At 43.7% G+C, this 72,089-nt stretch overlaps 1 protein-coding gene across 5 annotated transcripts; it reads right to left on the reverse strand.

Moving 5' to 3' along the window:
- Positions 1-5,360: 5,360 nt before the first annotated feature.
- Positions 5,361-55,138, reverse strand: LOC120902662 (uncharacterized protein DDB_G0271670-like). 5 transcript variants are annotated; one of them, XM_040311618.1, is made up of 9 exons: positions 54,902-55,138; positions 51,527-51,857; positions 21,011-21,782; positions 15,427-16,265; positions 15,209-15,310; positions 8,900-9,008; positions 8,620-8,796; positions 8,139-8,252; positions 5,361-7,271 (listed from the first exon to the last, which is right to left on the reverse strand). In XM_040311618.1, exons 3-9 carry the CDS (start codon positions 21,168-21,170, stop codon positions 7,147-7,149), a joined length of 1,626 nt encoding a protein of 541 aa, XP_040167552.1. In that variant the 5' UTR covers positions 21,171-21,782; positions 51,527-51,857; positions 54,902-55,138; the 3' UTR covers positions 5,361-7,146. The 5 variants fall into 5 exon arrangements, with proteins under 5 accessions (XP_040167552.1, XP_040167550.1, XP_040167549.1 ...); XM_040311616.1 differs by having other exon boundaries at positions 51,527-52,058; XM_040311615.1 differs by having other exon boundaries at positions 51,527-52,061.
- Between the last annotated feature and the right edge of the window lie 16,951 nt (positions 55,139-72,089).

A 72,089-nucleotide genomic window follows, 5' to 3' on the forward strand; every position in this document is an offset into this window, starting at 1 on the left:
TGAACAACTTAGTAACATGCATATAGCGGATTTATATTTCCCATAAATCGGGCCTCTATACGCAGATGGGTGGATAAGGCTCAGTACGAGTTGCGTTAAACATTAAAAAAAAAAATGATTTATTGAATTTTAGTATTTATTCATCCATTGAAAGTATATCTTGCGGGAAAAGTAATCTTATGGTTCAGCAGTGACATTACAACTGAACTGTACTGTAAAAATGAAATGAACTACAACTCCTATTGGGAAAAGTAATGGGACAATAATATACACGGAATAAGGACATTCCTGGGTCATGGGTTTTTTTTATATGCGCACATGATGAAGCAACACAGTTGAATGCAGTTAGTTTAATGTTTTGTATCAGCATTTAGCACTCCTGGATACCCATGGCTGCTTGGTACACAAATAGTTTTGCAGAAGATGGGGCACAGGTTAATAATAAGCCGTGACAGTGAGCCCTGTGGAAGGAAAATTTGGACCCATATGTCATGACATTTAATAGTATAATATAGTAGTCAAACATCTTCTTTTTTGCCACAACAACCGTTGTCGGCCAAGGTCTGCCTGTGCCACACCGGGGCTTGGTTTTTAGTGACTTTTTGATGACCCATAACAGGTAAATAGGCAGTCATACTGGAACTTAAACCCATGATAGGCATGTTGTTAAGTCGAACGAGTTGACGACTGCACCACGAGTCCAGCCGATAGTCAAACATACTGAAAAAGAAAGTGGACCACGATTGCTAATGTAATGGAAACACTAACATTAGTAAATAAGTCAAAAATATGGAAGGGCTATAAACCGGGATAAAAATTGGATGGAAACCTGTACTAAGCAACACGGTCATAATATCAGTAAAAAGACATTAAAAAAAAGAACAGGATTGCTTATCTACATGTTTGCATGAAAACAGTTAAATGTGCCCTGCAGTCAGTATACACGTCTAAAGGTTCTGTTGCGAAACCCTGCAACCGGGCCAAATTAACTAGTCGACTCAAAAAACTCAAAATTATATATAGCCTCAAAAAACTATAGCTTACGAAAAACATGAACGAATATGTATATTTACATACCTTCAGGCGTGTTAACATTTTAATTTACAAACCCAACAGCACAATCTAGCAACAGCTGGGGAACGATCCCAAGTTAACTTTAAAGCCCTTAATGAAGATAGATATAAGCGTCTACAAATTATTGGTAAATATAAAACAATAACAGTAGACACTTGAACTCTTCTTGAAGCTTGCTGTAGCTTAAATGCACAACATCGAAACACGCTGGAATCGAGACGGTAATCAAAAGTGTCTTTAGCCAAAGTGTTATCATCGAAAACGTTCAGTTCGGCCCGTTAAGCTTCAAAAACATCAACATCAAATCATCAAACTTTCTGCCCGACTTTGCAAAATAATAACATTCTCGTGTTAAACGATTTTCGAACCAAGAGGTCCGCCGTTTTGATCATGTTTATCTTTAAAGTTTATTCAACACAAACACACACACACACAAACAGCTCCTGAAAACACTCTCGGGTGGATAAACACTTACGCCTTCGGGAAGCTACTGCTGCCGCTGCTAGAAAAGCTGCTCCTTGCGGGGTAGAACCAGCCCTGGAGCAGGAACGGCGTACCGCTCGGGTGCCAAAGATAATCTTCTTCAACACTACTCAATCGATGCTTTGGCACCGGAAGCTGGCAACCCAGTGCGGGCTGCTTGCCCGGAGTAAACCGGAGTGTCGATTAAATGATTATCTAATAAACAGAGCGAAAAAGGAACGGCAGGGAGCCTCCGGAAACCACCCGCTTTGGAAAACTTCCTGCCAACCAAGGTGCCAGGTTTGTTTTGATGATCCCGAAATGGGCTTACTTCCAGCTCGACTGGCGCTGCCACACTCGGTCCAAAGAAGGTGGACTTCATCGTGCACGGTGGTGCGGAAGAACACTTCATCGAAGCAGATCGCTTGCCAAGGCGGATTTGCTTACGCCTTGGCCCGGTTGAGCTGGCTCTGGCTGGCTTAAAACACTGCTCGGTGCTTTATTTTGTGGTCATCCGGGTAACCCCACAGGCCAGTTGGCAAACTTCCTGTCGTGACGTTCGTGTTCGTGACGTTATTGTTACGGTATGAAAAGACAATAAAAAAAGGCAAGACAACTAATAAAGCGTCGCCGTATAATTAAGCTACGCTTGAGCTCACTTTTGGAACAACTTTGCTGGGAGTCGTTTTGGAATCGGTTAAATCGTTCGGGTGGCCATGCGGACGGGTTGGGCGATTAAAAGCATTCACTGTAGAAAGTATACATGCATAAAATCAAGTATGTAGCCTTGCTCGCTTGACCGATTCGCTGGAGTGTTTGGAATTGGGTGTTGTTGGGGGTTAAGGATGTGGGTCAAAATGTTTTCCCTGGTTTTGGGTGGTTTGCATTTTGCGCTCTCTGTTTACGAGAGGGTCAGAAACTGACCATTCGCTCAAACTCCCCTCTTTTTTGCTGCGATGGCTGGGCTTACTGGACGAAATCGGAACATGAGCAGACGAAGGATGACATCACACTATCTGTCATCCTTCTCAACTACAAAAAGGGTGGTGGCCACAAAGCCGATTAGTTTGTAGGCCGAAAGCACCGGTCGGGCCATATGGTGCGGCGGTGACTGACAACGTGGCCTGAGATTCAAATCAGCGAGGCTTGGATAACAATGAAATTGAAAGTGGCAAGCGTCAAAGTGGCTATCAGGGGACCGTTCTACTACCGGGAGTGAAGTGGGGACACGGGCTAAAAAGGACAACACAACTGGAGCACTGTGGTAATACGACTCTTGAAACCTTAAGGGTGAGAAAAATGTAAAATCTATTTCCTCTCTCTCTCTCTTTCTCTCTCACCCTCTCTCTTTCAGAGGCTGTGATGGCTGAAAAACGGGCAGGCTGGAAGGTAGGACGAAAAACAAACTTAACCATTTTCTCTTTGACAGTTGATTGGCACAACTTGAATCTATATGCTAATCGGGTACCGTGCGTGTACCGGGTGTAAGCAACTGACGCTGTGGCCATTGTGGTGTCCCTTCTGCAGCACCATCGACGGCAACCACCAACACCCAGGTGTATTGGTTCGAGTGGTACATGTGTGTGTGTGTGTGCAAAAGATAAAGTTGGCTGGAAAAGAGTGCGTGAGAAAAGTGAGATTCGTTTCACCTTCTGTCAAAGTCGGTTATTTGAAGCAGGGTGGTGGAATTTCCGCAAAACCCGCACCAGTACCAACGCAAAATTGGGTGCCAAAAATAGGATCATGTCTGGGTGAAAAAGAGAATGGCACACTTAAAAAAAAAAAGCTCCCACCCGCTGTATGACGGCACCGAACACCAGGTGGTGCGGCTGGTGAAACGTGGTAGTACATTATTTGAAAAGCCGGATCGGTTGATTCCCCACGTTGGGCTGTCTGCTGCGTAAATGGTGATGGTCTATGTGTGTAAAGTCAATTTGCACCGTATGTTGAAGCGTTGATGAACTGTAAACCGTGCACCATGTTGACGATATTTGCCGATCAATATTGATGCTGTGCCGGGGTTGGGGTGTGTACTACACTGTATCATCGTAAATATTTGCATAAAGTAATAATTTTATGACTACACACTCAAGAAAACGGTAAAAAAGGATCATTGGTTAAAAGCAGTTTAAAAAAGCAGGTGATTTAAAAAGAAATAACTGTTTAAAATTCATAAGTAAAAAGGATTTCGAACATTTCGGCGCCTAAAAGTATGCAATTCATAGTATAGAACATAGATCGGTTTAAAAAGAAGGCTTGCATACTTTCAGGCGCTTTGTACGATTGGTTTGGCAGTTAATATGTTCAGCTACGCTTTTTCATTGTCATTTCATTGTGTTTTCATTGTGCTTTTTCATGGAATCGAAAATGAACAATTTATTTTCTTGAATTCATTGTATTTAAATTCTCTTTCAAATCAAAGATATAAAAAGTTGCAAATTTACTTAGAGCCAATAACACTATTTTGGGTTTTTTATGCACTTAATGTAAGAAAATACAACACAAGGAGGATTCCTCTTGTTCCGTTACATTGTTAACATTGAGTATCGATTTTTATGCAAATGTGCACTTTACCTTTCTGCGTATCATCTGCGCGCTCCATTTTTTTAACGTTTTGCGATCAATTTCAGGGCAGCAAAATTGCTTGCGAAAGCAGCATCCCCCGCCAGCAAGCGCAGTGCTTACGCCGAGACACACTTACCGTTTTCGATCGGAAAAACCTCATAATCGATAAATTCACCGTAATGCCATTCGCCGGATTATTACATTATCACAGTGGCTCTAAAGTACGTCCATATCGTATCGTCTGCTTCGTGTTGTTGTTGTGCTGTGCTGTTCACGTTTCCTTCTTCAAATCGTCCCGATTATTATGCATTGGAATTGGAGTGTGGCCTTTGGCAGTCGGGTGGAGGAAAGAAACGAAACAAGAAATGTGTGGAAATTGCTAACAGCAGACATTTGGTGAGAAGGTGGGAGAGCTTGTCGAGGTGTCGAGGAACGAGCTTGACATGGGGATGGAAAGGAAATGTGAAAATGTGTTCTCCATTGGCTTACACTGTGAGAGGTACACTGGTGCCGGAGTCTTTCAAACCACTGGCTGGGGGGCAGGTGTAAGTGAGTTTGTTGTGGAAAAAGAATATGTTCCAAAGTACGCTGAGAATGAGGCCGATTTGAAAGAGCTTCTGGGAGCTTCAGGAGGGTATGGATTACAGGTGTGTGGAACCGGTGGCAAATGTAATGTTTTCGATGTTTGGGATATTTTTAGGTTTGTTTTTATTCGGCATTTACCTCTATGGTTCGTTTGCTTACCAAGCAGAACTCTTTTGGAGGACGATCGAAAGAAGCAGTATGGTAAGCAGAATGGCAAATTTCATTTTAGGGAAGTCGAATCACATTGTTAACATTTGCCACTGACACTGGTTCATCGTTCTGTTCCTTTGTACGCTCGACGCTTATCAAACGAATGCCAATTGGTACAAAAATATGAAACAGAAATAAAACAAATAGATATTCATTTGAAGCAGCTATGCGTATCTTTGTTGTCATGATTTCAATGTTTTTCTAAACAATAACAAACCGCAATCTGTTAAGCTGGAATGGTTTCAGTGCAAAACAAGAAATGCTTTTCGAAGCTGTTTGATAAAACAAAAAGCATAAATTTAGGCGCTATGTGAAGTGAATTGCATACTTTGAGGCAAATGAAATTGGACGAACAACATAGCGAATCAACCTACAAGTAAACAGCCACAAACAATCATCATTCTTTCGGACGTTTCAATCACGCTTGGGTGGGTGTAAACACAAGAGAAAAGTAACACACAGACTTAATCCAAATATATTTACCTTTATTAAACCGCTTTTATCTCACAGTGGTACACGAATGCTTCGATTTGCATCCGCAAAAGAGGGAAAACAGTTTGCCTGCTTGCCAAACCGTGGCGCTTGGTTGGCGCAAGGTGGTTTTGTCCCTTTTTTCTTCCTCCATCGCTCACAGGGTTAGGGTTGTTCTTGCGTTATTTTTTGTTCTTTGTTCTCACCGCTTCGTTACTTTTCACTGATTCCTTGTGTCTTTTTTGTTGTTGTTGGTTTCAGTTTGGAGAATTAGCACGGTAATACCTTATTACCACGGTAGGGAGAGTTTTCCTTTCTCTCCGTGGCATCATTAACTGTTATTTGTATTTGGACATGCTCGTTTTTTTTTTCTCTTTTTCGGTTGTGTTGTATTATTTGCTGGGCATCGTGTTTTACTTTAACTTTTTCCTTTCTTTTTATATACAATCTTCCTACCGTCAAGTGAATCAACCTTCTGCACTTCGGCGACGCGTTTTGTTGTAGTTCTTTTTGTGTATGTGTGTGTGTGTGTGTGTCGGTGTAGTGTAGTTTTACTTGAGAAAGAATGCTTTCAGTAGTTCTGTTGGTTTGCTTTTGAATGTTAGTTTTCTTGTGGGTTTTTTTTTCATTTTTTTGTTGCTTTTATTCAACCAGCACCGACTCTACACTTAGCTAACAGAGTTTTTGTTTATCATTTTCAACGTTTATTCTTCACAAACAACGCTCATCAAAGACGGGCAAATGGGTTTTACAGTTGGGGTTTTGTGTTTTTTTTCGTCGTTCTCGTTCCCTACCTATCTCGCTGTTCCAGCGCACCGTTTACCGTTTTAGTTACGAGTTTCGTACTTTATTTGCATTGCTCCATCGCCATGGAAAAAGAGTGTTTTGTTTTTGTTCTCTCTCTCTCTAATTAGTGTTTTAAATGCGTACCGTCCCGCTCTGCTTGACTTGAAAAAGTGATTTTCTATTAAATATTCCATCCATGTTGGCTTACCTCGGTAAACTAATTTAAATGTTAAATGAAGAGCTTTAGAAGTGAAATTAAATGACACAAACAAAACATCCAGCAACTTATTTCATGTTTGCGTTACTGACAAAACGAAATTTATCTCTGTTTCGTTCGTGGAAAGTGGAATGATGTTGGAAACGAATCGGGCAATCGGGTACGCCTGCCAGTTTTAGCTCCGATGTAGTTTTTATTTTATTTACTAGCTTTTACAAATACCATACAAAGTTACATCAAACGCTACGTTAAATTTGATTTATGCCATTTCGTTTACCTATATGTACAATGCGTGTTTCCATGCTGGGCTGTTCTTAATTAATCACACAGCGGATGTACGGAGTTTCCGCTCCGTTACGCTGTGCTCACTCGACCGTGAGCTAAACGTCGATCGTAATTACTTTACACAAAACAGCAACCCCTTAGCCACCAGGGTTCGGTGAGTGGGGGGAGCTGTTTTAATGTGCACATTCAACATGGCTCGATTTGTATTCGTCTAGTTTTTTTGTTTGTTTTTTTTTTGTCATTAGTTTGTCCTCCCGGATTCTCCCTGCTTCCCAGGTGAACAGGAACAGGAAGCAGATTTCTCTGCTCGAGGTCCAACGTTTCGTCCGACTATCGCTTGCATCCCACTACGCTACAGCATACCTGTTTCTGTTTGTCTGTGTGTGTATGTGTGTGTTGCAGGTTTTGTTTTGCAGCTTCCGTCCCATCCGCCGTTCTACGTACAGCGGTGCGTTAGTCGCTGGCATCGCTGGCCTCCTTGTGCAGTGAACTCAATGCATATTTAAGACGAAATTGATGACCTGATATGTTACAACTGCCAGCGGCAGATGAATGTGTGACGCCACCAGGACCGCATTCCCATGGTCACCGTGCTGCATGGCGGCCGGGTTTTCACCTGCATCCGTGTATGTGTGTGTGTGCGTGATATGACAGTGGGAAAGAGAGAAAGAAAGGAAAAGGCATACCATGAGAGTTTTGCTGCTGGTGGCGAGGTTCAACAGGGGAGGGAGAAAATGCCCTAGGATCACACATTTTATCAGAATGCACTGACACATTCATTGTATGGGACAGGTTGACACCAGCAACCGGGGAACAAAAGGTTCCAGATTGCTGTTGTACGTCATAGCATTACGCAATGGCTCAAAAACATATCAATATGACCAGTCTTGGCAAAATATTAGTTAGGTAATGAAAATTTAAAAGTAAAAGCTATGACTTTATGGGAATATTCGAGGAACAAGTTTAACTTTTTTTTATCAAACTATAAAGCTAGACACGAACGACAGGCCATAATTCTGTTGAATAAGGTTGAGAAGAAATATTTGTATAACTACTCCTGAAGTTATGCAATAAAGCAATTAGGTACAGCGTTATGTCAACCAACCACATAGTATACATTTAGGCGCTGCACACTGTATGAACAATAATGGCGTCGCAAGTGCTTACTTGGAAAGATAAATACTTTTGTTTTAAACAATGTTTTATAACATAAAATTTACTGTCGTTATAGTGAGGGAATTGAATTATTCAGGAGTAAAATTCTGACTACTATGTTAAATAATGTTTAGACGATGAAGCGATTTATGGAGGTAATGTTTTGTAGAAACAAATTTGAACGAACTATCTCAATGGAGCAGACGCAAGCAAAACTGTCCAACATGCCCCATTCCATTCATTCATTGAAAGTTGTTGGTCCATAACATGTTTTTTTTTGTGTATACGTCCAAGCACCAGCATGCAGTGCTGGTTTACCTTTACTTACCGTTCAGAATATGCACCAGCGTAGAAGCAGCGACAGCGTTGTTCGAAACGCACGAATAGTTCCCCGAGTTGAGTGTATTCGTGTGTGAAATGACAAGCTCCGAGTACCGATTGTCTGTGGGACGAAAAAAAAAGCAGAGCAGACACCAGAGTAGAGAGAATGTGTTAAAAAGACAGAAGCTTAAGGAGCAGCGTGAAGGAAAACGAAGGACTGCATGCGAATGTAAGTTGCCGTACGGTTGAGTGCTGGCATTGCTTTATGCACCGTTGAAACGGAACATACATATATTCAGTCAGCTGCACAGATTGAACCTCACCCTTCCCACATACATATCTGTATTCAAATTTGAATTTACATAAAGAGGTTACTCTGGTGTAAGTTTATCGTTTTGTCTGTGTGTATGTGTGTTTAAGAATCGCAACCTTTTTGCATTCGCTGTTGATAAAGGATAATGTGAGGCGGACGGCCGCAACCTACTTACCCGCCTCCGTTGACACGTTCACGCCCCGGTGCGCATCGTAGTTAATCATGCGATTGTTGTGATACCAGAATATGTACAGCGGTGGCTCGTTGCTTTGCACGACGCGACACGTTAACCGGAGCATCGAGCCCGGTTTGAGATACTTTTCCGACGGTCCAAAAATCTCTGCCTTTGCCTCTGCGCAACGAGAGACGCGTAAGCAGGAAAGGGAGAAAGGGAACGAATGTGATAAATGGAATGCTGGTGGTGCTGATGGCACCAACGGCTGGGTGCTACTTACCAACCACGTCCAGCTTGACGAAGATTGACGTCGGCGGATGGGTCGAAACCTGACACTCGTACAGCCCGGCGTCCCGTAGCTGGACGTACTTGATCTGCAGTGGCCATTCCTGGTGGTGGAGAGAAGGGAAGGTAGAAAAGTGTTTTGGTTAAGATATTGATGAAAAAACGAATTTTTCGCAACGAAATCATTGATTGGCGCTAGTTGGAAAATGAGCAAGTGTTTGAAAATTTTTGGTAAGCCAATTCGTAATAGGTTTGACGAACCTATTATTTTCTTTTTTTATTGTGCTGAAATACTTAAGAAGCTACATTAGAACAATAAGAAGCATACGACGTAATGCAGATTGCATAATGTTAGGCTGCCCCTAAATTACTTTAGCGCCTGAATGTAGGCTTTCATTTCATTTTCTGACTGTACGTTTGCTTCAGAACCTTTTATTCATACATATATTCATTGTTTGTATTTTTCTTCAATTTGTTTGAACTGTTTCAGTGTAAAATACAAAATCTTTAAACATAAAATGTTTTGTACAGATTTGGGCGTTGACAAAAAAAAACTCATTTTAGCTGAAGAATTATGCTTGTGCTTGAAATCAATGTACAGCAATGTTATTGCCATTGCAATTGCTGAAAAGAGTTGTTGCTCCGTTGGTAAAATCCAATGCAATAAAGCCAGAATCACCGTCATGTTTTGATTTTCTCTTCTAAAATAATAAACCTCGCCACCACCGGCCACAAATGTTTATAGCTCAATTCATCAGCAAGGTCGTAGAATCGATTGATGTGATTCTATTGACCATGCATATTGAGATCCATCGCTGGCAATATTTCGGTTTTGATGTTTCAGCATACGGTTCGCTAGCCGAGAACAACAGAAAAAACGACAATAACCATCAATCCCTGAAGCCATAGCCGAGTTCTAGCCACGAGCACTCTCTGTCGGCCGCTCGATTGTTCCATCAATCCCGTCGGCCATTATTCGTCGGTGCGGATCGATATCGTGCACGCAGCAATAGTCTATGCCGGTCACGACTTAGCGCGCCTACCGCCTTTAAACGATGACCAATGGGACATTATTGCTCTCCACGCCTTCAACGTGGAACGTGTTTTCTTCGTTTCCCCATTGTGCTATTATCCGCTTCCCCCCAAAAGGCTTCCCCCTGTTGGGATGCATGGGAGGGGGGGGGGAGAAGGGAGAAGATGGCGATAAAAGCAAAACTTTATTGACTATCATGGCAAGCGGGCAGACACGACGAGCGGTGGACGAATACGAAAATTAGCTCAATTGGGTCTCCCGGGGTGCAATGGGTACCGTCCCGGTCGTTTAGGGAACTAATGGTCCTGCTCCGGCCGTGCCCGTTCCCTCGCAAAAATTGGTCCCCACAAAGTTTTGCGTGTTTAGGGGGTGGGGGAGCGTACAAACGAAATCGAATGGAAGAAAAAAAAGCCTTATAACGAATTCATCTTCTTTGAATGCTTCCGGTGAACGCGTGCTGGTGAAACCAGCCTATAAAACCTACCCCAACAACTTACCCACACTGAAACGGGGAAGGTCAGCGAAAAGAAAAAGGTTCTCCAAAATTCACAGCCTACGTCAAGCTCTGCCGGCGCTAAAAGATTGATAAAACCGACCGCCCATGGAATTCCCCCGATGGAATTCAACAGAATATTGTCGAACGCGGCAGCAGCGTGCTTTTCTCGTGCTTCAATATCCCGCCCCTCGAGTCACGCGACCGTTTCTTCCCAGTAATTACCGGCGACGTGCCAAAAACAAATAGCTACCAATGTTTCGCAAAAGCAAGCATATTCCGCTGCCTCGCCAGGTAATGCGGAAGCGCTAAGGAAGCAACACATTTCCCGGGAGAGGTTAGACGCTTAAAAGAGGAACGCGAAGGTACGTGGTGTAATGGGTAGGGAAGAGGGGAATAATGTTCCCGGAAAGACGTACAGTGAGTTTGCACGTACGAGCGGCTTTCCGTACAGTGGTTGACAGAGTGGTAAGAGGTATTGCATTATTTATGAGTTTTTGTGGGTGGGCGATTTTACCCAAAAATGTTTATTTTTTGTTGTTGTTACGAATTCTTTTTCCATTCTGTAATTGACTTTGTAAGACGTCTAACATACTTTTATTTTCAAATGTAAGTAGTGCATTTTTTCTAGCACGCACTGTACCGATTTTACAAAATTTTTCTATCGCTTCCAAAACGTGACGAGAACACATTTAAATTCACGCAATAGCTCGTAGCTTCGTGACTTCCGCCCTTTTGCCACCCCCCCCTCCATTCCAAAACAATAGTCACAGCGTGTCTTTTAAAGCATTTAAGCTCGACACTGGTCTCGATTTGTTTGGATTTGCTTGTTTGTTTCGGATGGTTAAACTTATCGAAAGCAAAAGGCAATCACGTTTTGCTAATGGCATCCACGCAAAAGCTCCATCCATTTGATGCCTGTGTGTCGGCTGCTTAAACTGGTTGAGCGTGCTGGAATGTCTTACCGAAACTTTGGGTAAGAAGAAGCCAGCAGTTAATTAAGCGAAGAGTGAATAATGGCTGGCTTCGCGCAGACACAGCACAGCCGCGCTTCTCAATTAGAAGAAGTGTTTGAATGTCTTCGTCGGTTTTGTTTCCAATGCACGGTCGGCACGCGGCGGAACGATCAATGCTGAACAGCAAAATTGGAAAGAAGAATTGGAGTCGGGAATTTTAATTGAAATCTGAATGGGGGGAACAGAAAGGGCCACGCAACTCAATAGCAGGATGGTTCACGTGGCGATTAAATTATTTACGCCTTATTGCTGCCAAACGTATCACAAACGCAGTACAAGTCCGGATTGTTGATTAAACTAAAGCCGAACTAACCATTCCGCGCGTCGAACTCGTATCGTGTTCTTCTGCACTGCTACATGTGCTTGAAGCATGCGAGCCATTGCTCACCTTTTCCGAACGTTCCGAACACACTCACTCGCTAGCTGCAAATGGGCGGCTTAATGAACGAGCCTGGAGACGATGGGAACCCATGCCACGGTCACACCCATGCCACGGTCACACCCACCGGCAGGCGAGTACGAACCGAGGCTGAAATTTATTACAACCGATTGACGGTGAATGATGGGCTTTGCGCTTCCGCCTCGATGCAGCTGCGGTTTTGGGCAGCTAAATGCATCCGGGTTTTGCAAAATGCAGCGTCCACCCCGTTAGCCATTTCTGCTGCTCGATTGTGTGTGCGTGAAGCGACGATGATGAGGATGATGATCATGAGCATGATGATTGAATTTGCACACACAACCTGCTGCTGGAGCCTGCAAGGAGCACTAGAGATGGTTTGTTGAATAATGTAACCCAACTGAGGATGCGTTCCGTATACGGCCCGGAACGGATTCACAACTGAGCACGGCAACGGCCGCATAGTGGACAACGGTGGTAGCAAAAGTGGTTAAAATGTGAACAAATATTGCCTTTTTTGTTAAAAATAAGGATTTACGCCCTAAGGTATGCAAAATTGCCTGACAAAACGCCTGAAGTTATGCAATCATGCGGAAATGTAACGCTTTATCGCTTCCTTGTTCATACTGATCACCTTAAAATGCGTCTTGCGCTGTTGCTTTTGCCCTTTTTGACAGTATTTTTCAAAATGATTCAAAAGATTTAAAAGACCTTCCGATTAACCGAAATATTAAGATAATCGTTTTCCCAAAACGAAGAAATCAAGCATATTGTCCAAAATTCTAGAGCTCGCCAACGATGAAACGCAGATGCTACCGGCTAGATCGTATTCCCTCCGAAGCGGCATATGAAATTGAACTTGTGAGTAAAACCACAGACACCGCAACGATTCCTGGGAAAGCACCGTGCACGTCGTGCGTCCCGCAAAGTGCTCCGAAGTGCTGTTCGGCATCGCAAGCGGGAGTGTTTTAAGAGCGAAAACGAATGCCAAATGGGCGCTGAAAGGTTCCATTGCAGTGGCGTTCAATCCAGCGCACTCGCGATGGAAACGGATGGATGGTGGATTGATACGATCGTACAGCTGGTTTGCATGGTGAACAGTGAACAGTGCTGCAAGGTGTGTGTGTGTGTGTGAGAGAGAGAGGAAGAGAGGGAGCATAAAACAGCATTCCTGGTACGGGGTTTTGCGAGCACACCTCATGTTCGAGTGAGCGGTAAGACTAAAACCACTTCCGTCCCTGCACACAACTGCGCACAAATGGATTCAGATGAATTGCTTTAATTTCCATCAGCACGTGTTCACGTGTTCACGTGTGTATGTGTGTGTGTGTGTGTGTGTGTGTGTGTGTGTGTGTGTGTGTGTGTGTTTGTGTGTGTGTGTGTGTGTGTGTGTGTGTGTGTGTGTGTGTGTGTGTGTGTGTGTGTGTGTGTGTGTGTGTGTGTGTGTGTGTGTGTGTGTTTGTGTGTGTGTGTGTGTGTGTGTGTGTGTGTGTGTGTGTGTGTGTGTGTGTGTGTGTGTGTGTGTGTGTGTGTGTGTGTGTGTGTGTGTGTGTGTGTGTGTGTCTGTGTGTGTGTGTGTGTGTGTGTGTGTGTGTGTGTGTGTGTGAGTGTGTGTGTGTGTGTGTGTGTGTGTGTGTGTGTGTGTGTGTGTGTGTGTGTGTGTGTGTGTGTGTGTGTGTGTGTGTGTGTGTGTGTGTGTGAATAGTACCGTAGTGAGTAGTGTGCGGAGCACTGGGGAACACTTTCTGCGTGCGTTAAAAATGACTTCCCATCTAGTACCGGGACCGAACGGGGATTCCGGGCTGCACAAACGTCTCAAGCATCTTTCATCTGTCTCTCGAGCCATGAATAATTTAAGCTCCACCGTCGCTTACCAACCATCACGGATACATTGGTTCGCGGAGAGAGGGGGAAGGGGGTGAAAAAACGCTGTTGAAACGAAAAATCAGACCACGTGGCACAGCGTCAGCGTGCTGTTTCCTCACCAAGAGCACTTAATGCGCGCCAAATCGGCCAAGTGTAATAATTTCGTTTCATGCACCACGGTCGAAAGGGGCCCCCATGTCTGGTTCATTCACAATTAATGCTATGCTGGCGACGGTTGTGCGCACGGTTATGCTGACGGTATTTGTGGAACATTTTGCGTACCGATGACTGGCGGGGAGAGAGGCGCAAAGTCATTGAATTGTTATGCATAAAGCACATGCCGCGGTAGGAATGGTTTAATTGGCTCTTTGCTGTGCGCATTAACGGTACTGTTCCGAAGTAATTAATACTGTGCGAGGTGACAGGAAGCAAGTACGCTTGTAGTATTGTTTTGTGTGTGACATTATTGCACAATTTTATCAAATACATCCTTCATTTTTACTATGCTTGCTTGCAAAGGGGCGTCAGCGAAATACTTTGTTGAATGTTGTAGTTTGTGAGAAGTCAGTCACATGCTCAATGTTTCATCTTCACTTGGGACGTTTTAAGGGACAACGAGATGATTATGAAAAATTTAACATTCATGTTGCAGTTGTTGCCAGACCTATCATAGTGATGATATGTAAATCTTAATCCTAAATCATTTGAAAACGGCTTGACAACAACTTGAATTCCCTTTCAGACAGAATACCTAATTCACCTGCACTTAAGCGCTTAAGCCGAATTCTGCACCTCCCATAGCAAGAAGCTCGACCGAGAAGCGATGCTATCATCCATTGCAATCAGCTCCAGTTCCGGCACGTTCCTGCAGGATGCCTCTTTAAAATCCCATCGGTAGTTCGGCACGTAACACTGGCTCCATCTCCGGCAGCCTCAACACTGCGGTATTTTTCGAAAGGGAGGGGTGGGTAAAATCACGCCCGAATCGTAAACGTGGCTAACCGTAAACGTGGCACTAAAACTGCTTTACCATCACCTCGATACCTTGTGTAAGCTGTAAGATGTCACAGCCAGTGGTAAGATTCATCATACACCGCTCGACACACGGGGTGCATCACCCTGGAGTCACTTTGATGATGAAGTGGGATTTCTCGCATCGTTCCAACATGCCCAGCGTTGGTGTGTGAGTGTGTGGTTTCTTTTGCACATGCTCAAAAATTCTGTTCATTTCCTAATGGAATCGTCAGCTCGGATCGTTAAGAGCGCAACCGGGCAGCAAAGCAAAGGGTGCTTTGCTCGATCAAAGAAATACGGTTACCCAAGGGCGAAGAGGGACATAAGTGCACGTTTTGTAATGCCGTTTTAGCGGGTGCTTCTTGCAGGAAGCAGCATTTTTTTTTAATGAAATGCTTCGCTCAGCAGCAAAAAGCTGAAAGATCTCAAAGCAATGGAGACGCCTGGTCGTTCACTGTCGCGCGCGCACATGGCCACCCACTTACCTCGGTATCCTCCGAGTGGATGATGTTGAACCGCTCGTCACTGCTGTAGGTGGTGAAGCCGATCGTTAGCAGGTGATAATCTTTCCGCCTTATCCATGACACCTGCGCAATGCAAGAGGGAAAAGGGCGTAAACGTGAAGTCCGTCAAGCGCCACCGGCCCATAGCAAAAGGGAAAGGAAAATCCAACGCACACACACACACACACACACACACTTACCACGCCTTCGCCGATGTTGCGCACCGCGCACGGCAGCACCGCTATCGAGCCGACCTGGGACGCGATCGTCGTGTGGTTATCGGTTTCAAAGTACATCTTGCTGAAGTTACCCTCGGGTGTGGTGGTCAGTTCGCCACCCTCGAGCCGGTTACCGCTCGGTTCCTGCTCCGACGCGGCTCTACTACCGGCCGACTTTCCGGCCACTGCAGTCTTGCCGGTGCTGCTGCTCCCCGAAAATCCCACCGGCACCTTCTGGCCCGGTCCAATCTTGGCCGACTCGGCACCGCCGCTCTCGGCGAGTATTAGATTGGCGCTAGAGATTTTGCTAAAACTACTGCTGCCTGCAGCGGCCATTCCAACCGGTGCGATGGTGGTACCCGTGGCCGCCACCACCTTCGACAGCGGCGGTGTCCTTCGGGAAGCGGGCGAGTCATAGCCGCTGGTGGTGGTGGTGGGGCTGCTACCCTCTCGGTTACTATTACTACTGCCAGCCGGGCCACGTTTGCTTCCCTCGAGCGCCGGCTGGGATGGCGTTACCTTGAGCGCACCCGAACCCACTAGCGGAAGCGTTTTGCCCCGGGAGCTGTTGGGGCTGTCCTGCACGAGGGCTTCGAACCGGGGCAGCGCCTCGAACGCAGGAAGCGCGGTGGCTGAGGGCGAAGTGTACGGACCGCCACCGGCACTGGAGGGACTCGTACTTTCGAGCCAACTGCTGCCAGTGCTGCTGCCACTAGTGGTGATGATGGTGGTGGTGGTGGTTGTACTGCTGCTGCTGCTACTGGTGGTGGTAGTTACAGTGCTGGCGGGCGTGGTGCTGCTACTGGGTGGTGTCATCAAACCTGCAACACAAAGAGAAAATAGAAATGACTTTATTAGTGATGCAATTGCGAGAAGATTTCGTCCCCGAAGAAGGCTCGTTTGCAATAGCAATTTAAAGCCATTTACTTTGAAACGAGCGTCTCCCAAGCGTCTTGCTATCAAAGGGCTATCAATTTTGAAAAGCGGTCTTATCCCAGGGAAGCAGCGGCACCATTAATCACACCGCGATGGGCGCCGTGTTGTAAGTAGGCTTCACAACCCCTGGCCCATGATTGTATATTTTCATTTCAATTAGTGCTATTGCTCATCCCCGGCTCCGGCGCCCTCGGAAAAGTTGCGTTAATTGAAATAAATCTTGTGCAAGCTGCGCCTCACTTGCGCGCGTGTAATTGTTGCACGCAAAGGGGCCTCGGTGGAACTCGTGACTCGGCTGAAGAGCAACAATTTCCTCATCGATCATCGAGCGTCAAGCTATTAAAGTGTATGGTGTAAGGTGTGCCTGTATTTTTCATTTCTTTCTCTCTCCCTGTGGAGTGTTTTTGAGGCGTTGTTTCTAGCTCCTAGCTCCACACCTTCTGCCGGTGACGGGCCGATGGTCTGGTGGCGTAATTTTGTTAAGTAGTTATTTGCCCGCCCGGTTTCGGAAGGGGGAGAGAATGTGCTAAATTTTTCAATAAGGCAAGTAATTTTCACGCAAAACTTTTCGCCAAACTGCTGTCGGGCAGGTGAAGGCGAATAGGGAAGGGTGAAGTGAGGGTATAGGGGGTATAGGTGTGAAATGGGGCGTTTTGCGTTTTAGCTTGGGCTAGCTTTATTCGGGCGGTGCACATTGTGGCTTCAAGTAAGACTAATGGTAGCTGGAGTAAAATGCATAGAGGGCTCGTTCTAAGGTTTTGAATGTATTGTGCTGAAACATATCCCGGCAAATTGAAGTAATGACAAATTATTGGCAGGCGCTGGCAGAAAAAATGGCCCTTAATAACCAATGATAAAATAAACTCTAACATTTCTAAAGAATGACTTATGGATTAGTAAAAATACAATTATAATTACAATTACAATTGTTCTTTAAAAATAAATAGTACATGATTTTATAATAAATAATTATATAAATAAATACGTAGCAAAATAAAATGATACAGAAATAAATAAAGAATATTACAACAAATAACAAAAACTAAAAAAATATGCCATAATAAATCAATTACGTCTACTATCAAGGGTAAAAGTGGGTAAAAGAACTGACTTCTTCTTCTTTGGCACAACAACTATGGTCGGTCAAAGCCTGCTCTCTACTACTAGTGGGTTTGGCTTTCAGTGACTTTTTGATTTCCCTCCATAGAAGGAAAACTAGTCCTACGTATGGAGGCACGGTCCATTTGGGGCTTGAACCCATGACGTACGAGTTGACGTCTGTATTGCTAGCATTGCTACTCCGGTTCCGATTCCGACAAATTCAAACCGTCGATTCCACCCGGAGCCGTCCGGAGCCGTCCAGAGCCGTTAGTCGGCAGGTAGAGCCGGTTGGAGCCGTCCGGAGCCGTCGGAGCCATCGGAGCCGTCCGAGCCGTCGGAGCCGTCCGAGCCGTCCGAGCCGTCCGGAGCCGGTCGGAGCCGTCCAGAACCGGTCGGAGCAGTCGGAACCGTTGGAGCCGACGGAGTCGTCGTAGTCGACGGAGTCGTTGTAACAGCCTGAAGTCTGGACGACTCCGACGGGTCCAACCGGCTCTGTCGGCTACGACGGCTCCGACGGCTCCGGAAGGCTCTGTCGGCTCTAAGGGCTACAACGGCTCCAAAGATTTCGACGGCTCCGACCGGCTCCGGCTGAAGACTAGCGGCTCCGGACGGCTCCGAGTTCGGAATTTTGCACATACTTTCCGGAACCGCTTCCGATTTTGGCGGAGTCATTCGGAAGCGATTCCGGATTTTTGATGAATTTACCCATCACTAGTTTGTACCACGAGACCGGCGCTATCTTTACAGTCGCGAAGTTTTAATTATAGTGTAGGTTTCTATGGCCTACTCCATCTCGTGGACTGTATTAAATGAGGGACCAGTGCTCCCGAGCAAAAGCTTTGACAAAGGCTGGCACCCCGATGCAAACTTTCGCCTAGCTACCTACGGAACTTGCTAAAGAGGTCTTGCCATTCTTAATGAGAATCGATCTTCCTCATAATAGCACTTTTCACTAAAAATTTGGAATTAGAAATAGACCATAGAATTTCGTACGATTTATTGGTAATTTCTGGGGTGTTCTTATCAGGAATCTACGTACTACGTTACCGATACGTACATTTTCTTGTTTAATTCTCGTTGCGTTGGCACTATTTCAACTCGGTTCTAGTTTAAATGAGATTTCTGTCTAATAGGAAAATATATGTAATGCGTGTTGCCTATGCTTGGGCGTTATTAATTCATTGCCTATCTTAAGGGTGTGTTCTGCCTATCACAAAATCCAACAGATAGTACAGTCAGCTACAGCATTATAACTGTATTGGTAATTTTGGTAAAAGGTAAATGATTAAAGTAAACTAAAGTAAATTTAACTAAAATTGAAAAAAACCATTAAAACTACTAAAATGCCTTTACAAATTGCATACAACTAGAGAAAAAAGCAAGATAAGATATATCGGTTGTGCGGAACGAAATAAACGGCATCGAAGGATAAGCCATTCCATTCATCTGCACATCAACTTTTTTGTATATATTTTTCAATGAAATGTATTTTGCAATGAAATGTATGTTCAATGAAAGATATTTAAGTGATCTTTCGTTTGATGCCAAAATAAATTTTCTATGTTGAAAATTGCTTGTTTTACAGCCTCTACTACGTGACCAGATTCTACCAGAGGAACAGGTCCTTATATGTTATTGAAAAAAGCTTGTTATTATGAGACAAAATACTATACCTTTCCCAATTAACGTGATAGCTATATTCAATAACGAAATGTATGCGTAAGTGTAACAAAAATTGCCACAGTGAATCAACCAGCTCCCCTTACAACCTTATAACTCAATTGCTGGAATCGATTCATGAAGGTAGATAAAGAAACACACACACCAGTTAGCTTCACTCTCCCGCACCATTGATCAATCGATAAAACTTTGCCAACAAAAGCTAACTCCAGTCGGTAGCCGTTTCTGCTGATGCTGGGACACGCTCAATCAGGTTTGGAGCGAAAATTTTCCATCGAAACCCATCCAATCATCCAATCGAACCAGCAAGCTTCGACAGGACTGGGATGGGAAGAGTTGTCAAAAGAAAAGGAGACAATAAAACAGTGCGATCGAACTTTTCATTCGATCCGTTCGGTTGGGTTGGATTTAAGGATGGTGCTAGTTTTTTATTGTTTTATCTGAGCCTTTCCCCCCCTCCCTTACAGTGTTACAGTTTGCAACACTTTCCCGAACGGCGATGTAAACAGACAGTGAAACAGTGTATCTGGTATCCGGTCAGATCTTCCTTTCTCTCCCTCTCTCTCTCTCTCTTCTGTGCTGTTCGCTTTCTCTCTCTCTCTCTCTCTCTTTCTCTTCTGTGCTGTTCGCTTTCACTCTCGGTCCTCGACAGCACACTTTCTCGATAATCGATGAGATGGAAAATTCAATTTCACCAAGTTTCTCGACGTTGAGGCTTGATTTTTCACCCCTTCAGCCCTTCAGCCCTTCTCACTCGACGCGGGCTGCAACTGGTGCTGATTGGCCGGGCGTTCTGAAACACGGCCAGAAGTGGTCTCGCATTCGTCGCACCATCTCACCGTCACTTCCATGGGCAGTTGAGTTTCATTTTTATATTGTATCGATGCTTTCGCAGCATCGGAACATTTGCAGGGCTTTTTTTCTGGTACGGTTTGCAAGCTTTTGCGTGGTAGTTTAGCAAGAGAATAGTCTCACAGCTCATGGCAGACCAGCCACTGTGCGTCTCCTAATCTGTGTGCTCAGTGGCTTTGAATATCGCACCGTACCAGTACATCCCGAAAAACAGCAGCGCAACTTCCATTCTCGGAATCACATTTTTAATCATTGCGACGTTTTAAAAAGCTGTCACTGGTTGGATCTTTGATGAAAATCGCAATACGGAGAATTTGGGAGATTTCGATTCGAGCTGAGAGGGTCGTCCAACAGCAACTGTCATTGGTGCCATTTTGACAGGTCGGTATCAACGAGAGTATAGCAAGCAAGGTCTAGATTTGCTGGGTATCAATTTGGACAAAAAATACTGGGAATAAAATGGTTGGAAAATAAAATAAAAAGAAATCCATCGTCATTCAGGATTGTTTTTACATTGCATACGTCTCATAGCCACGAACTCTCCTGGAACCTGGGTACGTTCTGTCACAAATACACTCACTGTCAGTCACACTCATAGACCATTTTGATTGCGTTACACTTTTTTTCGGCTTCCGGAGTACATCCCTCTCATGATGTTCCCTCCCAATTTAAAGCCCAACGCTAACTCCGAGACGGACAAAACCTAAGCTTTCGGAGGAAAATGCAAAACACTGATTACCCACAGCTCCTTCCCTCTGCTCGATTGCACTTATTGGATCAAACCGAGCGGAAGGTTAGACTCGTTGTCCGACTCCACTCTGGTCCTACTACTTTGCGGGGAACGATGACCTTGAAAATGAATTTTACGTAACATTGCCCTAACCGATTCCCGAAAGTGGAAAGCGTAATGAACCGTTCAGCATACAATGAAAGCTTTCAGTGGAACACGCAGGATAAAAACAAAAACAAAACAATCCGAAACAATAACGTCACTTACCGCTTCCAACGCTCGTAGACTCTAAAATGATGAACAGGGTGCACCATTTTGTCAGCTGCGCTAGCCGTCGTCGCCGATCCAGGCTGGTGTTTGTGCGGATGTTGTTGCTGCTACTACTACTGCTGCTGCTGCTGCTACTGTTGCCGCCGCTGCTACACATTTGGTCCAGTTGCTGTTGCGTTGACCGTCGGGATGGGCGATCGTCTGTCTGCGGCCCTAGGCCTTTAGCGGGAGCGGGAGTGTGTGCTGTCGTCGCGTGCTTCACACAGTGTTGCAAATGGTGAAGGGTTTTGTATCGCCCGCGTTTGCGTTGAATTTGTTTCCCTTCCACCACACGGATTTGTTATCTTTGTTTATTTTTCTCCTTGGAGGGCCTTTCTTTTCTCACTTAATGTTGGTGTGTGAGGCCAGCGGAAAGATAGGGACAGGCCAGACGAGGAAAGAAAGAAAGAGCGATGCGTAGGTGAAACCGGGGGAAAGACACAGTAGCACACAGCGGTAGGTCGGTGGGATGGAGACGGCCGACTAGCCGCAACGTGGCAATACTCTCGGACGGCCCAAAGCAGTCACTCGTATCCAGTTCGGTGGATCCATTGTGAAAATGGATAGAAAATTCGCTTTTCTTCCTTTAATCGCTGCTGCTCGGGAGCTTTTGTGCCTTTTGTTCCGAAAAAGGTTATTGTTTCTTGTTTCTAGCGTCTCTTTTCAAGGCTCGCGCTGCGCTGCATCACACGCCAAGTCTGTAGCGTCAGCACTGTTGGGTTGAACGAGTCTGAAAGGAGAAGAAAGTTTGTGGGAGAAGTGTTAGAGCAAACGTTGTTCAAGAAGAGGGAATGAAGTGAAGGTACAATTGCAATTGGATTAAAGCAGCAAGATTGATAGTTTAATATGATTGAAGTATTTCAGCCAAACAGCAGTTTTAATGTTTGAGCATATCTTTGTGGTAGAATGTGTTGTGGAACCTAATTCTGTATCTTTATTAGATTAAGTTTTCCACTTTTTTTGAGCTTTTGTTAGCACATTGGTGGATGGTTTTGCGTTACAGTAAAGCGGTACATCACGTCACGAGCAAAGCTGTCAAATCCATCAATATTTGGGCTGTGGCGTAGCCACGTGTCTATTGCAAATTTGGCAGTGAATGGTGAAAGCTGTCCAATCATGACAAGTGATTAAATGACAGGAAAGTGTGTCTATTATTTAATATTAATAGCAACCGTGTAAAATCCATCAACTAACTCGTCTTTTGCAATACTCTAATTTTCGTTTTTAGAAGTCTGACATGGGGGCCCTTTCCGTTTTAAGTTCGTAGACTGAAATTTCAGCCTGTCAGCTGTTTGCATTGTATAGCAGTTTCGAGCAGCTATCTAAATGGGTACAATATAAAGGTGGGCTTATACCAAGGTGTATGCATTTAGAAGGCTGATTTTTATCGCTTCTGCTTCTGAATGAAGATTTTAAGAGTGTTTTGTGTACTCGATAAGCCTCCAGAAGGCTTGTTTGAACAAAAGTTTTCACCCATCCTGTCAAAAATTGATATTCAAATTTGGCTATAAAAACATGCTATGAGACCACCAGAACTACATACACTTTGATTCTGGATTCCGTCAACACCACCTTGTTTTGCCATTTTTCGAGCAGGTACTCGAATCTAATTCTAGCTACAAAATACAAAAAACTGACTAGAACCGTGAAGGGCCCCAATAGTTGGGCTTTGGTATAGCCACGTGTCTATTGAAAATTTGGCAGTGAATGCTGAAAGCTGTCAAATCATGACAAGTGATTCAATGACAGGAAAGTGTGTCTATTGTTTAATACTAATAGCAACCGTGTAAAATCCATCCACTAACTCGTCATTTGCAATACTCTTATTTTCGTTTTTGGAAGTCTGACATGTTCAGGAAGTTTTCCCAGCAATCGACACACTCTCACGCCCGTGCCCAGCTTTTTGCCCAGCAGACTTTCTATTAGCTTCGATACGCTTCGAAATATTTCCGACAAACCATCGCCGGCAAATCGGTGCAAATATTCGTGTGGGAAGCTGTGATTGAATTTCAACGCGCGAGATGTACGCGTTTGGCACGACAGTTGGGCTCTATCCAGCGTCCGGGCGGCTGATACGGTTTCCCATGCGTTTGGCGTTTCGGGTATTTTGTATCTATTTTCGGCCGTTGACTTCCAAGAAAATAGGAACACAGCTTTGTACTGCATCCCTTGCCGAGCGACTGAGTGAAAACGACCGAGAAAAGAAAACACGACGCATTCTATGAATTTTCAGCTTGAGTTACAACCAGTGTATGCAAAGTTGGCGAGTGGACAAATTTGAGATAGCGTTGCGGGGTAGCTAAAGCAAAATAAACCAAACCTCCGGAGGGGAGGTTTGGCGGACACGTGCAACTTTTTACTCAAAGCACACACAAAAAAAAACAACAAAAAATCGCCTCCCTTCCAAAAACACAACGTACCAAAAGCTTGTTGAGCAAAGTCGGTGTCATTGTTACACTACTGCTGCTTTTTTTGTTTGTGGACATTGTTTGGTGATTGTTTATTTTCTCCTTCCATTCCATTCGAGGCTTAAGGTTTTGCGGTTGTCAAACAAAAAAGCACTGATTCGGCGTGATACGTCACCTCAGATTACCGAGCGGGCAGGGATTTTTTTTCTATTTTCGTCGTGTTTTTGACCAATTTTTTCTCTGCCAAAAAACGAAAAGCCCAACAGCATAATGGACACGGAGCGGAGTCGGATTAAGGATTATGATATTGGATGAAATAGCTCCCAGGATCGGCACAACTTCATCCCCAAGCTTGGTACAGAGTTGCTGTTTGCTTGCTTGCTTGCTTGTTTGTTTGTTTGCCGTGATTTAATGCTGATCTTAGTTGGAATGGGAAATTGTAAATCTCTTTATACCCGTTGCTTTCATTTCAGAGCAAAACGGTTTTATCCTTTTTGCTAGTGCTTTATTTAGTGCTGCAATTTGCGTTTTAGATTGCTTGCGCGAGCGCCAGCGCTCTCCCTCTCTGGTACGTTCTTCATTCATTCATCCATTGTCTGTTTGCATAAACAGTTGCTCTGAAATAAATGTTGGGACAGTTTCTGTGCAACCAAAAAAAAAAGCCATTCTCTGAAGGTCATGAGAACTGCCCCCGAGAAAGGTTGCAAAAGGTGACGCATATTAATTGCACCTGTTCCCGTGGGTTTGAGCTAGCAAGAAAATTTCCCTGCCCCGGAACGTGATGGATGGAGCCAGTCGAGTGGCAAAAACCGAGCGTGTAAAGCGACCATAAAAAAAGCGAAACTCTTCTCACGTCTCCACGGCCAGCTCTGTGTGTTATGCTGTATCTCCCACAGGGGGAGGGAGCCATCATACCGCAAACGATTGACGCAAGCGAACACAAACACCACCTAACACCACCAGCACCTACGCAACGTTTGCTGCTGCCCGAAGTTGCTCACTAATTAAGTCATCCATTGTCAAACAACGTCTTGGACAGGCACAGTCAGCACCTCTGCCCTCCTCCACCACCACCACCACCACCAAGCACCCTTTTCGCAGATCTTTGTTTGCCGGTGAGGTTGGTTGAAAAATGTCCTGATTCGGAACAAACTTTTGCCGTCTCTCTTCGCTCACACACGCACATGCGAACCCCGCTACACAACCTTACGTTCGGAAAGCGATAAACAAAGCACCTGCCGTCAACTCGTTTTTCCACTGTCCGCTTCCCGTTGGTTGTGGGTGTGTTTGTTCTAGCGTCGCCAAAATTGCCACTCATTAGTCAAACTCGACAACTTTGATGCGTCGTACCATACCGCCTGGGCTGTGATGTGCCGAAGGAAGTTGTGCGTGTATTTTTTTCTCTCTTTTCTTTCCACTCCTTTTGACAGCTCTGTGAACACCGGTTCACCGCCCGGAGTATTATCTTGTAGCGGTGACATCTCCATAAATCAAACACCTGGCCGAAAAATAATGATCCAATTTCGTCGCTTGCGGCGCACGGTTACGCAATGCGGGCAAAACAACGGCCGCAAAGTGGGATGGTGGCGCGGGCACGCGTTGGGAAATGAAACGGGAAGGAGGGGGGGGGGGGGGTAGGTGCTGTGGAAAGTAGTTAAAATTTAGTGTCGAGCCACTGTTTGCTAAAGTGTGTTTGGGATGAGGTAAGAGGTGAAGGATGGTAGATGATTTATTTTCTGCAGTGGAATGTACACCAACACCAACGGAACGGCACACAAATCAGCTTAGCATTTGGAAATCTATTTAACTCATTAAGCTGCTTTTCGGAAGGCTGACGATGGCAGATGAGGATTATCAATTTTAAGTAACTTATCGCGCTCTATTTGGAAGATGCGAGCGGGTTATTTTCTGGGATCTTGTCATGTAATACTCAGAACTTTTTTTGTGTATTGTGTTTGACATTTAATAATCGAAAAGATGTTAATAATTTTCTCAGCCTTTGATGACTTTTAAATGAGTTTTACCTACAATAAGTAAAGCAAAAAATGGCAACTATTATATAAATAATCAATGGGAAAACGTGTAATAGCTCGACAATTGGGTTATCACAATTAAACACATTTTCGTTGTTTTTTTTTCTGTTTTGCTTTAAAAACGATGCTTTTCTTACTCAAAAGATTTCATTACATTCAAACATACTCTCTCGTATCGTATTTGCAGTCTCTCTTAGTAACTCTTCTATCTCTCTAATGAGCGGTAGAGCTTTTCAACTTTAAAACGTTTCATAATACAAATAATCCTTTACAAAGGATCAGTCAAGTTTGTAGCTTTTCCGACAGTTTAAGACATGAAATGAAAACAGTATTTTAAATGTCTCTGTTCACGCAGAACAGAGAGGGACAAAAGGGTCGATCGATCGTTCGGATCGATAAGTGGATAAGCGGAAATAGTATGAAAGCAAGGATGACAACGATCGCAAAGCTAAAATAAAACGCAAGGCAACCATAAAATGTTTTTTATAAGAAAATTAACGCTGGCAAAGGAAGCGAGAGAGCGAGAGAGAGAGAGTGTGTGTCTGTGTGTGTGTGTGTGTGAGAGAGCGAGAGAGAGAGAGAGAGCGCGAGCGAGAGAGAGAAAGAGAGAGGAAAAGGTCAGTAGCCAATTGAACATATAGCGAAACAGAACGTAGGAGACACACACGACACGGATAAATTTGGGCCAAAAGTTTTTGTTTTATTCAATGAAATTCATATCTCGCGTTGAGGCGTTTCGCGGCTAGCGTTGGAACGGTTTCTTTAAATAAATTAAGAACTGTCAAAAGGTGTGACTGTCAATCCGAAAAGGTAAGATTAAAATAAAATAATAAAGCAGAGAAACCACCTTCTTTTGTCACAACAACCGCTGCCGGTCAAGGCCTGCCTGTACCCACTAATGAAGTGAGCTTGGCTTTCAGTGACTTTTTGTTACCATAGCAGGCAGGATAGTCAGTCCTACGTATGGGAACACTGTCTATTCGGGGCTTGAACCCATGACGGGCATGTTGTTAAGTCGTTCGAGTTGACGACTGTACCACCAGACCGGCCCAGAGAAACCACCACAACATCAAAAAATAAACTAAGTAAAATAGGTGAATTCAAGGTGAAATAACGTTTGCATTAAAAATAATGGATAAACCTTGTTGATATTTTATTTTAACCCGAACTAATGAGACGTTGATTTCATTTTCAACTATAGTATCCCAGGAGTAGGCAAATAAAATTTGATACCTCTATCAGTTGAACTCAGCGATGGCTAAAACAGTGAAGCAACTTCGTTTAGAAGAGTGCGCGATCAATCCGGGGTGCCGGTCCCCCGTAGCGTATAAAACGGAGGGCAATTTGGGAATGTTGGATAAGTCTGTCCTGGGATCTAAAACAACTTGGCACTATTAGACAACAATCAGAGTACTAGAAGAAAGCCCGATTCCAAATGGCTCATGGCCCTTAGTAACTTGAGGCTCTAAAAGCAGCTGAAAATGAAAACCTAGCGAAAAGCGGCGACATTGCTGCGTTCGCTTGACCGGGAGGTCGATGATCACGTTCACAGGCTTCGCAACGGCAAGCAATGACGCCACAACTCGATGCAACTATTGCAACAATTTTGTGGTAAAAACTGAAGGCAGATTTATACAAAATTAGGGAAGAACTTGAAAACATGACCAAGCGCTTGTCGTCGTCCGCCATGGCGTAAATTCTAGATAACTAACTCCTAAGATCGTAGATTTATTGTTGAAAAAAAGCTTGAATAATTGCCGTTCAAGGAAAGATTACCGGTCTTGGTTTTTTTCTATCGTCATCTGAATAAAAGTTCATTTTTTATGCAAACCAAACAGAATTGAAATCAAAGAGATATTAAAAGTGGTAAAACCATCTAACAGTCTATTAAAAAAAACCAGCACTGATTACAGACCAAGATAACAAACCGTGGTACGAATATCTTACGATTCCCCAGAAGCACCTGCACCAAATTAAAAAAAAAAAGACCGCTCGGCCTAATGATCCTGCGAACGCTTCACACTTTATAGAACCAAAATCAAAATTAACACGCAACATTCGGCAACATTCGCTCTAATGAGCTGCCATTGTCTTGCCTGCCTAATTTGCTAATGCGCTTCCACTCGAGTCAGCTCTCCTCCCCTACTCCTCTTCGTCGGAGACGGGTGCGCCAGCCTAAAGCTCAAGCATCAAAGCTTGCGAGCCCGAACGACGACACCTAACAATGCTGTAAATGAAGTTTTAACGACCGAAAACCGGTTGGCGCCATCGGTCTGCTGTCTGGTGAAAAAGGAGTTCACCATGTTCCACCTCCGCCGAGCCGGAATGCCATCCTGTCAGCTTTCACTTTCAATTAGCAGCATTACTCAGGCCGACTTCGCCTTCGTCCTAGTGATTGAGCTCGTTTGCTTCCTCCGCGTCAGTGAAGTGTCTGGCTGTGATGTAAAAGAGGTGCATGAAGGAGAAGCGAGAAGAAAAAACGGAAATGGCTAACAGCCGGTCCAAAACCCCCGGTACACGTCAATCGTGAACAATTGGTGCTGTCATCTTTCTTGATTAACTGCTCTCCCGCTAGTCCTTTGCGAACGGTTTCCTTTCGCTTTTTTCACCCCCATCGCTCTCTAAAGCTCGTTTTCCATCAGACAGAGGAAGCGCTCAACACGGAAGCCGGATTGCGCATATCCTTGCAAGTGTACGGTGTCGCTGCTGATTAAACTGCTTCAACCGCGATCGGGCACGGGGACGGACCTTTTCGTTTTTCCCCCACCGACCCATTGGTACACGGGAGGGTAGGAAAGGTGAACCGTTTTTCCGAGAAAATTTTACCCCAAACACACCAATCACCCATCCTTTTACTCTCCATAAAAACACACCCACAGCCACGGAAATCTCGGGGCATTAGCACCGCAGAAAGTTAGCACACGGGGCTCGATTTAGCAACTTTGTTGCTGTGTCTCCAAGGTGAAGACCATTTGCCATCATCACGAGCCCCAAACCCCCACTCCTGCTGGCGTGTACCACGTGTCTGTTTGTGTGACGAGACCGCACAGACCGGAGCATTTCCGGGGACCAAGGCAAGCAACCGAACGCTCCAGCTCCACATGAAGAGCGAGACAAACATAATTAATCAAAATAATAAAGTCGTCACATAAATTTTCCTTTATGATTACACAACATAATGAGGGAGGTGCAAGCGGTGCGGCTGTGTGAGAAGAAGAAGCCAGCGTGGGTGAAGTTTTACGCCACTGAGAAGGCAAGGCGTTTGGCAGCAGGCAAGCCGCTTGCTCCAGTTTCCCATCCGGATCAGTGGAGCCGCCCGGCCGATTAAGTGATGTTGAGATTTGTTTTTCTTTCAGCTTGCCCTGGCTGAGTCCAGGGGGAGGGAGGATTGTCACTTGTGCAATGTAAGCACTTTTGCTCTTTTCCTTCTGTAACTCACTCCCTTGCGCCTCGTTTTAATGCGGGTCTCGTTAATGCTGGGCGCGTTTGTCTTCCCGTTTCGTTTGCTCCCGTATCTCCGGGGCCGTCCTTACGCCGGGGTTCGCATCCGTGCGCATCCCACGCAAACGTGTGCGCGTGTGAGAGTGGTTTTGTTCGTTCCGGTTCACTTGGTTCGCTGGTTCAGTAAAAACGGTAAAACAGATCACTGCCAGGGAGGAGCAGCTTTCACTCACACTTGGAGTTTTGGTGGTGGTTGTGGTGGTGATGCTTCCAGTGCGAAAGGCTACGATACAAAACACAAACAAAAGTACACACACACACACATATATAGAAAACGTGTGCTGGTTCGGAAGAAACACGCTCACACGCGAGCACGTACGTCAGACGACCTTTTGGTGCGTTTTGGGGCTTTTGTTTTGTTTTTCCTAGGGCTTGGAGAGCAGTCGGGGTGGTTGATTTGTGATTTTTCGCAACGAGCGCTGCTCCACGGTGTGGGCAGGGCAAGCAGATACTCGGGCAGCTTCCGCGTGTCCAGGCAGGGCTGAAAGGTCTGACATTTATGACAAAGTTGACATGGCACGTCATCAAATTTCATTAATCATATCCCTTCTTAGAGTGGGCGGGCCATCCATCCGTTTAACTTCCATTTTGAGGCGCGCACTGGTAGGGAATGGAATCTTAGCCCTCAAGTAGCGGTAGGGGGCAGCCTCCTCAGAGGCGGTGTGATGTCTTTCCACAGAATGAAAGCAGACCGGGTGAAGTAGCGGAAAATAAGCGCTATTTTGCAGCTACTACTACGGTAAACAAAGCAGACAACTTTTGATACACATTTTGATGGGTGGCATCGGTTGCCACGCGCAATGTGAAGGGCGCCCGTCTGTAGCACTCTGGATGAACTGGTCCATCAGATTGTGGGGTGTTGCGGGGGTGGTTTATGGTGTTAATCAGGCGTCGTTTAGGCAGAGGAAGAGGCAGGCAGCGATCGCTTCGGTAGGAAAGCTTTTGTAACGCCAATTTATTTACATTCCACGTAATGAAAGCTAGTGATGTATTGAGGTGAGATAATCTCATCTCATTAGTTAGGCTTACGATAGGCGGGAATTTGTGGCAGGGTTTAATAAGGCCTTTTTTAACGTCTCCTGAAATTAAGGGACTTGTCGCACGTATTTTTGAATGTTTCCAAAACATGTTTGGATGTTTCTTTCGATTTATTGCTGATGACGAATTAAAAATTGAAGATGCATTTTTGGGTAACAGTCAGTGCTGCAAAATGTCACTGTCAATGTCATACAACAAATCTGACTGAAACAAAATCAATGTCAGCGTCACGTACTCGATTGTGATAATAAGAGGTGATACTCAAAACGATTGGTGTGACCAATGCATGTTTCGTGATATTTTTGCGACCAATGTTTGGTCAGTCACTATGCCATGACTTTTTTTTACTGTGATCAGTTCTGCAATATGTCACTGACATAGTCATGACAAATTCCGGCTGAAACAAAATCATGTCAGCATCACGAGCTCTTCGGTGATGATCAGAAGAGAGACTCAAAGAGTTGTTGCGACCATCACATGCTTGGTAACATTGTGTGCAACCAACTCTTGGTCAGCCAAAAGGTCGCGACATTTTCAGTCGGTGATCATCCCGATGGTCGTGGGAGATATGCGAGTGGTTCCAAGAGACAAAATGAGCAAGGTTTCTCGCTCTGTTTGACACGACAGATCATCAAACCTGACAGAGCGAGAAGGCATGCTCATTTTGCTGCTTGGGACCATACGCGCAATATATTCCATGAATGTCGTGATTATCACTGGCCAAAAATGACCACCAACTGTTTGAGTCTCACCCCTGATCATTTCAGTTGCGTACGTGAGCTGATTTGAGTTTCGTTTCAGTCATGAGTGTGTTGGCGACTAAAAAAGGGGTATTTGCATTGTTCGTTGTTTGCATTGCAGCATTGTTCGAAAAAAAAACCTGATTATGCTTGCGCCGACATTACAGGGTTTTCCACGATTTATTGGTCAGTTCCCATAATTGTTTGGTGCTTTCCCACGATTTTGTGATCGTATCCCATAGATTTTTGGTTCGTTCCTATAATTTATTGGCATTTTCCGATTGGATATCAATACAATTGGACCAAAAAAAAGACAAACATTGGTTGAAGTATGCCATGCGTTTCCCGTAGCTTCTTGGATACTTCATAGCAACACGTTCATTAGTTTTCCTCAACACGAATATCTCTTTAAGCTGATAGTCTCTGGAAGAATCACCTTAGAGAAATTTCACTGTAGTTCTTTCTTTTAGATGAACTGAACTTAAAACGCGGTTGTTTCCTACATTTCAATTGATGAAGTTATAGTGTATTGCAGGAAATGATCGACCTGGATTACTAGGAAGTTCTTTTTGTGATCTTCCTGGTATTACGGTTTACGTTAATACATGTATTGGACGACCTGGTGGCCCAGAACGTGCTTAATTTTGGGCTATCGCACGGCCTTTTTTGTGAACCATTAAGCACATTATGATTGACAAAGAACCGATGAACGTTGGCTAGATGAATGAAGGTTGATCGTTCTTGCAAATGAATTCGAATGAATCGTAGGGTTTTGGTTCTTGAGGCACTCCTCTCAAAATAATGTGAGGGAAAAAAATCATGGAATTCATAAAAAAGGGAAATGACAAATAATTCGAGCGAGGAATCCAGGGAAGCATGAGAAACCTTGGAATACAACACAGTTCACTCAATAATTGATGTTAAATATGAAAACACTTTCGCCGAATCCCGGGTGATCCTTTGTAATCCTGCGCAATGTTATAGGGGAAGGTAGGTAAAGACGGACACGTTAAGGGAAATGGGAAAAATCTTGGGATATATAAGTGCAACGACCATGAAAATGTGCATACATTATCTTACACTCATGTTTTATCAGAAAATGTGTTGAAACTTTTAAGTTTCCATTGATTTTTGTGTTTTTTTCATGAATGAAAAACATGATTTTTTTCGTGCGGTTTTGAAATGTTCGGGTAAGACGGACACCTGATATGGGAAAGATGGACACCATGAAGGGTAAGATGGACACCTGTAGAAAAGGTTAGAAAGTGAAGAGTTTTACAGTATTTTAACAAATTCTACCGCTTTCCACGTCCTGGTACGTTTATAAACCAATTCTTGCCCTATTGCAACGACGATTCATTCAGCCGTGGTTTTAGGAGTTGTAAGCACCGCTTTAGCCGGTCTCGTAGTACAGTCGTCAACTCGTACGACTTAACAACATGCCCGTCATGGGTTCAATCCCCATATAGACCGCGACGCCATACGTAGGACTGACTATCCTGCTATGGGGGGAATCAATTAGTCACTGAAAGCCTAAGCCCACAAGTGGGTACAGGCAGGCCTTGACCGACATCGGTTGTTGAGCCAAAGAAGAAGAAGAAGAAGAAGAAGAAGAACCGTTTGTAATATATCGTAGAATGCAGCATCTAAAATGTATTGAAATATCGCGCACTTACAGCACACGTTGCTTCAGCTTACAGAACAACAGTCTAGAACTACCTTTAAGGAAATTACTACGCGAAAAGACCACGACCCCAGTATTTTTGAGGGATTTGTTATAGTTTAATCCATTTTCCACCATGTCAAAATTCAACATTTAATATTTGTAATCCCATAGAATTTTTCATCTATTCCTAAACAATGCCGTATCAATGCCTCATATTTTTATTGCTTAAAGTTGTACAAATCGTGACAAGATATTGGATTTCGTGAAGCGCCTCATCAGCGTCGAGCGAGTAATAGCATAACGAATGGCTACTATTTTGACCGGTGATTCATTTCTCGCTTATTTCAATACTTTCTCTAGTTGCTGATTGGTTTATAGCTTCGGAATACCCTTATTTAAGATATTTGAAGAAATCCATTCATCACCAATTGATATAAGAAGTAAAATAAATCAATAAATTCGGTGTCCATCTTTCCCTAAAGCAAAGTGTCCGTCTTTCCCGCTTTGGTGTCAGGATGTTTAAACCACCAGAAAACAAGATTTTGTACTGCTTTCATTCTCGTTCTTTCGCCAGTTTTTTCATTAATGATCGCGACAACCCATTCATGAAATAAAACTTCCGGAAATATAAACAATACAAGTTGTACAGCTTAAGATCGGCAGTAGTCAAATTAGATCAACAAGGGTGCACATGATTGAAAATTTATTTTGTTCGTGGATTTAACCAATTTTACATATTTTATGCCAAAAATGTTCTCAAATGTGTTGTTTTACCTTCAGTTTGGATTCTACATTGTTGAATTGCTCGAAAATTACCTTTTTCATGCATTTATGAGAAGTGTCCATCTTACCCGCAGTGTCCGTCTTTACCTACCTTCCCCTACAATTTATTGTTTTTGGAAAAACAAGCACACACCAATTGTTTACCAGCTTTATGCAAAATGGCAAACAAGCAAAAGCAATGTTCCGCTAAAAGGTCATCATTTAAAAAATGCTTTAAAAATACACAAAGCAATTAATAACGTCAGTAGAGCCGGCCGGACCACGGTTGAAAGGTTAAAGGGGGTTTTTTAACGAACAGCGCATTCATATCGCACCCAGTTTCCACCGGGAGTCAACGTTCGAAGATACATCGTGCAATAATATAACCAACACACACGCGCGTGTGATCTCAAATTGCTTCGTCACAAAATATTCATCGAACACGAGCAATTCAACCACTGGCACAGTCGTACGGAATGTTTCAGTTTTATTTTTGTATTTTTGAGAGCGCTTTTCCGTTTGAAATATGAGCAAACAAATTGTCCCACTTTTATGAAGGACCGTGGAACCACGGCACACGGCAGGCAGGTGGTACGACGGTGGAAAACAAATAAAATACTCACATTGCATTCGTTCCATCGTTGGAAAATAAAGGAAACCAGCAAATGAGAACACGGCGTAATATTTTGCTTCACCACAACCCGACTGACGGTGATTGAATGTGTGGCAAAATCCCGGTTGTTGTGCCGAGTACCGCGCAATGTAGGTCGCGAGAATATTATTTTGGGCAAATGAAACGACAAACGATCTGCCAGCACAACACTTAGCCTGGCAACGCATTTTGCTGCTGCCATTTGCGTGGGAGGGAATTTATCGGGTCAAATTGAAGCCGTTTCAGGTCGCTGGTAGAAAACGGACGGCAAATGGAGTAAAAGCAAACCAAAAAAGAAAAAAACGCTTTAAAAGCTCCTCACATTTTTGCACTACTGCCAGGCTGCATTGAGGACACCAAACTGTGATATCGATATTATTGCCAACACAGTCCCAGGACGCGGAACCTTGCCGATCGAAACGGGCGTCGTCACTCGAGCGTCATTTGGAGAGTCGCTAGGCCACGAATGGCACGAAGGCTTTACGTAGAAGCGTGTACATCATAAATATTGATCCACCCCGCTTGTCGCTTATGGTCGCATTTGCAACAGACACACACTCACACACACCAACACACTGTGGCAGTGGAAAATGAAGGAGAAACCGAAGAACCAGACCGACGCCTGCCGTTCGAGTCGACGTCAGTCTGTGCGCTTCGGCGGCGTCTCCGTACATCCGGTGGGCTGCCTCGCCGCAGTCGCACCGAAACGCTTCCGCCCTCTCTGCGCTATGCGGAACGCCCAAGTGGAAACGATTATTTATATTAAAAGTTGGGACGCGTTCCAAAAACCCCCTAGCAAAAGCCGCCCGAAGGTTAAAGCACGCTGTACACATTGCCACCCGTTTGTATCCCGAACCCCCGGCCACACTGGAACGGGTGCCAAACGATGGGTGCAAACCAAGAGTCAGCTGAGCTGTCATGCAAGTCATGGTGCTGAAGGGCGGGGATGTGGATTGCAGCAGTACAGCTGAGGAGGGCGCATTAATCGGGTGATGATGTGATGCGCCACCCCGTTTTGCTGGCAGGGTTTGCTGCAGGCTTATGCTGCTGCTGCTGCTGCTGCTGGGACTAAGACTGCTGCAACCTATATGACAGCCTGTGGGTATGTGTGCGTGTGTGGCTGTAGTGCTTTCATGCTAGTTGGCGCACGTACTCGCACTTCACCGGCTGCCAACGCCCGAGAAGATGACCCGGAATGCGAGCTCCGGAATTCAGGGCTGGGGTGGGTCGATGACGTGACTCCTAACCTTCTGACCTTGCTGGCGTCGTTTCTGTTGTTTCTTTTTCCACTTTCTCTCTCTCTCTCTCTCTCTCTCTCTCTCTCTTTATCTCTCTCAAGTGTGTGTATATGTACTTTCCACAATATGCTACGATGAGGTACGCAATACAGTTTCTTTCGCTTTGCCTCATCCCGAACGCTTCATGCATGGCGCACAGGAGGCACAGATAATGCCAGGATCGGCTCGGCGATAAAAATGCGGCAAAGGGAACATTTGGAGCGTAGCGTAGTTCCAGTGTTTTGCATCGGCATGCAGGATGAACTGACTGGTCGTTGCAAAGAGCAATGCATTTTTAGCTCGTTTAATTAACACTTTTCATGCTTTTTCAAATAAGAAAATGCTTGTGGAAAAGCGTGGCGTTTTTATTAACAGAGCATGGCATAATTTTTTTATAAAGATTTTTTGTGGAATTGAATCCAATAGAAAGTAAATTGTGGAATCAAGTTAAATATATTATGCTCTAAAATATGTTTAAATACATATATTATACATGAAAATGGAGTTTTTTTTCTGAGTGAATAAGTATTTATATTTTTCAAAACAATTTCCGTGCTAATGTAACTATGATTTTTAGATTGATATTTCAACAATTTCAATGCAGTAGTACACACATCATTTTTAGAGAATCATATAAGAATTGAAACGAGAATTGCGTCAAGATAAACGGCACAAACTTTAATTAAATTTGTATTTCCAAAACGGAATAAGACGCCTAAATGTATGCTTTTACTGTTGCAAAATAGTAGCATTGAATGCTACTGGATACAACTTCTATCAGAGCGCATAAACACACTTTTAGAAAGAGCTAATATTAAAAACATTCAACATTTTTCACACCAATATGTTCCACTATAATCGTTGCTCTGAGAAAAACACTCTGGGGAGGAAAAAACGCCAAAGCGTAGAGTGAAATAAGTAGATCGTGTGAGAAATCACTTCTGTTTCACCTACTTTCACTCTCGACAGCAAGGCCGCAAGTACAAGCTTTACGCCTGCAAATCACCTGCCCATCAGCATAAGAACTTAACATGGGTTGCACACATATGCAAAAACACACACACCGACACAAGAGAAGCACTGCAAAAAAGCACATTCAAGACCATCATTAACCGGTGAAGATAATCATCATCGCATCATCGTCATCAGCGTCCTTCCAGCGGTACCGGAAGGGAGAGAGAGAGAGCATACTTCAAACCTCATCAGCAGCACAACAGCACACTGCAAACTATGCAAAACCTCGGTGCTGACGCAGTGCAACACGGTGTGCATATGCTCGACGGGCCAAACGGTGGAGCACCGGATCATCAACAGGACTGGCCGGAAGGAGTAAAGCGATGGGTCATTTCCACCGCTCGATTCCACCAGTTGAGTGGTTTGGTGTGTGTGTGTGTGACCGTGTATTTTTTGCTGCTGCTTTTGCCCCCGATCTTTTGCGGTTGTTATCATCCTTGCATCCGGTCCCACATCAAGTGGCTCCGGTTGGCTCGGGTGTTTTGTAGCCCAGCAGTGGTCCCCGGCAGCTGCTAGATCGTTACCGGAGTGATTGAATTGTCTGGGCCGGGCGGCAAAGGGGGGCCAAGCTCAAACCTCGACCCGCAAGAAAGCAACGTTATGGAACACGTTGTTTATCCTTTGCCATGCAAGCGCCGAGCCTCACTTGAGTGCCGAGGTCACTGGAGCGCCATTCAAGTGGAGCGCCACACTACACACTGCGAGCATCACGGCAGGGATGAGTCGTGAAAATGGATAATCTCGAGCAAAATATTGACAAACGACCCGGCTGAAGTGGACAAGCGTGGGTGGGGGAGGGAAGGGGTGGTTACGGGAACTGGGTGTTTGTCTCTTTTTTTGCCCGTTGGTTTCTGTTTTGTTTCCTACGAAGCTGCCGCAGCTTAGTGCTGCATCGTCCAGCTGGGGACCGGGAACGGGTTTCATCTCGCACCGTGTCATGAATATTTCCGCAGGGCTTTGAAGGTGACTTGTGACCTCGCTGCGTTTTTCCTTTGTGACGTTGGCTTTGAAGCTCGGTCAAGCACGGTTATCGTGCTCCGTTCGCTGGAGGTGTTTGTCGTTCGGTGGAATTTAAAAAAAAGCAGCACGACATTACGTAAGCAATCTTCTGGAACAGCTTTAATGATTGCGTTCGGAGAAACGTCTTATTAAAATCAAAAGCACTCTGGAATAAAAAAAAACAAATAAATCTCTCTCTCTCTCTCTTCATTGCACACACACACACACACACACACACACACACACACACACACACACACACACACACACACACACACACACACACACACACACCTATTTACTTTCCGCAAACGTTACGATAAGCTTAAGTGAGCTGTAATCGATTGCATTTCACCGAAAATGTTCCCCGCCGCGTTCGCGAGAAAAGCCATACCATAAGTACGCGATTATATGCAGTGAAATGAAACAGATACCCAGATTGTACCCGAATTCCGCCGAAAAAGTCGGCAAGTACGCCAAAAATTATCAAAAACTCCACCTGCTCCTCCGTGCCAACCATCCTGTTAAGCAAACCTGGATCCCGGCAGACGCAGAAGCGCTGGAAATAGAAAGCTAATAAAATGGGAATGTAAAAACCAACCATCCACCTATCGACCGTTCATTTCCGGCGGCTGCCAACAGCCGCGGAGCACCAGCGGAACGCCATCCGCTCGATGTGTGCCGTCAGTTTGAATGGTCTGCTCTGTTGGTAGCTACAACAGCTGCCTGGGCGCAAACGCTTTCCGGCCGCTCTGCAAGTGGCTAATGAAAATTGGGTTTGCTCTCTGTGTGTGTTTCGCATTTTTTGCTTTTTTTTAAAGAATCTGATTGAATTTTCTTCGACTGATTGTTGAACAATTTCTCCACCATGATTGACGCAACGTCACTTCACTTTTGTCTTTGTGTGTACGCCTCGTTTACACGTACATGCGGGGAAATTTATTTGCCATTGGCAGTGCCCATCTACACGCCCACTGCCAGTAACAGTCGATTTCAAAACTGAACCTCCGACAATGGGATGAAGAGAGGGAGCGAAAAATAAACAGAAGAGTACATTTTTTTATTGCAATTTGTTTTTTTTTTTGCAACTCGATCGGATGATGAGCGAAAGCTTTTTCTAGTGCGTGTGCTGGTAGCACGCTTTTCGCGGGACAGGGAAAAAACAATGCCATGCCATGAGGATGTGTAATTTGATTTCACGCTACGCATTAGTTAAAATTGTGCTTCATCGACAGTCCCGTGCCCGGAAGGCTCTGGGCGTTTGGGTGTGTGTGCGTGAATTGGTTGCCCCGCGTGTCATACGGCGATCGAAAGTGACGCATCAACTGGTTTAAGTACACAGCAATTCGATGAACGCGTTCTGACACAGCGTGTGCGTAGAACGTTCGGTACGATGTGGATATGGCAACTTTTTGCTAGAATTTTTTGGGAAATTGGGAGCTATTGACGTTAGAAATAATTTGATTTCTGGTTGATGTAAAGTAATCGAAGCTTTACTGCCGTGTTGTAATAAAATGTGAAATAGACAAATATGCTTTTACTAGCTAGTGTGAGCATGAAAAAATACATTTAAATAACTTAGTTGTTCCGATACGTCAAAAGTGTGGCTGTTGCGTTTTAAATGATATTGTATTCTTTAAATTATTTGGTGTAAAATAATAGACACTGATTAAATTGTTTTGGATACTGTGTTGATATCTCCTGCAAACGATAAATAATTTTAGGCAACTTTGCAGGCAAGTTTATTTACCAAAAAGGTTCGTTTCTTAAGCGGCCCTGTTTTGTAAGATTCGGTTTAATTTCATAGTTTTTTTATGATTTTTGGACATTTTTATTTTTTATTAAATATTTTAATATCATTTTGCCATCTTCGGTTCGTCAAAGTTGATGTACAAACTTGGTTCACCACATTTATCATGTCGAATAGCATACAAATTATACAAACATAACTCGCAATTGTTCAGTTTAGTTGAAATCCTAATGAAAGGAAACAAAGTAACAGAAGTGTTACTGTTTTCAATTACTAATTTTGGTAACTTGAGTGCAGAAATTAAACAATAAATGTAAGTAGTCAGTAAAGTATTACAGTATATCTGTACTGCTAAAAGATAGAGTGGTAGTTTCAGCAAAAAATGTGTCGTTTGCAATTACTTTAATGTGTTTTGTTTTTTTTTATTGTAAATGGCTCCAGCAGGGAAAACGATTGTTTAATTTGTGTAAATTCGAGACAATGTTAAAGCTCTGCCAATGAGCCTAGGTTGTGTTTTTGTCAAATTAAGTTTTGTACAGCAATGAGAAAAGCATTTTTGCCATCAATAAGCAACAAGTTTGTCAACATTTTAGCACTGCAATGGTCACGAAATTATCAGTGGCTAAGGCTGCAAAAACTAGAGTCGGAAATACAATCAGCAATTATCTTTCTATTATATTTCTATAGATTAACCGCTCATCGCTCATTCGTAATGATCAACCAAAAGCAACACATTTGGCCTCCAAACGAAACATCCTCTTCTGGCACAAATCGGAGAAGTGATGAAAAAATAACTTAAACACAAACAAAACACATGCATTGCTGCAATAAAATCATTTACGATCTTTCGAAGAAATCCCGCCACCACCGAACACCAACCCGGGTTCATGCCCGATTGCCGAGGGAAAACCGAAAATCCCCAGACTTCAGCATGTATAATATATCTTCGCCCAGCACTCGGCAGCAGCACCAACAAAGCGCCTCCTCCACGATTTCATTTCAATTCTCGCCCCGCGCACACTGAATAGCTTCTTAAATATCAATTACACATTTACGTAATGCGGCCTGAGCCCCTTTGCGACGCAAGTAGGCAACACGAACCTCGATCCGCGGCGCGCTGGGACCCGGAGATGTAGCTGAAAGCTGCCGTGTGCTAGAGTAAGTAAGTAAGTAAAAGCCACTCGAAATAAACCAGACACACACATACACACACTCGCCGAATCTCCTATCCCCCGTGGGTTGGGTGTGTATGTGTGAGAGAGTGTGCAGAAGTCACGGTACGGATTTTTGCTTTAAGACATTCCATTTCAGCACTTTCGTCTTTCGTGCGCAATGGAATCGATCCTCGGAAGAAGAGGCAGAACAAAAAAACACCTCCCAACACGTTTCGATCGTAAATTCCAAACGAAGTTTCCCACGAGTTCGGGTGGGCGGATGAACAACAAGACAAACAGAACGTGAACACCGTGCCCCAGTCGTAGCTTCTTCCTTCGTTTGGGGATGTCTAGCGAACCGGACTCCATACCGGATGGTGTTGGGTGTTTGGAACACAGCCGGACAGGAATCTCGTGTGAATTTCCCACTTTCTCTCTCTCTCTCTCTCTCTCTCTCTCTCTCCCTCTCTTCTTCTCTCTCACATTATCTGTCTCATCCCAGGTGGATACCATGTAGACGTGATGGCGTCTTTGCGAAAACTTTCACCTCCAGCTTACCGAAATTCCAGCGGTGGTATTCCAGTTTACTTTCCGCCTCTTGTGCTGATCCCTTCGGGGCCAGTGGAATTCGGCAAGCTCGTTTTTTTTGTTCGGAGGAATAGATGGCACAGCGTTCACGGTCGACGCGCGAAAGGGATATCGATTCCGGAGGACACTGCCTCCGCGTCTTGCTTCGATGGCTTCAAGGACACTTCAAAGGATGCCTGCCGGGACGAAGGGCCGGCAAAGTTTCCGGCGTGCTCGAAACTCCAAGTAGGCTTAGCAAAGTTTTGGCCCGGGCAAAGGCATAAATCCACTCCCCGCAAATCTTTAACCACGGCCATCCTGCCTGCCCATTGGGGGCTTTGTTAAAGGTCTCGAGCACGGAGAGACGGGCGAGGAATATTCAGTGATTGTATTGACATATTTACATTTTTACGCCTGACTGATCGGTGTGAGCGGGTGTTTCGCCTTTACTTCGCAAGCGTACCCACGTGTCAGCCTCCCTCGGGCGGCGTTTTTTCGGCGATGCCACGGTTCACCCTCCGCGACGTAATGTGGGGTGTTTTTTCATACACCGACATTATGCTCGAAACCGCGCACAGTACCAAGGTCAAATTTATTGCATTACCATACCTCCAGGGGTGGTGTGTGTGCGTGTGTGTGGGGCCAAAGAATTATGACGGTTCGCATGATGGGTTTTGCATGCTGGCGCGAGCGTGAAGAGCTCTCGGGAGCAGCAGCCTCGCCGAACCGGAGGGGCCGAAAGTCCTTCAAAGTGCTCCACAACAACAACAACAACAACAACAGCAGCAATAAAAACATACACACACACCAACACAAGCGTAAAATCTTGCCTTTTTGGCTAAGCGCGTGGGGGAGTTAGTACGCTACGGAGCACACAATAATGGGAAGCCCGCGAGTGGTCCACTCACAGCTGTCGGTTCCAGCGGTACGTGACCGGCTCGCTTTGGTTATCTTACACATCTTGCCCTTTGCCTGCCTGTTGGCTGCTGGCCAAATACAAACTCCCCCTGTTAGTTCTGTACGGTGTGAGAATTTCCACCAATTCCATTTCCCTGGTTGCGTGAACGGTCCTCTCCACGTTGTTTGAGTTTTGTTGAGTTTGAGCGCAAAAATAAACGATTAGAGTCGCCCGGGCGACTAAGACGCGCTCCTGGTAAGTGGTTCCGCTGATACGAAACCTTGCTGTCTATTGAGGGGAAAGAGAGAAAAAAGGGGAGCGCAAAGAATGGTAGAGAAAGTGAAAAGCGCCTCAGTGCGGCAAACTTTACGTGGCAAAGTTGTTGCTTGAGAAAATTAAATTTGCTGCCAGTTTTGTGTCGCACTCGCTGTGTGTGTGTCTTGGTTGCTATTGTTTGCAGAAACGAAGCCGAAGTCCTCTTTCGGTCTCCCGTGTCCCCCGCTGGTGTAGATTACAGACAGCAAATTTTGTGGATTTTGTAGGGGAATAGGGGGAATGGTGGGAAGGCGGCCGCGAGCGATAGAAGTGATTAATTCGAGCGAAAAGACAGACCGCAGCTCAATTTATCAAGATAGGCGAAAACTTTGCGTTTGCGATCGCTTTCGACGGGTTTTTTTGGCGTGGAACGTTTCTTTTCCCACCGAAAGGTGCTGAGGGGCAAACTACTCGCGGCGTGAACGAGGCGTAGACCGGTTCTTCCAAATTTACAGAACTAGCTTTAAGCGATTTGTGTGAACGCGCAAGAAACAATTGCCCAAATTATTCGCCTCCAGACACCAGCGGTTTAAAGTGACTCCATGTTGGATGGAAATACAAAGAGGGAAAGTACACCCTCTGGTTGCCCTTTGCTGTGGCGTAACATTCCGGTCCGCATGACTCGAGGTAAGACAGTGCAGACGTACTTCATTCTCCCCTCACCCCTTCTTTTTTAAATTTCCCCACGCTCGCAAGAAGCAGATCATGACGCGATAGGGAAAGTTTTGTGCCGTGTCTAAACGTCGACTTACTGCGAGCCATCGCCCATCGGCGCGATAAGAAATGTGCTTTAACAACAAAGCTGCTCGGCGCCCCGCCCGGAAGACAAAGGAATGGATGAATAAATTTAACGCCTCCGTCTCAACGCCATTTCTATTTGCACAAATCATCAAAGATTGCCCATCAAAGTGCGGCCAGCCAGCTCCGCTCGAGGACAATTATTCATCGGGAGCCACGATCCGGCACCGGGACAACCGTGATGAGGCTCAATATTTACCGAGACTGGCTCGATGGGCAAACACAAACTGTCCCCTTGCTGCTGCTGCTACTGCTTCTGTGGCTTTTTTCGTGCTAATGGTGGGGCATTGCTGGTCTGGGAGCACACAGAATTATGATTTATGAACTGGGACGTTATCAGATTAATGTTTAATTATGGGAGAGCGCGCCGGAAATGCTGGATCAGCATGGCCGTACGGCTCAGCAGCTTTTTCCGGACGAGGGAAGGAAATGGGAAAGACTCCGTTTTTATCGTAAGATGCCAATGAGATGGATGAAGCATTCGTGGAGTGGAATATTTATGAGGCGCTTTCGAGTCGGCGTGGCGTGGCCACGCGCTGGCAGGAATGGTTGAGAAATGATTGGCGATGGTTTTTATTTGTGCTGCGCAAAGGTATTGATAATGCGGTGGAAGCGCTGGTTTTTGGGTGGGTTTAGTTAATTTTTCCAGATATTGATGATAATTTAAACTCGATTGGAGCGTTTGTTTCATTACGAAACGTTGATTAATGTCTTAGTTGTTGATTTATATTCTGCTGTGGTGATGATAGGTAGAGCTAGCAAGGTAAGAATTTACCGGAGGATTGTGAAGTGTATCTCTATACTTTTTTATCAATGTGAAATATAATTTGATTAGCCAAAACGTCACGTGTTTAAGCGTTGGATTGAAAATAGGATTTTTTTTTTGCTGACTGTAGTAAAAAAAAACCTAAACGAAATAATGTATTTCCATTACAGGCTTTCCCACGATTTATTGGTAAGTTCCTACGATTTTTTGATCGTATGCCATAGATTTCTGGTTCGTTCCCATAATTTATTGGTATTTTCCGATTGGATATCAATACAATTGGACCAAAAAATTCTGGAAAAAAGCAAAACAATCGCGGGAACGCACCAAAAAAGTATGGAAACACACCAAAAATTGATGGGAACCAACCAACAAATCGTGGGAAACCCTGTAACGGTGAAATATAAGCCATTGCGGATGAAAACATGCGTGTAGGCTTATCATTAAGTTCTTAACAAATTTTTTATGATTTACTTTTATGAGTTTTTGCGACAAAAGTTGTTAGAATAGAGCTTCTACATCATCTTGGTCTTGAAAAACTCGATAGCATGCAGCTGGGAGATGCTGGGCTAGTTCGCAAACTTGCTTGTCATATCGAAATTAGGCCGAAATCCGCTTAAAATGATCACCTAGAGTTGTTTGTTGCTGAGGATCCAGTGGATGCCATTTCTACTTATATTTTTTTATGACCCCCAGAGATTATTGCACCGTTTGGCCGGTTGCATTGACCCCCCTTGCCAAGCAAACGCAGTGATGTAGTCGCTTTTCCCTCGGTCTTCATTTTCAACCTCCTTTAGAGCCTCAAGTCACTCAGGGTCATCAGCCATTTGGGACCGGGCTTTCTTTCGATTCTCTGATTGTTGTTTAATAGTGTTCTAGTAATAGTGACGATGTTTGTTTTCGTCATGGCTTGGTACCCTTTTTTGATTGCGCACGCTTCTGAACGAAATTGTTTCACTTTATTGGCCATCACGGTTAAAGTTCAACTGATAGAGGTGTCAAATTGTGTCTACTAACTTCCGGAATACTATTGTTGAAAGTCCAATTAACGTTTTGTTAGCGTTGGTGAAGATAAACCCATGAAAAATTGAAAATATTTGTTCATTATTTGTAATTTAAACGCTACTATTTCTAATGGATTCTAATAGCAACCGCTTGATTTGAAATGGTTCCTCTGATTTAGTATTAAATGTTTGAAGGAAAGATGGATAGTAAAACCATAAAACAACATGTCTGAATTGTTTCATCCCATCGACAATATCTTGCGTAGGGTCAGGCAAAGAAAGTTTTATTTTTATTTTATAGCTTTCACAAAGTACAACATGAAACAGTATGAAACGTCATCTTTCATGAATATAATATGTATAAATCACTCATGTACTGAACGGGGGTTTAGTAGCTCGTAGTAAAATTAAAGTATTCACAACTGCCACTGTTTGTAAGTGCAAGGCAAACGCTCCATTATATTATATAGTTCCACGCATCAGTTTAAGCTCCCTTTCAGTGAGCATTACGGCCGGGGCATTATTTAAAACTTTTTACCTTATTACCAACCATTGCAAAATGCTTCAAAAAGGGTTTTGGTAAAACCAGCCCCATGTCCATCGAAAAAGTGCAAAAGCACATCAAAGAGTTGAAATACTAGTTCTGAAATTTTAATAAACCACCCGCCACAGGGTAAGGCAGTGTATTTTAACACACCGCTTCCCAAAAAGCACCATAGGCGCTAGCGGATATCATGACAAATTTCTTCCCCCGTGGTGAGGAGAAGTTATTTGGCGAAGAGCTATTTCCACCGAATGGGAAAGTCCCAACAGGACGGACCGAGTCCTCAGGTAGCTACCGCTACCGGCGGCCAAAATGGACTGCCCTGGTCAAGCGCTTTGGTGCGATTGCAACCAGCCGGTGCAGTTGGGAATGTTAGTTAATTGTATTACAGCACAGCTTCAGTCCCTGCTTCCGGCACTCGCTCCTTAATAGGCACGAATCGGATTTGCATGTTGGCTGCCGGCATTTAAACGATATGCTCGCTTCAGCTTGCCAGTCTCCACATATCGCCATAGAACATCTGTCACTGCGCGATTTAACTTTGCCTTTCCACCGGGGGCAGTGTGTGGGCTTACAGGTATGGTCGTTCCTAGCTTTTTCAGCAGTTGCAGTTGGCGAAGCGAAAGCCATTTCTCTCCGTGCCGAGTTGCACACCAGTTTTCAATCAAATTAAACAAATTCCCACGAAAAATCTAAAAGCTAGCAGAAGCCAGACGATGCAACCCACATGACATTTCCAGGGATAGTCTAGCATCAAAGTTGAATTCAATTGAAGCAGCAGCTACTTCATCAATCGGCAGGGCTTCAATCTCTAACGGGATGGTAGTGTTTCGGCGAGAATGAAATTTCCAACTAAAACCTTAACAAGAGCGTTGTAAATCGGGCATGCAGCTTGCGCGTTCGACATACTTTCACTGGCCCAAACATTGCACCGAAATGTTAACGACTCGGTCGAGGTAAATCCCGCTTTCGGTGTAGAATAGTAAATGAAAAATGGATCGATTGATTTTGCACTCCAGTGCCAAAAGGCAATGGATCGTTCGTTTTGAAATCGATACATGAACACAACAATTCCACGTACGCATCTCGTGCGTACTTCCTGCTGCCGGATAATCTGCAGAGCCGTTGTGTTTCCGTATTTCAACTGTGCTGACATGGGCATACCCCAGCACCAAACATAATTCCGCACAAAGCGACACGCGCAAAGTGGATGCACATCCGTTGCGGGTAAAGTCGGCAAAATTGCCGTAATAAGAGCCGTGCGTGCCTGTTTCGATGCAACGAAAGCCGCCCTAACCACATTAACTCATGAAAATGCATTTGGAAAAATGAATGCATCGCCCAGGGCGCCCACTACTACGCTACGCCCCTTTCGTGCATTATTCAAGTGTGAGTGTGAAAAATATTGAAGAATCCGTTTCGTTGCATTCCATTTCCGGTTTGCGGAGTGGTGCGGTTGTTGTTGGGCGGTATATGTGCTATCCAGAGCCGGTTGGCGGCTCGACGCACGTCCATTAGTGGTGTGCGGATTTTAAAACATCCCTGCCGGAGTCCGGAAGTCCGGGCGCTACATGCGTCGTGCTGCGGCAGCGCGTTTGTCCTACCGCTTGCACAGACAAAAGAAGCACCAAGGGATGTTGGTTTTGAGTCCCCCATCCTTTCGCTCTTCTTTCTGTAATGGCAGCCTTGCCCGGGCTTCGAGCATCCATTTGTGGCACTTTACGACGCGCAAACGCGCGTCAGGTAGGAGATAGCAAACGACTGCATAAGAGCAGAAGCGACATAAACCCCCCGCTCCCCGAACGTACATCATCTTAAATGCTTTTACACTCTCCAAACACACACACAAAAAAATGGAAAGATAAGGTGCAACGCAGTGATGCAGTGATTGCAGTGGGTGCGGCTCTTAGCTGTTCTTTTTTTGGTATTTTTATAGCACTGCAAATGGAAATGGTAATAACAGTTGCGGTGCGGTGATGCTGCGTCAGTTGGTTAGGCAGCTGGCAGGACCGTTCTCCTGATTTAAGTGCACACACACACAGATAAACCCAAAAACAAATAAAAGATGTGAGATAAGACTGTGTTTGGGGAATCTATTTCTACTGTCTGTAGCATACATTTGAATTTTAAATCGGGCAATGCATAATGCATGGCTGGGGCGAACCAGCAACAGTAACAAGTTTACAGGAAGTACTACAAACCGGGAACCGTTGCATAATGCTCTCCTCTCTCGTCAAGTTCGTTTGGGATTCTACTTTTTATTAGTTGTTTGGAGCCGTTCAGTTGTAAATATAATGCAAATATAAGTTTTGTAGGTGTTAAGATGGAGCAGATTAACCATTGTGATGTGAGGTCATAGCTTCACCAAAAGATTGGAGACGATTTTACATTACAACTGGAAACTTCAGGAGCTTCTTTTTGTCATTAGTTGTTTTGAGAAAATCTCAACAATTTCAAAATATTGGAATAAGAACCTAGACCTAGCATTTCGTATTTTTAGATGTTTAACTTCATGTTGTAAATGGTGAAACTGCTTTAGCTAGCTGACATTTTATGGAAGCCTTTTTCCATCACTTTCTTCTATTCAGTTTTGGATAGAATATGTCTAATATTAGTGTGTGTGTTTTTCATTTTATTTGTAGCTTATCTCATGTTTAATGATAAATGATTAATTAATCAAGTTGCACTATATTATCGATTCAGTTAGGATTTAGAATGCAATTTTACATTTTCCTTTCACTCTCTCGGTCCACAATATTTTTCTCTCTTCCTATTTCACTCTCCCTTACTCAATCTCTCTCTCTTTCTCTCTATAAATCCCGCTATTTCTATAGCACTACCTAGTTCTCTCTCCATCTCTGGTAATTTTCTTCAGCCAGTTCATTACGATTTGTGACCGTGGTGTTAGGCCTACAAACGTATGATAGTTTATCGAGTGGTTTTGTATGGAATGTTGACACGATTTCAGCCATCCGAAAATGTTCCTGCAACAAATAAACATGGAACGAATCCATTTGTAAAAAACATATTTCCGCAACAGTAAATTTGACAGTTCGTCCATACGATTTGACAACAAATGTTCCCGCATCATTTTCATAGACCGGGGCCTTATGGAAAACGCAATGTCGACTTAGTTTCTAGTTTTTTGAAAGGTGTGGAGAAGAATGATACAAATTACAACAAATTCGGATATATTAACGTTTTCAATGTTTTTCGAGACTTTTCCATAATTTTTAGCTGAAACATAGCTAAAACAATTTCATCTACGACGTGTAAGGAAAGTTTTCCAAACAGTGATCCAAGGAACTGTTCAGGAAGCCTCAAAGTCGGAATATAGATGTCCTATTTTAGGAGGCCACCACTGTAGCCTGGCATACATGGAAATGTTGTGACAACATTTCAACTACAACATTACTGCAACAAATAACCTTCTTTTAGGGGTAATGGATCATGCCGGCCTATACAAGCTTTCGAGACTTATTAAGTACCACGCAGCCGAAAAGTCATTCCTTGTTTAGGGCGACGATCCATACGAGGATTGAGCCCAGGATGGGCATGTTATTAAGTGTCCAAATAGAATATAATACTTCGGGACCTCGACTATGCAAAAAAAGGAAAACTATTGGACTGGATAGCTCCATGGCTGAGATAGATGTAGGTACTATTTTTGGACCCGAATTGAAAAAGGGAGCAGTATCAGGGCGTGAAATGGGGTCAGGATCAGGACCGATAGGAAATCTTAATCAGTTCATTGATCAGTAAGTTCTAGTACCGGTAGGTACATGATACAGGATCTGGTATGGGGTCAGGATCAGTTCCAGAGCCCGCTTGGATTCTGTGTAAGTTCTGGTTTGGGTTCGGTATCAATTTCAGGGCCAGTACGGCTTTGGAAGCAGTTACAGCACCGGTATAGAGTCAAACTCAATTGGGATCCCAATTGACATTTTCGAGCACGAATAATGGGAAATTCGAGCAATTTCCCTTAAACTGGAGCCTTAAACTTCTGCACCAGTTTAAGGGAATTCAGAAAAAGTCCTTTATAATCAACTATGATGCGGCTTTTTCGTTACTTTCTTCTAGATTCGCTCGGAAATGATATTTCCTATCGTCATAGTTGGTCATGTTCCCATTTTATACTTAAATAACACCCATTTTTATAGAATAACTTCACACAAAATTAGCTTTTGTTTTTCATCTAAAAACCATAACTAACCATAAAGAATCGATAGAGGAACGTCTAATTTACGAGCACGCCAAATCTTGGCGCTTTCAACACGCTTGATCACACACAAATCAACAATTTCAAGCGTATCGAGTACTAATCGAGCAGGTATGGGAAAACTATTTCGAGCAAATGTCACTTGGGATGGGATAAGAGTAAGTTCCTTCATCAGTATGAGATCTTTAAAATTGCACGATCGACATTGAGTTTATCTGAATGTGTCCCTTAAGAGTCACCAGGAAACCTGTAACCGATCCAAATTAACTGGTAGGACAAAAACGTTGCTTTAATCATTATTTAATCTCTTTTTACAAAAAGAAGAAAACTTACAAAAATTCTCAAACGTTCTTTGATCACAAAATTTCAATTAAAAATGTAGTAAACATGTAAAACTATTTCACTGATTTATTTTTTGCGAACGAAAAAAAAAATGGTGAAAAACCTGAAACCTTATTTGGCATCTGGCTTTGTTTAGAACATTGATACAATTCTAACTATCCAAAGGAACCTTCCATGCAAAAAGAAACAATTTTTTATATTTAAACTTTCTTATAATGGCTTTGAAGGTTGTCACTGATTGTATCTACTGATAAGCTAAATTAGTTTAATTCGTTAAATGCGTTACAATGTGATGTTCCTTTTGCAGAAACACTATGCATCTCTATACAATAATTTCTCCCCATTCAGTCAAAAGCCAGTTAATCAAATTCAATCGAATAATGCACACTCTTGTATGAAGTACATTAGCCGTTAACGACCACAATTGAGTAGTGTGATGGTTTTGGCTTTCGCAAATGGCTGTACTCTGCGGCAAAGTGATGCTTAACTTTTGCCCAGAGTACAGCCATACACACAAAACAAACAGAGCCACGGAGAGTTGGTTTTTAATCTCACATTAAATTTTAACGCCTACCCCGTCCTACCTCCTCCTTTCTACGAAATTAAACACGCCCGGAGGCAGCTTGTTCCCGTTAATCGTCACGTGTGAAACAAAATATGATAACATTTTACCGGCAGGTTAGCCCCCCTCCCCCACTCTACCGCTGCACTGAAAACAAGCGCCTTGGGGGAGGGTTCGAAAACATGTCCCAGCGGGTGGCTGATGTGGGTACGCGTACTTGGGATCGTTTTTCCTCTTTTTGGTGTTTTATTTGCGTTGTTGTTGCTGTAACGAGATTCACAGCTGGAGAGCTTCACAGCCGGCGCCGTAAAGCAGCCGGCCTGTAGGTACGCGCTTTTTGTTGGCACTCCCCCATTGGCCGCAACATATGCAACCGGTAACCGGTTGTCATCTTTTTTTGCTAAAGAAGCTTGTTAAAAATGTGTCAATGCCACACACAGACACAAACACACATACACTTCACGCGATTGTATTGTCGCGCTGCTGGCCGCTGCTAGCAATCCAATTACCGACCATCTGGCAAAGCATTTCTCCCCCACCAACAGTGGGACACGGAGAGTAACCGAATCATTCGTACAGCAAAGAATAAATAACTTTTCACCTAAAGTGTCCTCCGAGCCCGAGATACTGCTGCCGGCCCAAGACCGGCTTCGGTTTTTCTTTCAATTTCGTGTATTAATTTCGCAAAAAGAAAACAATCCCCAGCAGCCACCCGACCGAACGAGCTCTGGCACGGACAGTTCAATTCGGTGGACCTGAGCGTCCGATGCTTCTGACCTAATCTGCTGTAACAATAGCCATGTGGAGAGCAGCATTTCGATCGTCTCCTGGCATATTGAGTTTCGGGTGCCAGACGCTACCTTCTACTCCAAAGATGTACCTTGCGTGGAGTGGATACTGGGAAGGCCGTTGCGTGGGCGCTCGTCCCGCTTGTAAAATGGAAAAACATGCCCGCGGCTATTGTACACGTCCCGGCGGAGACTGAGGTTTTATAAAATTGGAGCAAGGAAAAGCAAAAAAAAAATGTTATGTGTGCCGCCCCATCTGGCCTCGACCGAAAAACGGAGCGAGCCTTTAACGATGCTGCCCGTATCTGTGTGCTTGCAAAACTTCCACTGTCCCAGCAGTGGGAGCGCATGAGAAGGATGCTCCAGCGCTGGAGAGCTCAAGTTTTGATTGTTGTTCTTATTGTTTTAATAATGGGACGATGGTTTTGCTGTGTTTGAAGTTTACCTAACCTAAAGCCGAAGGTCAATAGAAGCTGAACTCGGCAATGGAAAGTAAGAACACACGATTAGGGGGGAGGGGGGAAAGAACCGAGTTCGGTACTTCAAAGTTCTCAAAATTGAATCGAAACCAAACTGTGCAGCAAAAGAAACCTGCTGAGTGTGAGGGGTTGGGAGTGGTCCTAGTGGGGGAGGGCTAGCCCTTAAGCCACTTAGGGGTATTTCATTCTCAAACTTACCTTTGTTGTTGTTGCTGTTGCTGGTTTTTATATTGGTTGGTTGTTTTCGGTGACCTTTTCGATTATTTCCCTCCCACCGATTTCTCAGCCAGCATTCGTCGGCTTCAAGTTGGCTGGAAAGGATGATTTCTTGTTCCTTTTTTTTGTCTTCTTTTCGTCCGAGCCACTAGCGATGCTCACTGCCGGGTGTCTCTAAGCACACTGGCGCACAAGAAACAAGCACTACCTCGCACACGGCTCACACGCCTACTTCGATCCGGGCGGCTTTTTCGTGGCAGAAACAGAAGCTGGCACAGACCTACCGGTGTGTGGTGTAAAGTTTGCCACACGTCTTGTTTTTATTGGGGCGAGGCAAACAGAAAATAATCAAAAATGGGCCATTTTCATTGTGACCTATCGGAGGGTGGGAATGGAATGGAGCCGCCCGGTTGTTTTCGTCGCTGCTCCGTTTTTTCCCGCTCACTGCTGCTTCATAACGTTCACCACACACTGTTTCGAAACCTTTGAACTAACACACACACTTACAAACGGGCTGCTGTTGGGAACGAAAAAGATGGGATGATGAGCGGTGGCAAGAATGTTTACAAACGTATCCTTCCAGTGGGCCAGCAAACGGAGAATAGGATTGGCTATGGAGGGCGGACAACTACCCTCAAGCTCGCAGGGCTGTTTCCCCCCAAAAAGTTGCCTTGACGTTGCTTCTTTTGAACGGTTGGAAGATTGGAATACGAAAGAAAAGGGAAGCCCAGTTACTCGTTAAACTATTTCACACATAAACACACACACACAAACAAGGAAAGTCGAGACGACCGTGACACCGTCAGGCATTGCTGCGTTTGCTCGTGAAGCAACGGCCAACGTGGCAATAAATTCAACACACACGTTCATCTCACACGTGGGGAATGGGTTCGTCGCTTCCCCTTTCTAAACTACTTTCATTTTCCATCTCGCCGTTATTACACTCCTTCCCCAACCTTCCCAAGCCCGTCGAACGTGAGAACATTTCATTCCCCTCGCTCCCACCCCAATGATGTCTCGTTTGCCCACATAAAGGGAAGACGTTTCTTTTGCAATGGCTTTCCATTTATCACTTTGACTGGTGGGAAGAAGAAAAAAAACACACCCAGAAAGAGGAGCTCATGCGGGCTGGATCATCTCAATGGACGTACAAAAAACGCACACACACCCAACACAGCGAAAGACGGGAAAGAGTAAGCCTGTAAAAGTGACAAGCTTAAGGACGGAGGCGACGAAATGAAAGTAACAACACACACACACATTCAAACCCACAGCGAACGTGCCGGATAGGACAATCCAGCAAATTACACCCGCAGGTGCTTCCGATTGTGATTTTTGTTATTTAGGTTTTATTTTTGTAGCCTTCCGGCCAGACGGCTTCTTGCTCGCAAGCTGTCTCTCACGCTTTCCCGCTCTGTCTGTCTCACTCTCTCTATCTCTCTCTGTATATCTGTATCTATCTCTTCCGCTCTGTCCTGTATTGATCCAGCTTCGTGGCCGGATGGATCTTTCGCTCACGGTCGGGGTACGAGATGCCTTCCCTAGTGACATAACGCAACAAAGCGAGCGCCTCTTGGTTGCTGCTTCGTTGACCTTTAACCTTTTCGCAAACACAGCCAACGAGCTACGAGCGGATTGGGCTGAGCAGGGTCGCTGCTGGGTGTGAATTAAAGTGAAACGAAACGGCTTCTCAGTTAGACGAGAAGCAGCAAAATGGAAAAAAACGAATCAATTGAGCTCAAATTTCAAACCAGTTAATCTGGCAACACCTCGCTCACAGTGTAGCAGATCAATGTGGCACTTTTGTTCCTCAAATGTTGGTGTATCAAGTGTCGAAAGTGGCTGGAAATTGGAGGCAATCGAACGGATAACTTCACAATTAGCTCGCTCGCTGTTCAGTGAACTGATTGGTGGAAATTGTGTCTGGTTAATGTCTGAAAGCATCTGTTTTGTCGATTGAGTTACCATTTCTTATCGTCCACCGTTTCAAGGATCAACTTGGTCAGAAAAATTATTTTTAATTTCAACCACGGTGAGTTTAATTGAAATAAAAAAATACATTAAAAATTAATCATCACCACTGTAAAATGTACGACCATTAATTCGTTTCATGCTCAAGAATTGCTTCATCATTACGCCTGCCATTGTGTCCTGTCCCTTTTCCCGACCGGCCAAGGGACGGTAAATAAAGCTATCTTGGCTTAATCTTGACAGCATTGTTCCTTGCGCTAGAAGTAAAGTGAAAACTTTACGCCCTCCCCAAGATCTTGGCAAACACGGCGAAACATGACGAAACGGCACAACAATGCCCAATAAAAAAGCAAGCAAAAAGGGAAAAAAACGATTGAAAATAATGAAAAGAAGGCGCGATAAATATAGACACCAAACAGGCGAAAGATAGCTTTCCACCCAGCTGTACGAAACTTTGATTGCATTGCCCAAATACGGCTAAAAGTACACGAAACACACGTTCCGTTTGCATGGAAAGTGGGAGGATTTTTTGTTTCTCCCTTTTTTTGGCCCGCTTTCGGATAAAATCATCCAAAGCTGGGGAAGGAGGCGTATTCTGCCCTCCTTCTTCCGGAGAGCATTACGGTTTGGCAAGCGGAAGGCGTCAAGGGCGTTTCTTGTACTTTGCACCAGTGCACCACCACCAGAGAGAGAGAGTGGTCCGTGGGGTCAGTTTTGACCAGTTGGGGCGAGGTAATTGGATTTATCCACTTTCCCGATGCGGTTGTCGGGTGATAATGATGAGATGATTTTGTTGCTGTTTTCTTTTCATTCCCTCTCTTCTTCACATTTTGTGTGTTCCGATTACATTTTTAGCACAACCAACCCGCCCACTCTCGTAGCACGTATTTATCCAAACGGGATGAACCTTTTTCGCTGTACAACAAGCTGTGGGTCGAAAAAGTTTGAACACGCCAACACGCAAAACTTTCCCCCAAAGGGACCACTGCGGGAAACACAACCCCACCCACACACACACAGCCACACGCACATGTACAACCACTGATTTTATCTCTCTCTTTCTTTCTCTCTTTCTCTCTCGTCATCTGCTTCACTGTGAAGCGCTGATGAGTGATTTAATTATCAACACGCACACGGTTTTGGGGTTTTGCTTTTTTCGCCAACAAATTCACGCACTATTCCCGGCACACACTACGGCACACCCAGAAACGGGTCCACACGGTACGTGACATACGTACACAAACACACGCACGCACAAACACTCGCGCAAGAACACCATAACAATCGTACAGCGTACAAGCATTGGGCAAGTGGTTGTTCCCTGTATCTTTTGCTCACTCCCATTTGGCTTTCCTATTTTTCCCTGGGCTCGCAGCGATTTGTTACCTTTCGATTATCCATCCAGCGGCAGGTAAGACGTCACACGCGTAAACGAACAATATATTTCCAGCCCAAGCGGAAAGGAAAAATCGCACTCCGGAAGAGTGTTCCGGCGTTCAATTTGACGAACAGGGGGAGGGCCACGCACCAGCGTTTGCTAACAAGCCGTACCGAAACGGGTCGATTCTCGTTGGCTACTGAGAAGCGGCGTGGCACCGGTTCGCCAGTGTACGGTCGGCAGCTCGGCAAAAGTCAAAGCCTCTCCACTAGGCAGGATGGCCTTCGCACTACGCTGCTGGCCGTCATCGTCGTGGTCGTCGTCGTCGGTTGCGCAACCGTTTTCGTGAAAAAGCCGAACCTGCTGAGAAACGGAGTGTTGTTGTGCTGCTGCTGCTGCGAGATGGCCGAAGCGAGCAGAGCAGCTCCCAGAAAACCCGAGAGAGCCAGCAACGTGCGTGTTCGGTCTCTAAAGCGACCGTGGAGGTAAATACGAGAGCGCTGTTGTAGAGACCGGGAACGGCAAAAGAGGTGTTGCGAACGTGAGAGAGTGAGAGCGGTACCGCGCTCAGTGAGTACGAAAGCAAAAGGGCTCTCTCTTTCTCTCGGAATGAAGGATGCTGCGAGAGTGAATCATGCTCCGAGGGATGTATGGAGGAAATGCGCTATCTCTGTGAAAGTTTGACCCTTCGCCACTCTCGCTGCAAGGATCGGTGGCAGTCTCGCGAGCAAATGCAGCTCCCTCGTGGCGCAGTTCGTGGTTTCGTTTGGGCCGTAGGGTTAAGTTGAGGTAGGCAACGAGCGCAGACGGCTAGCCCCAAGGACCCAGTTAATCCCTGGCAACCGCAGCCGAGCAATTGGGCGAGTAGTGCGGACCATCCAAGGGCAAGCACCGGTTACAGTATCCGCTTGCTTAGCAGGAAGGATGAACGGATTTGGAAGAAAAAGAGAGAGAGAGTTTGAAGAGGGAAATAAGATGCACATAATGCAAATTACATTTAAAAAAAGATACAGTAAAGCTTGAAGATTGTATCCAAACTGTTGATGATGTTTATGCTTGTATTTAAAGATTCAATCAAGCATACTGAATGAGAAAAGCTGATCGATTAGCTTAATATTCGCCTAAAGTTACACAACCCTATCTCGCAGTCGTATTCGTTGTAAAATAAACGCAATAAACATTCCTCTGCAACGATCAGAAAAATCCAAGCCAACACACGCCTAAAAGAGCAACGGAAAAAACAGGAACCATAATCATACCATAAATGTCGTACAAAAATCACATTAATGGTAAATCGTGCGCAGGGAAAGCATGGGAAAAAGCATTGCACAAAAAAGCAGTAAAAGAAGAAGAAGAAAAAAGAGGACAAAATCCCCCCACAACACCATAGCAACTAACAGCACGGTGTAACAAGGGAAAAGGGAGAAGCAACAAAAAAGCGCACACGACACAACGCGCGTCACGAATCAGGAAACATAAGAAGCGCGAAATGGTGTAACGGGAATGCCGCTGTTGGAGCTGGGTGGGTTTTGCCCTGGATTATCGGAATTTTTTTTGCGTGTGTTTTTTTGCTGCCCACCCTTCATCCCCCGCTCGCTGGTGCGCGCTGGTGAAAGATTATTGGAGCCGGTCCGCTGACTGACGACTGCTGCTGCTGCTGCTGGTGCTCGCCGGTGCTACCGGAAATGCTTCATTTTCTACCGACACTGCCAACCTTGCCTGGCTTGTCTGCCCTCTTACGACGAACTGGGCCGGAAAACAAGTGCGAGTTTGATTTATTTGTCATTTCTTTTTTTTTTTTTTTGTTTTGCTCCTCCCCCCCCCCCCCCTACCATGCCTGCTTGGGCCCTACTGGCGGCGTTGTTGCTAGGCATGGTGGCAGGTTTTTCCTGCCTACTTGTGCGGTCCCAAGCGCTCATTGGATTGATGATTGTTTAGGGAGACGATGGATTGGATGGAGCTGGTGCAGTAGCAGCAGCTGGTAGCTGGTAGCTGGTACGCTGCTGGTATATAATATTGTTTTCTTCCCTGAGTACTTTGATTGCTAATAAAACTGCAATCACTTTGCTGATATCTGGCTCGATGCGTGTAGTTCTGTGAATGTGTGTGAGAGTGTTTTAGTGTGGGTTGAACATGAAGAAGGGCGGTTGAAACACAATAGGCCAGTTGGTTATAAAGCGAATGGTGCGTATAATCGGCCAATTACGGTTAGGAGCGTATCGTTATTGCTGTTGGTTTGTTCCCTTCCACTTTTTGCGCCACTTAAATCAAACAGCAATGAGCAGCCGTATGTAATCCTTAAAGTCAGGTGCAGTTCAATTTTCTTTTCATAAAGAGTCTTACGAGTGAAAACGATCCAAACAAGGTGTTGGTAGGGCAATTTAAATTATTTCAGCAGTAGATCAATCAATCCAAATAAAATAAAAAGATGATAGCTTTTGGATGGTTGAAGTTAATATTAGCTCTTTTAGGCTTACCGATTGGATAAACTGCAGTTCACATAACAATATTAACCTCCTTTGTAGGTTTTTTTGCTGCCAGATCGTCATTGAATTTTTACTAAATTAACTATTATACCTTCGAATTGCGTGAAATCTAAAGAATCATTTTCTAAAACATATTCTCTTACTACACAAAGCGATTTTATCTTGAAATTTATTGTAGGGGAAAGTAGGTAAAGACGGACACTGCGGGAGAAGATGGACACTTCTCATAAATGCATGAAAAAGTTAATTTTCGAGCAATTCAACAATGCAGAATCTAAACTGAAGATAAAACAACACATTTGAGAATATTTTTCGTGTAATATATGCGAAATTGGTTGAATTCATGAACAAAACAAATTTTCAATCGTGCGCACCTTTGTGGATCTAATTTGATTACTGCGGGTCTTAAGCTCTGTAACTTCCATAGTTTATATTTTCGGAAGTTTTATTAGATAAACGATTTGTCATGATTGTTAAGCAAAAAACTGGTGAAAAAATGAGAATGAAAGAATTAAAACATCTTGTTTTCTGCTGGTTTAAACATCCTGACACTAAAACGGGAAAGACGGACACTTTGTCATAGGGAAAGATGGACACCGCATTTTTTGAGTAATTTTACTTCTTATATCAATTGGCGATGAATATATTTCTTCAAAAAGATTAAGTACTCATATCAAATCGTTCAGGAATAGATGACAGATTCTATTCTTTACAGATATCAAAAAGTTCAATCTTCAATGTAAGAATAGCAGGACCTATTAACAAGTCCCTCAAATATGCTGTGGTCGTGGACTTTCTGCGGAATAATTTCCTAAAGCGAAGTTTTAAATTGTTATTCTCTAAGCTGGTGCAACGTCTACTATTAGTGCCCGATGTTTAAAAAAGATGCCTTAGATTCTGCATTCTACGATTTATTAGAAGCGGTGCTTACAATTCCTAAATTCACGGCTGAATGAATCGTCGTTGCAATTGGCCAAGAATTGGTTTATAAACGTACCAGGTCGTGGAAAGCGATAGAATTTGTTAAAATACTGTAAAACTCTTCAACTTCCAACGTTCTCTAAAAGTGTCCATCTTACCCTTCATGGTGTCCATTTTTCCCATATCAGGTGTCCGTCTTACCCAATCATTTCAAAACTGCACGAAAAAAACCATGTTTTTCATTCATGAAAAATACGTAAAAATCGATGGAAACTTAAAAGATTCAACACATTTTCTGATAAAACATGAGTGTAAGATAATGTATGCACATTTTCATGGTCGTTGCACCTAAATATTCTTAGATTTTTACCATTTCCCTTAACGTGTCCGTCTTTGCCTACCTTCCCCTACATCATAATATTTATTTATATAAATGAAAATGGTAAAATAAACCAACCAACTTCAGAGGAACATCCTGCAAATGAGCTAATAACTACTCATCTTTTACTTTACATAGTGACTTAAGGGGAACGTTTAGCCATTTATCATAAAATGGTCAGCAAAATAATCATCAAACAATAAGCTTTAGGTTGGTCTCGTCTGTACAGCTTAACATACAGCCTATCATGGGTTCAAAGTCGGTATAAACAACATCATCTTAGCAAAGCTATTCTAGCTATGAATACACCAATTAGTCTTACTTTTTAAGCTCATAAAAGGCTTTAAAAATACAAGACTCTCTACGCCGCTAAGGCAAAACATGAGAAAAATGTTCCATTACGGAAGACAAGCTTGATTTTATCAGCAAGTTTATTAATGATTTAGGCGCATATTACAAAATTAAAGCTTCATAACATCAAGAAACAACCCAAAAACAAAAGCTGCTAGTGTTTTGGAGCGGAATAAACCCATCAGCTACATATTTCGTACATTAACGCAACTAACCACCGCTACGGAACGATGTCAGTGGGCAGGCAATTATATCCCTGTGAACCGGGCAGCAAACTTCTGGTGCGCTACAGGAAACAGCCAACCTGTCTCCGCTCCGTTGCACCCCGGAACGTGGATAGCCCTATTATGGACCAGTGTGTTTCCTTCCGATCACGCCACTGAGCGCGATGAAAAATCAGACAGCACTCTCTCTCTCTCTCTCTCTTTCTTTAGCAGAAGCACAGTCAAGATGTGAGGCCGAGTTGGACGTCCTAAAATGCGCGCACCCCGGGAACCACTTGGCGCACTTGGACCCAATGTGAGCGCCGTGGTGAAGGTGAACCGAGGTGAGCCGAGCGTGATGATTAATGCCGCAACGCGCTCGGCGAAGCGTGTACGCACAAGGACACGTGGTGCCGGTGGAAATGGGTACACTTCACTTTCGCTTCACCTAGACACGGCGTTCACCGGGCTCAAATATTACCCATGCAAATCCGCTTTAAAATTCATCATTTTCCTGTACCGATGCTACCGAACTTCCTTCTTCACGTTCACGTGCTAGGGAAGGCTTAAAAGATTTTGATCTTTGTTCGGTTACTTCATCGCAAAGGTAGATGAAATGTGATACGAATTTAAAGCAGGGAAATTAAAGAGAGAAAAAATGACACTAAGCTTCACTTTTCATTACTTACTTTTTCGCCCGTTTTAGTACAAAGTAAAATGACCTTTTCGGGTGTGGTTCGTAACTAGGCCAAAGTAACAGTTCGAAAGTGCCATCCTCCCTCCCAACAATGCGGACACCCCAAGAACTTTTAAATAACCAAAAGCAATCGTTATCGCGGCAAGGTCGCAACAAAACGGTAACGAATTATTTTCAACGGCATAATGGTACTCCTGCTCGTCCCGCTTCGACTCTTCTTGGCGGCTTTAATATTCTAACCTCATTCAGCATCATTTACAGTGGGCCATAGGTTGGGCAGGGTACATGAATGCGGTGAGATCGAGTAAAGCAACGAGTCCCTTTCCCTTTCTGTATGTTCGAATGTTTACATTTTAAGCAGAAAAAAATATCACGCGGCAACACTATTTGTGGCTACTACTACTACTGTACTGTGTACTACTTTTCACATTTAAAAAGGGTTTGATGCTGTGAGTGCGATCCTGTGCCTTCATTAGGGAACGCTTTCTTTCGTTTCCTTGCGATTTTCTTTCTCTCTTTCCCTTACTTTATTTTTCGTTTTTAGTGCTCTGGTTGGCCGCATGGCCAAGAAAAGAGATACATGTTTGAGCTTTTGTTTTCGTGCCGAGTAACGTAGTGAATAGCGGGGGCAAGAGTTATGGCCCTATCCATGCAACTGCTCTTCTTTCGGAGACACTCACACACAAACAGCGCAGCGATTCTCGCTCTCAAAAGGTTCACGTTTTTCACGGGGGAGCTAATTTGCTGCAAAGTAATACGGCTGGAATGTTCCTCCGGCGTCCGCCCAGAACCGGGCACATCAAATCTGCAGCCTTTCTTTTGAGACTTAAATTAATGGCATCCCGCCATCGCTCCAGCCGTGTCCCGTCGTCCTGGTGGTGCTGGTATGGTATGGTACGGTGGAAGCAAATTATCTTACAAAAGGGGAGTGATTTCTTGCCGGAAACTGCCGCTAACCCCTAAAGCATCCCCCCGTGCCAAACTACCGCAAACTGGGGGTGCTTTTGTTTCATCGCGTAACGCTACTAAAGCCGATGAGGGAGTAGGGAGCACACATTCTGCGGGTAACTGTTTACAAATGCTAAATTATGAAATTATGCGCATCCACACTACTACTATCCACACGCTACGTATACGCAGACACATATACACTTACTGTTGCGTACGTACATGGATTCCCTTTGCTTCCATTGTTTTCCGATTCCCCGCGTGACACTTTGCTGTTAATCGTTATGGTGAAGTTTTCCGAAGCAGATGAGAAAGAGACATCCGCTACGGTATCTATGGAAAGTGACGAAGATATTGTTTGAGCTTCTGAAATGTTGTATGTGTGTATGTGTGTTTTTTTTAGTTGGAAAAAGAGTTTTGCAAAGTGTTTTATCTGTTTGCAAATTTATTTGGATGCATTTTTCGCACCTTTTAAACGTTATTTAGGAAATTTGATCGATGTAAACTTTACCTTACAGGGGTTTCCAAGTCAGTTTCGAATGTGCTCATAATTATTCGCCGCATCCAAGATGTTTTTCAACAGCTGTCAAATGGTTTATTGATTTCAAATTGATATTTCTGTTTCAACACATGATTGTCAAAACATAACAATTAAGTGACAAACTCAATCCAGCTTGTGTGGTGTTGAAAATCATGCTAAAGAAAGTAAAAAATATTGTGATGGAAATGAAATGTTAGATGGGTGTGGAGCAACATTATGTATGCGGGGAGTAAAATTAAAAATAAATGTAATAAATGTAATAAATAAAAATGTCTACATTCGAAATTGACTTCGTAAACCATGTATTTGCATTGAAATGAATTTATTCATACATAAATTTATGAATTTTTGTTTTTTTTAGGATTCAAAACATTGTACAACAGCGGCCAGCAACATTAGATTCTGCCCGCCCAAGGGTTTGTCTGATTCTGAAAGGACTAGTTGGACTGGATTGACGGACTAGTCATTATGGTTGATGTTGAGATTAACTTTTGAGTATGTAATAGTAACGTTATGTCTACACAACTATCAGATAAGCATTTAAACAGAAACGAATTCTTAAAGAAATATATACTGTTGATTTTACGACAACGACGATTATACACTGTTAATTTTAACAACCATTGTCAAAGAGCTTTTTTCACAAGGAATCAGTCAATAAGCTGTCTGAAATGAAATTACTTAATTTTAACTAAATGTACGTTTGTCTCAATAATGTTTCAACTATTGAGGCTTTTGAACTTTTTTGAACACCTACACATTTTTCTGGAGCATAGGAGGGTCGTCATAAAGCAGCGATATTGCTCTTGTTTTGTAGTTTTGACTCATCATACCTTTGCACACTCTTTTGCGGATCATGAACTGATAAGTCTTTACAATTATTTTTATAATAGGAACCACACATTTTGAACCTCGAATGGATGATATAATTACATATTTTAAACAACAACATCATCAATCGCATTACTTTATATGATTAACCAATAATTTAATTTCTAACATTTTATAATGTAGTAATTTAAGTGCAAAAACAAATTAAACCACTGCTTTCTCCTAGCCCGCTGTTCTCGATCATTTAATCAATTTGGCCCTTTACTTCAAAAGTTAATCTTCCGCTGCTTTACAAGGTCTTCTTCTTATGTATATTTTTTTACAAATAATATTCAAAAACTAGCTTCTTTGTAATCTACTTTTCTTTTAAAAATTTTCAAAACTGGTAGGATGATGTCAAATATGGTGAAGTTATTAGATTATATTAAAGACTACATAACAATAGATAGATCATGTGAGCTATTTGCAAACATATTTGCACAACCAATTCCAAATCCCTTAAACCCTTACATCATTACAGCCTTTAAAGTCAAATTCTCAAACTACTTTGCAGCACATTTATGGCACCTGCTTGACGACCAGTGACACCCGTTGACACACGATAATTCGGCTCAAACAAAATGCGTTGCGAGATAGTAATGCACACGAAGAAGAAGGTGAGCATCGGCTTCCGGGCATGAATCAGATTATCTGCCCAAGCCCTTGCCAGTGCTGACACAAGCTGTTTGAAAGTCATTACGATGACGTATGGGCCAATCGAAGCATTGCTCTTTAAGCTCGTTAGGTGGCAACAATGGTACGGCAATAACTTTTACCTGCGAGCTGTTCGATCGGTTGACACGGTGCCGCTCATAATCGTTTCACCGCACGGAAGATTCGACGCTACCGCTACCCATTCTTACCACCGCCTGGCTGCAGGCGGGAAGCGAGGGCCATTAATTTATTTATTCCTGCGTTACGTAATCTTCAGCACCTTGGCTCAAATGTTTTATTGTGTGTGTGCGTGCGTTTTGTGATCAGATTTTACGATATCGGGTGTAAAGATCTACCGGGGTCTTTGACAGTCGCCAGTCAAAACAGTGTAACAATAAAACGCACCCACCCAGGTGGATTTGTGCGTGCCCGTATAGGCAGTTGGGTGGGCTGTGGGGAATATATTCGTTTGCCAAACAAATATGACACATCATTAGGCGCGAGCTTAGTGAACCTTGGTCACGTAAAGCTCGTTATTTTGCGAACATTCCGCTCAACTACCCTGGTGGTGGTGGTGGTGCTGATGGTATGGCAGTCCCGATTAGTCGCTGCGATCAAAAGGCACCAACACCGCAAGCCCGTGATGTTTAAGCTTCAAAGAGCTTTTTTGCAAACCCACTCCCCCGTTTCGTTTCCCTTAATCGCTTGCCGAAAGTTAAGCTGTGGCGTAAATCGCGCTAACGAGCATAAATCATAGGTGGCGGTGCAAAAGCTACTCTTTTACACTGCGTTACCCTGTCGGAGTGCATGGAAGGCGGCATTGTTAAGAGGGCTTAAAACAATCAGCCAGACGGGGGACCCACAGGTGTAGTGTTGGCCGTTCCGGTCCGAACCTAGTAAAAAAGTTCCGTTCTTTATGTAGGCCGTTCCGTTCCGATCCTTTATACAAAATCGTTCCGTTCCGTTCATTCCGTTCTTTCCGTTCATTCCGTTCCGTTCATTCCGTTCATTCCGTTCCGTTCCGTTCATTTCGTTCTTTCCGTTCATTCCGTTCTTTCCGTTCATTCCGTTCCGTTCAATTTGTTCTTTCTGTTCACTCCGTTCCGTTCCGGTCTTTGCCGCTTCAATATTGTTAGCAAGGTGCTATCGTTCGTGCGCTCCGTTCTTTGAAAAAAACCGGCTTTGTCCGGCTGTTGCTTGCTGCATGCAAGATAACTGTTCACTCTTTCTCGCATACAGTATGTGTTGCCTGTGCACTCTCCCATGCTCACAGGAATATTCATCGCACTTCGTCGCGTATCGTATATAAAAATCGTGATAAGCGAAACCAAAACGGGTGTTGCATTTGGTATTATGGTGCAATTTGTAACATCTTTTCTACTTTTTGTTAGTCTAAACTAGACAAATAATTATTATAAAATTTAAATTAGTACTCGTATGGCAGAACGGGTTGGAAAAGATGTACTATGATATGCGAGTATGAATAACGAAAAATAAAATGTATTTATTTTTTATGCCACGGTGTCCACATGATCTTGGCACTCGGCATGATTCCAATATTTGGCCATTTGATTTGAAGCATTCTGTTCCATTCGACAACCGTTTGAGTGCTGTGATCTTGTAAACGATTTGTGTGAAAAAACTATTTATTTTAAATAGTAAGTGAAATTCAAATAATTAGTCAATCTCGTGATACAATTGTCAACTCGTAGCACTCAATAACATCGGCCCCCATACGCTGGGATGATTATCCTGCTATGGACATTTAATAAGTTACTGATAGCCAAGTCTATTAGTGGTACAGAAAGGCTTTGACCGAAAATGGTCGTCGCATATAAAAAGTTTAAAAAATGGTAGACAATAAATGCATGCTTTATATTAGCACAGCTGGTACTGCTTACTGGGAATAGGTTGAACCCATCTAGATTTGGTGTCCGATATGATCCCCCCCCTCCCCCCCCGGAAGAAAGTTTGGCTTCTAAGCTCTGGGTCGGTTCTTTTGCACCCCAGGTTCACGTTCCGTTCTTTTTGAAAAATGAACTAGTTCCGTTCCGTTCCTTTTTTTTAACGAAATTCCCAACACTACACAGGTGTAGTTTTTAACAACGACTAAGTGACTTTAGTAAGTGTTTTTTAAGTGAACAATTAAATTTTGTAATTAAAACATGCTTTGCCATTCCTCTTTGGGCTCAAATGGAATCTGCAAATAGGGCTAGAAGCGTTCAACACGTACTAGACACCGGTAGTCTAACAATTTTATTAAAATATATATGAAGCTTTAGTAATAATTCCTTCCATTACGATTTTCAATTGAAACTGTTTTGTGCATTTTTGTCATTTAAACAAAACGATTGTATCTATTTTCAAACTAAAATGTTATTCGTAACGCGATGTTGCCCCTACAATGTAAAAAGCGTTTTAATCTTGTCTTGATGATTAAATATATCTTTGACTCAATCATTTTCTTAGAGAGATGCTTCTTTTAACATGTTAGACATGTGTTTTAAGGCTTCAAATTTGTTTTCTTTGATTTGAAATGTATAAAATCCAAAGAAATTTCATTAAATATTTTATATCATCTTTTCCGTAGCTATTTCTTCACTTTCCAATATCACTCTCAAACCTTTCACCGCTGTTCTCCGCCACCGCCTTTATTCTCATGCAAATGTCGCAAATAAACCATTTCAACCGTAGCCGAACTTATCTTACCCGCATCGCAACCCGCACAAAACTCACCACAATCGCTCCCCTGTGCCCTGTTTGGCCGTGCGGCCCACCGTACACCTTTCCCGCCCGTCGTCACTTTTTGCGTGACTTTATCTAGCCGAAGTCCACCCAAACAAAACGCTGCCATAGCGAAACGCAATAAAAGCCCACACCATTCGCTACCACCGTCGGAACCGTTCTCTTCCACGTGCGGTGCGATCCGCGAACCCTAAAACCGCGCCAAACCAGGTTAGCGCAAACGCGTCTCCACCAAACCGTCCGTCCATCCGTCCGTCCGTCCACCATTGTGTATTACTTTATGAAGCGGTCCATTATGGACAAATTTATCGTTCGCATAAAATCAAACAAAAAATGGTGCTCCATCGACCCCTCCGCGTAAGGAGATGAAGGAACGAGGAACAAAAGAGGAAGAAAATAGTGAACCCTTTCTTCTTCTTTTCTTCCACCCCCTCCAGTGCGACGGTAAGTCACAGTTGAAGTTGCACAAAAAGTCTTAAAATCTGCAACACACTAGATTAGGATCACTTAGGGTGCGACAGAAAAGCTCTTCGGGGTCAATGCTTTACCATGCCCTTCACCGTGGGCGAGTCCAAAAAAGCACTGCTCAACGGAGTGAGTGTAGCACGCTTAAAAGGCTTTCCCGCTCCCCTGCTTCGACTGACTGGTACGAACACAAATGGGCGAACAATATTTGCAACCTAATTGAAATTGATTCGAAACAAAATCAAGCAAACGCAGCAAGACGCAGCACGAGGAAGAAAAGCTCCGATGGACTGTTGGAGTGTGTGCCAGTAAAAGAGTAAATGAAACAAAGAAGAAGAAAAGGAACAAAAGCGCAAGACATCTGAAAGCGGGCGAAAAGGCGAAGGGAGAGGAAAAACATCGGACCCCAATCTACCGGTGGATGAAACCGTAATACGAAATGGCGTCATGATGACAATGCGTGTACCCCTGTGTGTGTGTGTGTGCGGTCCGAAATGAAAATAAATGACTTTGCGCGGACCAAATTGCCGCATTGCTCAACGCCAGCTTCCGGCTAACGTTCAACAGTACGTTCCGGGGCCTGCCTTTTTTTTCTTCCTCTCTTACGGTCCTTACCCGGTGCTGTTGTTTGCCTAATGTGACAGTGCCATTTTATTTTATTCCTTTTATTGAAGGTCATTGTGCTTGCAAATGGGGCGCAATGTTTAAAATCCATTCCACCGGTAAGGCATGAAGAAACGAGCGAGAAAGAGAGAGGGAGATAGAGAGGGAGAGAGAGAGAGAGAGAGAGAGAAAGAGAAAGGGGGAATAAAAAAGGAGAGCACATAAAACCAGTAAGTAGCATAATCGTATAACAACGCGCAGAACAGTACTCGTATGAAAGGATTCACGCCACACTCAGCATCACTACAGCAAAAAAAGGTGTGGACGAGTGAAGTGAGTAGCCATTTTTATAATCCATCCATATAAATAGATAAACTCGCAAACACCCATACATTCCCATCGTACATCGTGGGTGTAAATATTTATGACCTGGTTTGCGCGACCCAAACCATCGGCTTGTGCTGTTTCGGCTGAGCGTAAAACCTTGTTACGGGTGACAATTTTGAATGGGTTATTTTTAGGCCTCGGTCTCTAAATCATACTGTTCTTGCCCGGTCGACTTTCCCTCGTGGTGGTCCGATAGGGGTGGCCCTATGAAAGGATGGTTTTATTTATCGTCCCACTAAAGCCTAGCCTGGGGTGAAATAAATTTGATGTCGAAGGATCGGCTTGGGCCGCAATTGCGGTGACGTTTTGTTATGGCGCTGGGGCATTTGCATTCCGCGCAATAGGATAAGCGTTTACGATGCTTTTTGGATAAGCAGTGTAGCGGAGATATTACAGCGTTTGTTTGGATATATGCTGCAGCGGTGCCATAGAATGGTAGGCATGTGTTTGTGGATTTGTTATACTTTGTGGAGGTTTTTGAGAACAAGTAACGGTTCTGAATGTATCCGCTAATTTTCTGTTTCACATTCAACCGTTTAAAAAATGGGGCTATATTCTTTCTAGTAAACATAGTACCTACATTTTGCAGCCTATTCAAATGGAGAGTTCATGTCAGTAACACAAATAGCAAAGAAGGATGCTTATTTCTCCTCAAAGAGATTTCGATATCAAACGAACAGTTGTAGCTACTCTTGTCATTTATGTTACGAAGCTGCACGTCTGCCCACCTACCCAAGCCAATGTGTGTACAAAGAAGTTCTATCATGTCTTTGTGACCGATTTGAGGGAATGTCATTTACGTTTGCTGCCATGAGCAAAGCTTTGCTAATTGTAAATCATTAAACTCATAGCCAGCTAAGCAATACGGCAAAGCCGTCCCTATGAAATAAAAAAAAATCATAGCAAGCGCTTTCTCGAACAGGCTTTGTTTATCTTATTAACTGGGCCATGTTAAGAGTAGTGCACAACCTTTCGACGTTTGATATGCGGCACCGTTTGATCAAAGGGCAGGGCCATAGCCTTTATCACAAACGGAAATGGAACTACCGCTCGAGGCATTCGTCAGATCAGACCATTGCGTATGAAGTCTCTACTTATTCTCGTCTCTACAGTATTCTATCCCCCTGTTATAACACAAGCTCCATTTTCAGCTTCGAAGATGAGTCAATATCGTTCAATCTTTGCTTTGTTGAATAAAAAGGTTAGTGCTGGTGCTTGCAAATAATGCACAGCCGTTATCTGATGGCCACTGATTTTTGTACTTCATGTGGCAGTCTGTTTCTTATATACAGATGAAACCATCACAATTTCAATGATTGATTACATTACAGGGATACAATAAGGAGGCTTTATGTTTAATTCGTTACGGTTGTTCGATCTCAAATGACCTGCGGTTCTACCACAGTGCCGGATTATGGCAGCTGACGTTTTGTCATTCTTGTGGGTCTAGGGAGCTACCGCTGTGAAAGGGGAACCGCCTTTTTGAGGCACTTGTCACGAGCCGAAGCAAAGCGAAGCACGCATAAATGTTATGAATAAAGAAGTGAAGTTTGCTTTCCAACAAAGAAAAACTGATTGATTATTTCGTGTAAAAAATTTAAAATATCACAACGTAGGGACTTTCACGGAACAACGGTAATTCATAAATTATAATCGTGGAGACGCATGGTCGTTACGTAAATGCATTGTTGAATAGTTCATTAGCCCTTGTTACATATTTACTACTTCTACTACTTATGTTTAATTTAATGATTTCTTAGTTTTTATTTTGTTTTCAAAAACAAATTTGATATTTTTTTTGTTGAGGACTTAAAAGATTTATTTATTTTTCACGAATATTCAATGGAGACGCATGGTCTTTTTCAATAAATGTAATACAAATGTAATGCATTATGAGGTATTATAATTAATGTACTGTCACCAAGCCCAGCTATTAAGGCAGGAAAACCTGTTTCACTAATTGATACAATCACAGCATTTCTTTCGCCTTTTTATCTTTCCCAGCAACAGTACTTTAATGCATTTTTTACGAACCAAGGTCATCGTTTATTATATCTTTGTTTCTTCAAAAGCATCCATGCACTGTGAAAATTACACTAAACAAAGAGTAAAAAACACCATCACTAGTTGAAATCCCTCTGCTGCAAAAGAGAGTTTGGATCTACCGGAAATGTCCCGATCTTAGCCAGTCCCACTGTAGCCAACTCCAGCGCGTGTATTCCCAAAGTGCAAAACAATACAGCAAAAAAAAAGGACAAAATCTCACCCGTCTCCACCACTTACTATACCATTGCAATCTTTTGTTTCGATTCACAGTGTAACTTGGGTCAAAGTTCGCATCGCATTATTTCCTTGCCTCCTTGTGCAATAAAAAAAACATTAAAATGAAACAAAACCCTACAAGAATTGTGCATATCGGAGCCATTACACCCGAACAGGCGCACAAAAGGCACTGGAAAGAAGAGCAAAACAAAAAAAACAAAAAAAACCGGTGGCCACCATCGGAGACGCGCGTCTTCGTGACATAATTAAATTATAATTAACAAAATACAAGTTCCGGAACGGTGGCGTTTCAGTTTCCGGGGCACATATTTTGCCCACCATGCCGCTTTGTGCTACCGCTTCCCGTCTTGTGCCCGCCCTCCGGTTGTGACGGAAGCGTGGTAACAATCGTTTCTTTTGCTCGGTTTTGTTCTTCTGCGCGCGCGGGAAGGGGGAGGAGGGTTGGCCATTACACTTTGCAACCGGCACTGGGACCGGGAGCATGACGCTGGCAACTTTGCACGTTGAGGATGGACCGCTGGGAAGTAATTGAAAAATTTAGCTCATTCAAAGGAGCAAGTGCGCTGCAAAAGAGCGCTGGAATGGAAAGTTGTATCGGTGGGTGTAATGGGATGAAAGGAATGGAGCTTTTTTTGTGTGTAAACGTGTGCTTTCTGCACATTATGATGAAGCTCGTTAACGTGCGTGAATCGGGGGTTTTCTCTCGCTCTGTACCTTCCTTTCAAAAAGAGGCACTGTAACAACAAGGCAATGATTTAATTATTCAATAATGAATCCATCGTGTCCTGTTCTCTACCAACAGACTTTAATTTCATCACGGTAAGTAAATGAGTTGAAAATCTACCACAATCTCTGACCATTCCAATAGGAAAGCTGTATTCAAATCAAATTATTTGTGTGAAAAGCTCCTACAAATAAGTGTTGCACCGATTGCATACTTTTAGGCGCATTGTGGCGCATGGCGAACGTATAATATTATACTACACACTTGTTGCAAACTATTGCAACAGCACTCTTTCTTTCGCCCGTAGTAGTATTTGGTATTAAAAAACAAGCGTTTTCTTAAGCAGTCTATATTATTATTTTATTGCGACGCTAAAAATCAATCGCTTGACTCGGGCTACCGCGAAAGAGTGGCCTTCGGTCATTGCCTTAGCCACGCTGTTCGGGGAGCCTTTGAGCGATCGGGAATATTCGGCTCGATCGGTATTGGATGCTTCCCACACTACGCGTTTGTACCGCGCTCTGTCGGGAATCACGGTAGATAACACCGACAGATCGAATCTAACGTTAATAATTATTAACATTACCCCCCAGTGTTTGTGAGCCCTACGAACACTCTTCCTGGTTTGATTCGATCTTAACAGTCGGTGCTTCCTATTTCTATACGAACGCAATACTGGCTTACGAAATTTGGCTGAATAATAGTTTGTTGAATTTTGCATCGTATTATTACGTCCTGACTGATTGCTCTGCCCTGCATAGTTGCTCTGCCCTGCCTGTAGGATTTGCTCCCTTGGAGAAAATGGCGTTACACTTCTCACTGAACAGATTGCATCGCTGAGCGTTGTCAATTGTGCTAACGTAAATAATGCCGATAAATATGCTATGTTCATTGCACGAAATACTAACGTTTGGCATATATTGTAATAACACCTCGAAAAAGATCACTTGTTTGTATCAGCTTTCCTAATACACTGCACTTCAGCACGGCTTGTTCCGATTTTCCTCAGGAACTATTAGGCACCGGCAACGGGTGAGATGAGCAGGGAACCGACACAATAACTGATTTCTTTTCCTAGCATTTCTACTAACACACGCACAACCGCTATAAAACAATTCCTCAACTAGTAACTTATTCTGTTCCTCACTTCAGCACAGCGATTCCGAATTACCTCAGGAACTTTTCTAAGCTGGCAACGGGTGAGATTGTTGAAAGAGAAACTGTTTTAAGTAAAAGGAACTTTTAATTCGTCAATTGATTTTTAGATTGTTGCAAACTATTGCAACAGCACTCTTTCTTTCGCCCGTAGTAGTATTTGGTATTAAAAAACAAGCGTTTTCTTAAGCAGTCTATATTATTATTTTATTGCGACGCTAAAAATCAATCGCTTGACTCGGGCTACCGCGAAAGAGTGGCCTTCGGTCATTGCCTTAGCCACGCTGTTCGGGAGCCTTTGAGCGATCGGGAATATTCGGCTCGATCGGTATTGGATGCTTCCCACACTACGCGTTTGTACCGCGCTCTGTCGGGAATCACGGTAGATAACACCGACAGATCGAATCTAACGTTAATAATTATTAACAACACTTGTTTGTGAAGCTGTATACAAACAGGAGGCAATCAGCAAACACTCCAACGTATATTATAATTCATTATCAATCGGTAAATATCCACTTTTAGATTCACACTGCTTGACAATTTGCTGAAGTATCATTCGCTTAATCGCGATCCGTTTTATTTCTATACCACCCCTCCCGATGGCTTTTGTTAGCTTAGAGCACTCCGTACAAACATTGTTTCAGTCAACAGATTTTGTTCATTCGTATCACATTGATTAGCGTAATCCACATCTACCGGACTGACAGTGTTTGTTTCAATGTGAAGCATCTGTAGAGCCGTCGGCAATGGGCAAACATATCGTTATGCCCGCAAGGTACGC

The sequence above is a fragment of the Anopheles arabiensis genome, chromosome 3, assembly GCF_016920715.1.
Source record: "Anopheles arabiensis isolate DONGOLA chromosome 3, AaraD3, whole genome shotgun sequence".
Classification (NCBI taxonomy): Eukaryota; Metazoa; Arthropoda; class Insecta; order Diptera; family Culicidae; genus Anopheles; species Anopheles arabiensis.

Excerpts from the sequence above, each read along its gene's own strand:
- LOC120902662 (XM_040311618.1), bottom strand. The coding sequence starts at position 21,170 with ATGTGTAGCAGCGGCGGCAACAGTAGCAGCAGCAGCAGCAGTAGTAGT. Across the intron at positions 9,009-15,208 it reads TCCACTCGGAGGATACCGAG|GAATGGCCACTGCAGATCAA; the intron begins GTAAGTGGGTGG and ends CTCCACCACCAG. Across the intron at positions 8,797-8,899 it reads CGTCAAGCTGGACGTGGTTG|AGGCAAAGGCAGAGATTTTT; the intron begins GTAAGTAGCACC and ends CTCGTTGCGCAG.